Genomic DNA, 72,089 nt, shown 5'->3' with positions numbered 1-72,089 from the left:
TATATTTTTTATCATGTATATATATATATATATATATATATATATAAACGATACTGAATTTAAACCTCTGAACAATCCTACCAATACCTTCTAAACCTTTATACGCTCCTGCCCTTACCTTCTAAGATGACGCTATTTGCGTACGCAGTCATACAGTAAAATAAAAACCTTCAGACATTGAAATGTGTTTCCAACGCACAAAGTGTAATATTCAACATAAAAACAGTAGGTTACATGCTGTGATCTAAAGAGAATTTAGCGCAAAGAAATTATACAGACCCAAGGTACAGTTATACATACGCACACGCACTGGGACCAGTTACCGGCATCCATAAGAAACCTCCATCAACAGCATCAGCATGAAGACTACAGATTGGAGTAACACAATAGAAGAGTGTGGCATGGTTCCATTGGTTCCCAGTACGCGTGCACCTGTTACAGGATATTTAACAGGTTGATTCAAATGGACACAGATCAGCCTCCGACAGCCTTTTGTCTCCTTTTTCCCGCCGCATGCAAATCTAAGCTGTTAATAATACAAAGTACATTTTAGTGTTTTAACTCTCTACAGTCCATAAGTTGAGAATGCATGTTGCGATCTTGTCACCGATGACACTGGAAAGCTGTTGAGACAGAGTAGATCAGTACAACACCAAATATGGTTTGCTTCTCATGTACTAAACCTTAGTTGCAGAAAACGGTCATTTCTTTACACGCTGGCATTGTGAATGAATCATGTACTAATAACCGTTTTGCGCTACGGAACTATTGCTTTAAGTGTATGTATGCAAGGGAGAATGACACTAAATAGCGTTGTGCGTCTGGGGTCTGTGGGGTACTTAGCAAGCAACACTAAGCTGGAAAGGTATCTCTGAGTGTATGAGACTAAGGGCCTGATTCAGACCCACTCGCGAGCGGCTGTCCGCTCGCAAGTGGGTCGATGTTATGCACTGAGCATGCGCATGACGGAGGGAGCTCCGTCGTGCGCATGCGCCAGATGCGACGAGTGAAGGAAAGTCCTTCGCTCGTTGTGTCCGATCAAAGGGGGCATGCTGTCAATGTTGATTGACAGCACGCCCCCTTTGGTGGGCGTGCCGGGGGCGTGCCTCCCTGACGGGGGCGTTCCCACGGGAACGCCTCCCGTCAGAAGCCGGCCCACTGACATCACTAGTGATGTCAGTGGGAGTGATTTTGGCTCTGATAGAGCCAAAATCACTCCGGAGCTTGCGGTTGAAAACCTCAACCGCAGGCTCCGGCTCGCAATTTCGATGGTCGCGATGGTCTCGACCATCGCGGCCATCAAAAAGCACGCTCGTATAGCCTGTGGGTGGTGACCCACAGCTATACGAGCGTCCAGGAGGACGCTCCATGAAAATGGAGCCCGGCCCTCATTCAGAGCGTGCGCTCTGCTCAGAGCGTACGGCTCTGAATGAGGGCCTAAGTCAGTATTGGTTGTGTAGGGATCGTTTAAAAGCTGAACGTGCTAATAATTAGCTATTTTGCGTTGTGCACTAACATCACGTGTATGTGTTAATGTGAATGCAGGGAAACCACCACTAATTTGCTACTTTTTAGTGCTGTTCATATTTAAGTCTGTGGTGATTTTAATGTGTTGGTAAGTCATTTTTATGTATGTCAGACACCGTCGGTATGTGTTTGGGGAAAATTGTTAAAAAGCTATCCGTGCTACTTATTAGCAATTTTGCGTTGTGTTTTGTGTACTATGTGGTTTTGACAAAATGGCGCTGTGTGACCTATTTCTAAGATGGAGTCTTGTTGCCATTCACAAGATGGCATCGCTCCGATCTAATTTTAAAACTGATTCTGTCTCAGCCAATTATCCAGCTTCAACAATATATATATATATATATATATATATATATATATACATATATATATATATACATATATATATATAAATATATATCTATATATATGCACATACATACAATGGTGGCCAAAATTGCGGACACTTTTTGAAATTTGAATGTTTTCAACTTCGAATGATTATAAAAACTGTTACACTTCAAGCAGTGCATTGATTCATATATCAAATGAAAGGAAATTTAATGCTGAATTCAACACAATACACAGAGGTCAAATATTTGCATTACAAGGGAAGTTATGCAGTGAAACAACACTTAGGGTGAAAATCCCTGTGTACTTAAGAATGTTACTATGCTATCAGTATTTCATTGGGTATCCTTTATTTTTCAAGACAGCAGCACAGCGACGTGGCATTGACCCAACCAATGTTTGGAGCTCTTCCTTCTTTATTATGTGGTGCCATGAGACAATTGTAGCGTCAGTTAATTGTCTTTTATTCGGTAATACTGGGTTTGGGATGTGCTTCAGGGTGGTGGTGGTGTTGTGGGATATAGGGCATTGGATGATGAAGGGGGGGAAGGTGTGAGGACAGAAAAAGGAGGGAGGGGGGGAGAGAGAGAGAGAGAGAGAGAGAGAGAGAGAGAGAGGGGGGTCCAGGTGTGGATGGTGCTGCACTGTACAGTAGGGGTACCTGATCCTACTATTGGATAGATATGGTAAGATTGGAGGGTACGTGTGTGTGTGTATTGGTGGGGAGAGGGAGGAGGGAAAAAAACGGGGGGAGGTTGGGGGGAGCAGATGGCTGTGTGTTGTGGTGGATGTGTTGTGGTAGAACAGAAATACTGGAGGCTGGATGGATGGTGGAAGAAACAAATACATTTATTTGTATCTGTGTGTGCACATAGGGGGTGGTAGTTGCTCAGTAGGAGGCACAGTGCTCCTGGAAGATAAATGTCTCTTAGATTGTTCGTGGCAGCACACACTGCCCAGTTGTTGGTGATTTGGGGTGACAGGGTGTATCCACCGTGTGGGGAGTAGGGTCAACCCTTTCAGGGGGCTCCTTGACATGCGGTCCTGACTACTGCATGCTTCCCTGCTGGACCTATGGTCGACAGACTTCTGAACTGGGATGCCCTGTTGGAGGTGATCAGGGGTGCTCCCACTTTGCAGCGTCCCGCACTGGTGAGGAGAAAGGGTGCTGACCTACCGGTAGGTGCCCAGGTCCATTGGTGTGGGATCAGTTTTTCTCAAAGTCCAGTATGATGCCGTGGTGGGGGACATGCACTGTTTCAGTGGCTCACATCCCTGGATGCAGTGCAGGTGAAACCTGTGCTGCGTGTGGTGGTGTGATGAGCGCGTGCAGCTCTGTTGTTTGGCAGAGGCTGGTATGAGTGAGGACCAGCGTCCGGTTAAGCGCTGCTGCTGCCGATCAGGTGCCCGGATTGGGGCGGATGTAGATGCAGGTGGGTTCAAGATACTCTACGCAGGCAGCAGCTGCATTTCACAGCCTCCCTGAGTAAGAGTGTCACACCTTGCCTGCGGTCTGAGTGTTCTCATTCATTCAGACTGTGGAGGCTCTCTCAGGTGAGACCCGAAATCCTTTCGGCAGCAGCTGCATCCATTTCCACGGACAAGAGCACATTACTCTTCCCACCGGCTGAGCCCATACAGTGGCACATTTTCTACGGACGTTCCATCGGTCTTGGACCGCTTCTAGCTGTGCATTGCTGCGGCCAGCATACGTATATCAGCCACGCGCTAGCGGATTTCTCCCACCGGACATTGCTTGAGGATCAGGTGAGCCGCAAGATATAGTTATCATACATCACGGCTCCCATAAGAACTATTTTTTTGATCTGGAGAACAATATACCAGCTTGTCATTTGGTGAACATTTACCCATTGGGCTTACATCTAAGTTGAAGTTCTCCCCGATATCACAATATTTGTATATACATTATTCTGGAAAATATCAACTACTCCAGAAAGATTTTTTATATTGACTTCCTATGAGATACAGTGTATTGATTTTTGTGCACATGTCACATTGGTTTACTGACTGCTACATTTGTTATTAAAGTGTATATATTGTCTCTACTAGCGCTACAGTATTCCCTTTTTGGGTTGAAGATAAGTAGGTGTCTGGGGGTCACCAACGCGTTTCGGCACAGGTGACTTCTTCAAGGAGGTGTTTTATTGGATGGACGCCTCAGATGTACAAGTTGTTTCAAACGGAACCACAAATGTTCTATGGGGTTCAGGTCTGGGCTGGTTCCTGGCCATCCCAGCACTTGTATGTCATTCTCCGTGAACCACTGTTTGCATATCCGTGCAGTGTGGTATGGAGCTGAATCCTGCCGGAAAAAAAATGGGGCATTATCTGGAAAAAGATCCCTGATAGAAGGTAGAAGTTTTGGTTGTAGGATGGTGTCAATGTACTTTCTGCTGTTCAGTGTGCCATCTATGACATAAAGGCGGCCTACAGCATCTGCTGTCAAACATGCCCAGATCATAACACTTGTAGGATTCTTTGTTGTCGCTTGAATGCAATCTGGATGTACCTCTTCCCCGATGCGACGTCTTACATATTTTCTCCCATCACTACCAAATATCGATATCTTAGTTTCGTCACACCATATCACTTGTTTACACTGACCTTCTGTCCATGCAATGTGTTCTTTTGCCCACTGTATTAGTTTCTGCCGCTGCTTTTCATTCAGCAATGGCTTTTTTCCGGGAATCCTACCTTTTAGGCCAACCGTTAGTCTTCTCCGTACCGTTCTTGCACTGACAAAAACACCAGTTGCACTCAGTTCACTGCTAAGGGCCGCAGATGACATCCATCTGTCCCTGACGCAAATTTGTTTTATTCTTTTATCATCAACAGCTGTTGTGCACTTTTTCCGGCCTTTTCCTTCTTTGTTTTGTATAGTTTGTGTTTCCTGATAGCGCAAACAAAACTTTCGTACTCCTGATTTTGTCACATTACCTCCAATTTCTCTCACAATTGCTGCATACGAAAGACCATTTTCACGTAACACCACAATCCTGGATCTCTTCCTGGCTGACCAGTCACCACTTTGCCTGGACGACATTGTTGTATTTATTTTTTACACCATAACTAGCACTAAACAATACACACAAACATCCAACCGTAATTGCACTTCAGTAACCAACTTTATTCTGCAAAATGAAACAGCCAAACTGACCTTTCCCACCTTTGAACACCTTGCACCTGCTCATAAACGACAGCTGATTGGTCCTCAGAACAACGATTCAGATTGGCTGGTAGTAGCTGTTACTACAATCCGCTTCTTGAATCTCACGCATCTGTGCTTCTTTATCTGACTGAAAGTAGCATAACTTCCCTTGTAATGCAAATATTTGACCTCTGTTTATTGTGTTGAAGTCAGCATTACATTTCCTTTCATTTGATATATGAATCATTGCACTGCGTGAAGTGAAACAGTTTTTATAAGCATTCAAAGTTGAAAAACATAAAAATTTCAAAACGTGTCCGCAATCTCGGCCACCACTGTGTGTGTGTGTGTGTGTGTGTGTATATATATATATATAATATGTATATAATACTGTAGGTATATATATCTAAACATGTGTGCACTACATATATTTATATATGTGTGTGTAAATAAATATATATATTAGGGGTGAGCGGGTTCGGATTTCTGAAATCCGAACCCCCCCGAGCCCCCCCGATCCGAGGCAGATCCGAGTCAGGCTCGACTTTTCCCGCCTGACTCGGATCTGAAATCGAGGCAAAACGTCATCATCCCGCCTTCCGAGTCTCGCGGGTTTTGGATCCTATATAAGGTACCCGCGTCGGCGCCATTTTCTCACTCGGCTGTGGACAGTGAAGAGGGAAGGTGGGAGTTAGGGCTGTGTAGTGTAGTGCTGCTGTTGTCCACTACTTCAAAGTCCATAGGGGCTGGCTGTGTTGTGCTGTGCTGCTGTTTTTAATAGGGGCTGTGTCCACTACTTCAAAGTCCATAGGGGCTGGCTGGACTGTGTTGTGCAGTCAGTTCTCCATAGGGGCTGTGTCCACTCCAAAGTCCTGTGCAGTGTCCCAGTCCTAAAGGGGTGCTGTAGTGTTGTCCAGGGGGTGCTCTGTCCATCAGGGGTGCTCCCCCCAAGTGCTAAAAAAATAATATATTTTCTGTGTTTGTGAATTGTGTGCGCAGTAGCCGCACGTGCATCAACAAAGTAGTGAAAAGCGTGCGCCTGTGTCATAAGTAAAGGGCCGGCTGGCTTGACCGTTAAAGGGTGCTGTAACCCCCGAAAGTACACTCCAATCCAAACCAAAAAAAAATTATTTTCTGTGTTTGTGAATTGTGTGCGCAGTAGCCGCACGTGCATCAACAAAGTAGTGCCAAGCGTGCGCCTGTGTCATAAGTAAAGGGCCGGCTGGCTTGACCGTTAAGGGTGCTGTAACCCCCGAAAGTACACTCCAGTCCAAACCAAAAAAAAAATTATTTTCTGTGTTTGTGAATTGTGTGCGCAGTAGCCGCACGTGCATCAACAAAGTAGTGCCAAGCGTGCGCCTGTGTCATAAGTAAAGGGCCGGCTGGCTTGACTGTTAAAGGGTGCTGTAACCCCCGAAAGTACACTCCAGTCCAAACCCCCCAAAAAAATATTTTCTGTGTTTGTGAATTGTGTGCGCAGTAGCCGCACGTGCATCAACAAAGTAGTGCCAAGCGTGCGCCTGTGTCATAAGTAAAGGGCCGGCTGGCTTGACCGTTAAGGGTGCTGTAACCCCCGAAAGTACACTCCAGTCCAAACCAAAAAAAAATTATTTTCTGTGTTTGTGAATTGTGTGCGCAGTAGCCGCACGTGCATCAACAAAGTAGTGCCAAGCGTGCGCCTGTGTCATAAGTAAAGGGCCGGCTGGCTTGACCGTTAAAGGGTGCTGTAACCCCCGAAAGTACACTCCAGTCCAAACCAAAAAAAAATTATTTTCTGTGTTTGTGAATTGTGTGCGCAGTAGCCGCACGTGCATCAACAAAGTAGTGCCAAGCGTGCGCCTGTATCATAAGTAAAGGGCCGGCTGGCTTGACCGTTAAGGGTGCTGTAACCCCCAAAGTACACTCCAGTCCAAACCAAAAAAAAATTATTTTCTGTGTTTGTGAATTGTGTGCGCAGTAGCCGCACGTGCATCAACAAAGTAGTGCCAAGCGTGCGCCTGTGTCATAAGTAAAGGGCCGGCTGGCTTGACTGTTAAAGGGTGCTGTAACCCCCGAAAGTACACTCCAGTCCAAACCAAAAAAAAATTATTTTCTGTGTTTGTGAATTGTGTGCGCAGTAGCCGCACGTGCATCAACAAAGTAGTGCCAAGCGTGCGCCTGTGTCATAAGTAAAGGGCCGGCTGGCTTGACCGTTAAAGGGTGCTGTAACCCCCGAAAGTACACTCCAGTCTAAACCAAAAAAAAAATTATTTTCTGTGTTTGTGAATTGTGTGCGCAGTAGCCGCACGTGCATCAACAAAGTAGTGCCAAGCGTGCGCCTATTTCATAAGTAAAGGGCCGGCTGGCTTGACCGTTAAAGGGTGCTGTAACCCCCGAAAGTACACTCCAGTCCAAACCAAAAATAAAATTATTTTCTGTGTTTAGCCGCACGTATATATCAAATCGATATAACGTAAATGGAGGACCAAACTTTCTCCGATAAAAATAAAATAGAGAAAGATCAAGAACCACTTCCTCCTAGTGCTGAAGCTGCTGCCACTAGTCATGACATAGACGATAACATGCCATCAACGTCGTCTGCCAAGGCCGATGCCCAATGTCATAGTAGAGGGCACATACAATCCCAAATGGCAAAGTTCAGGAAAATGACCTTGAAAAAGACATTTAAATCAGCTGAAGAGAAACGTAAACTTGCCAATATGCCATTTACGACACGGAGTGGCAAGGAATGGCTAAGGTCGATCCCTAGTATGTTCATGACTAGTGGTTCAGCTTCACATGACGATGGAAGCCCTCCTCCCACTAAAAAAATCAAAAGAGTTAAGCTGGCAAAAGCACAGCGAAGAACTGTGCTTTCTAAGAAGATATCACAAATCCCCAAGGAGAGTGCAAGTGTGGGGGTGGTTGCGATGCCTGACCTTCCCAGCACTGGACGGGAAGAGGTGGCTCTTTCCACCATTTGCACGCCCCCTGCAAGTGCTGAAAGGAGCACCCACAGTCCACTTGCTGATATGCAAATTGAAGATGTCACTGTTGAAGTACAACAGGATGAGGATACTGGTGTAGCTGGCGCTGAGGAGGAAGTTGGCGAGGAGGATTCTGATGGTGATGTGGTTTGTTTAAATCAGGCTCCGGGGGAGACAGTTGTTGTCCGTGGGATGAAAAAGCCCATCACGGTCATGCCTGGGCAGAAGACCAAACATTCCACCTCTTTGGTCTGGCAATATTTCTATCCAAATCCGGACAACAACTGTCTTGCCATATGTACCATATGTAAAGGTGAAATAAGTAGGGGTAGGGACGTCAACCACCTAGGAACATCCTCCCTTATACGGCACCTGCAGCGCGTTCATAAAAAGTTACTGTCAAGTTCAGAAACTTTGGCTAAGACCGTAAGCAGTCCAGGGACACCTAAATCCCGTTGTCCTGTTGTATCCAAGCACCTGCAAACCACACCGTCAACTCCCTCCTCGTCAATTTCCTCCTTAGTCAGGATCAGAAGTAGTCCTGCAGGCAGGCCATGTCACTGGCATGACTGACTCTCCTATCCGGGATTCCTCTGGAGGATCCTGCATTGCTACGCCTACTGCTGCCGCTGCTGCTGTTGCTGCTGCTGGGAGTCGTTCATCATCCCAGAGAGGAAGTAGGAACACCACTACTTTTACTAAACAATTGACCCTCCAACAGTCCTTAGCGAGGAGGATGAAGTACGACAGCAGTCATCCTGAAGCAAAACGTATAACTGAGGCCTTGACTGCTATGTTGGTGTTAGACGTGCATCCGGTATCCGCCATTAGTGCAGTGGGATTTAGACAATTGATGGAGGTAGTGTGTCCCCGGTTCCAAATCCCGTCTAGATTCCACTTCACTAGGCAGGCGATACCGAGACTGTACAGAAACGTCAGAAAAAGTGTCCTCAGTGTCCTGAAAAATGCCGTTGTACACAATGTCCACTTAACCACGGACATGTGGACAAGTGGAACAGGGCAGACCAAGGACTATATGACTGTGACAGCCCACTGGGTAGATGTATCACCTTACGCAGCAACAGCAGCAGTGTCACCAGTAGCAGCATCTCAGAAACGCCAGCTCGTTACAAGGCAGGCTACGCTGTGTATCACCGGTTTCAGTAAGAGGCACACCGCCGACAACCTCTTAGAGAAACTGAGGGAAATCATCGCCCAGTGGCTTACCCCACTTAGACTCTCCTGGGGATTTGTGATATCTGACAACGCCACCAATATTGTGCGGGCATTACATCTGGGCAAATTCCAGCACGTCCCATGTTTTGCTCACACAATAAACTTGGTGGTGCAGAATTTTCTGAAAAGCGACAGGGGCGTGCAGGAGACGCTTTGGGTGGCCCGAAAAATTTCTGGCCACTTTCGCCATTCAGCGACTGCGTGCCGAAGACTGGAGCACCAGCAAACACTCTTGAACCTGCCCCGCCATCACCTGAAGCAAGAGGTTGTGACGCGGTGGAACTCAACCCTCTATATGCTTCAGAGGATGGAGGAGCAGCAAAAGGCCATACAAGCCTATACATCCACCTATGACATAGGCAAAGGAGGGGGTATGCAAGCGCAGTGGAGAATGATTTCCGTGTTGTGCAAGGTTCTCCAGCCCTTCGAACTTGCCACACGTGAAGTCAGTTCAGACACAGCCAGCTTGAGTCAGGTCATTCCCCTCATCAGGCTTTTGCAGAAGCAGCTGGAGAAAGTGAAGGAGGAGCTAAGACGGAGCAATTCCGCTCGGCATGTGGGACTTGTGGATGAAGCCCTTCATTCGCTTTGCCAGGATTCCAGGGTGGTCAATCTGTTGAAATCAGACCACTACATTTTGGCCACCGTGCTTGATCCTAGGTTTAAAGTCTATGTGGTGTCTCTCTTTCCGGCCGACACAAGCCTGCAGAGGTGCAAAGATCTGCTGGTGAACACACTGTCAGCTGAAGCGGAACGTGACACGTCAACGGCTCCTTCTTCATTTTCTCCTGCAACTGGGGCTGCCAGGAAAAAACTTAGGTATCCTAAGCAACCCGCTGGCGGTGATGCAGGGCAGGCAGGACAAAGTTTGGACATCTGGTCCGGACTGAAGGACCTGGCAACAATTTCTGACATGTCTACTGTCACTGCATATGATACTGTCACCATTGACAGAATGGTGGAGGATTACATCGGTGACAGCATCCAAGTAGGCATGTCAGGCAGTCCATACCTGTACTGGCAGGAAAAAGAGGCAATTTAGAGGCCCCTGTACAAGCTGGCTCTATTTTACCTGAGTTGCCCCCCCTCCAGTGTGTACTCCGAAAGAGTGTTTAGTGCAGCCGGGAACCTTGTCAGCGAAAGGTGTAGGAGGTTGCTTCCACAGAATGTGGAGAAGATGATGTTCATCAAAATGAATTATCAGCTCTTCCAGGGAGACCAGCCTCCAGAAGGTACAGAGGGACCTGTGGTGGTGGATTCAAGTGGGGACGAGTTAATACTTTGTGAGGATGAGGATGTACACACTGAAGAGGGTGAGGAATCGGTGGATGAGGAGGATGAGGATGACATCTTGCCTCTGTAGAGCCAGTTTGTGCAGGGACACATTAATTGCCAGCTTGTTTTGTGGGGGCCCAAACGAACCAATCATTTCAGCCACAGTTGTGTGGCAGACCCTGGCGTTGAAATGATTGATTTGTTAAAGTGTGCATGTCCTGTTTATACAACATAAGGGTGGGTGGGAGGGCCCAAGGACAATTCCATCTTGCACTTCTTTTTTTTCTTTGCATTATGTACAGTTTGGGGCCTAGTTTTTCTAACTGCCATCCTGTCTGCCACTGCAGTGTCACTCCTAGATGGGTCACGTGTTTGTGCCGCCCACTCGTGTCGCTTAGCATAGTCATCCAGCTACCTCGGTGCAACCTTTTGGACATAAAAACACTATTGTGAGGTGTGAGGTGTTCAGAATAGACTGGAAATGAGTGGAAATTAAGGTTATTGAGGTTAATAATAGCATAGGAGCAGAGAAACCAACAAATTCTGTGATTTTAGCTGTTTTTATGCTTTTTTAAAAAAAAATACAGATCCAAAACACAAAACCCAGAACCCAAAACACGGAAGGGTGGTTTTGGCAAAACCAATCCAGATCCAAAACACGAAGAAAGATCCAGATCCAAAACCAAAACACAAAACACGAAAAGTGGCCGGTGCACACCCCTAATATATATATATATATATATGTACAGCTATACCCGGCACTCCTGTGATGAAAACGAATGCTCCGGTGCCATCCTGGGGTGAAGAACCCATACACATGATACCAAACTAGGCTGCACTCAGGAGTCTGTGATGAAGTATGAAGTAAAAATCCTTTATTCAGCCGACGTTTCGGGAGTTACCCCATCATCAGGGACAAGATACAAACAATGAAGACAGACATGTACATATACCATCACCAATCAACATGCAAACCAACTCACCTGCAGAGCGCCAGCAGAAGCCGTCCTCCGGAACACGCTGGAAACATGCGTCGCGTCCGTATGACATCACCGCACAGTGACTGCAGTGTAAGTGGTCACGTGTCAGTAATGAGAGGTTGCTTAGCAACCTTCCGTGCAGTGTAAGTAATGATGAATCACTTGTTTAAAAAAACACACATATAACAAAATAATTTAAAAGCAAACACTTCTCCCTGTAGTGGACACGGCAAATATAAACCAATCCATGTACATTTTATTAAACTTGAATCGCATCCCATACAGATCTATATCATAATATGATCATTATAGCAATATAATCATAAATACCATCCACATCTCTACAACAAAATTCTCCAAAAGTAGGACGAGAGCCATAATGCATAAGACAAACATAAATATAAGTATACAGCCTAGATCTTCAGTGTGTAGAGGGGTACAGTATACTGCCATAACAGCTGCCAGTGATCAATCAGACACGCTAAGTTGCTGAATGTCAAACAATATAACATGGCACATAGAGATGAGTGATGATTTAAATACAATCCAATCTTTATAAGATACACTGCAATCCCCGTGTTTCATTTAAACCTTTGGGGGATATCGTGTTCAAAATGTATATCCATTTACTCTCTATTTGTAATAAAATTTTTCCCCTGTTCCCCCCACGTCTCAGGGGCGGAACATGATCAATCAATATGGCTTTGATTGTAGCTACCCCATGCTTGGCTGCTACCCAATGTCTGGCAACAGGTTGATCAGAACGACCAGTTTCAATGGCCTGTCTGATGGCACTTCGATGGAGGGCCATCCGCTCTTTAAATTTTCTCTCCATCTTACCCATGTAGTAAAGGCCACATGGGCAAGACAACATATATACAACATGTGTAGATGTGCACTGTAGTGCATATTTAATTTTATATCGTTTCCCAGTGTGTGGATGGGAGAATGAATCCCCCACTAACAAAGATCTACAAGTTACACACCCTAGACATTTGTAGCAGCCTACTCGTTGACTCAAAAAATGAGTGGGTTTGCTAGCGGATATACCCGTAATGTCAAGTTTAACTATTCTGTCTCCAATGCTACGACTTCTAGTATAGCACGGCATAAGTTGTGTGCCCATCAATGCGAGTAATTCCTGATCAGTATTAATAATAGGCCACCATCGTTTGGCTTTTTTAGCTATGGCACTACTATTGGTAGTGTATCTATTTACCCAAGGTAATTTATTATACTTTTTATTAACCTCGATAGTTTTATTAGAGGTCATTACTTGTGCCCTAGTCATGTTAGATACTTTAGTTTTAATCTTTTCTAATTCATAACGGTCATATCCATGTTGGACAAATTTTTCCAACATGTCATTCAGAGCAGGTTCCAATTTAGTGTCATCAGAGGTGATACGTTTAACCCTTAAGAATTGTGAAAAGGGTAAACCCTTACGTAAGCTTCCACCCTTTACCATTACGGGAATAGTTAAACTTGACATTACGGGTATGTCCGCTAGCAAACCCACTAATTTTTTGAGTCATCGAGTAGGCTGCTACAAATATCTAGGGTGTGTAACTTGTAGATCTTTGTTAGTGGGGGATTCATTCTCCCATCCACACACTGGGAAACGATATAAAATTAAATATGCACTAACGTGCACATCTACACATGTTGTATATATGTTGTCTTGCCCATGCGGCCTTTGCTACGTGGGTAAGACGGAGAGAAAATTTAAAGAGTGGATGGCCCTCCATTGAAGTGCCATCAGACAGGCCATTGAAACTGGTCGTTCTGATCAACCTGTTACCAGACATTGGGTAGCAGCCAAGCATGGGGTAGCTACAATGAAAGCCATATGATTGATCATGTTCCGCCCCTGAGATGTGGGGGGAACAGGGGAAAAATTTTATTACATATAGAGAGTAAATGGATATACATTTTGAACACGATATCCCCCAAAGGTTTAAATGAAATATTGGGATTGCAGTGTTTCTTATAAAGATTGGATTGTATTTAAATCATTGCTCATCTCTATGTGCCATGTTATATTGTTTGACATTCAGCAACTTAGCATGTCTGATTGATCACTGGCAGCTGTTATGGCAGTATACTGTACCCCTCTACACACTGAAGATCTAGGCTGTATACTTATATTTATGTTTGTCTTATGCATTATGGCTCTCGTCCTACTTTTGGAGAATTTTGTTGTAGAGATGTGGATGGTATTTACGATTATATTGCTATAATGATCATATTATGATATAGATCTGTATTGGATGTGATTCAAGTTTAATAATATGTACATGAATTGGTTTATATTTGCCGTGTCCACTACAGGGAGAAGTGTTTGCTTTTAAATTATTTTGTTATATGTGTGTTTTTTTAAACAAGTGATTCATCATTACTTACACTGCACAGAAGGTTGCTAAGCAACCTCACAATACTGACACGTGACCACTCACACTGCAGTCGCTGGGCGGTGACGTCATACGGACGCGACGCATATTTCCTGTGCGCTCCGGAGGACGGCTTCTGCTGGCGTTCTGCAGGTGAGTTGGTTTGCATGTTGATTGGTGATGGTATATGTACATGTCTGTCTTCATTGTTTGCATCTTGTCCCTGATGACGGGGTAACTCCCGAAACGTCGGCTGAATAAAGGATTTTTACTTCATACTTCATCACAGACTCCTATATATATATATATATATATATATATATATATAAACACAGTCAATGTTCTGCACTTATGCCTCCTACCATCACAACGCTGGGGTGCACCTCAGTGGAATCAGTACAAATATTTATACATAATCAATCACTATCTAGTGATATCAAGGGCACTCACATATCTTGAAATACGGTAGAATATTTCAGTTTATTATAAAGTAGATGTCTTCAATCCATAATTGGTCGCAATTAGGGATGTGCGCCGGACCATTTTTGCCGGATTTGGATTTGGTTCTAATTCGTCATCCGGCTTTGGATTTGGATTTGGATTTGCCAAACTGCGGTGACTGGCTTTGGATTTGGATTTGGATTTTTTTACAAAAATTGACAAAAAAAGCTAAAATCACATAAATTGGTCTTTTTTTTTCTTCCTAGAGTATTATTAATCTCAATAACATTAATTTCCAGTCAATTTAGACCATATCACAGCTTATAATATTGTTTTCAACATTATTGGCCAAAGGTTGCAGTGAGCTGACTGGTTACTAAGCGAAAAAGCAGCAGCACAACGACACAGACACCACAGTATAAAGCACATCTATGACACATTGCCACACAGCAGTGGCAGAAATGAAAAGTAGTGCACCCACTCAGTGGGGTACGGCCAGCAGAATCACAGTACTTGTTTACATAGTGGGCTACAGCCCAAGGAGTCACAGTGCACAATCTTATTCACATTACACCACACATAGGGCCTGATTCACATTACACCATAAAGTAGTGTCCCTTATTTATGTTACGACTAGGGGTGTGCACCGGACACTTTTCGTGTTTTGTGTTTTGGTTTTGGATCTGGATCTTTCTTCGTGTTTTGGATCTGGATTGGTTTTGCCAAAACCACCCTTCCGTGTTTTGGGTTCTGGGTTTTGTGTTTTGGATCTGTATTTTTTTTTAAAAAAGCATAAAAACAGCTAAAATCACAGAATTTGTGTGTTTTTCTGCTCCTATGCTATTATTAACCTCAATAACCTTAATTTCCACTCATTTCCAGTCTATTCTGAACACCTTACACCTCACAATAGTGTTTTTATATCCAAAAGGTTGCACCGAGGTAGCTGGATGACTATGCTAAGAGATACGAGTGGGCGGCACAAACACGTGGTCCATCTAGGAGTGACACTGCAGTGGCAGACAGGATGGCAGTTTGAAAAACTAGGCCCCAAACAGTAAAAAATTCAAAGAAAAAAAAGAGGTGCTAGATGGAATTGTCCTTGGGCCCTCCCACCCACCCTTATGTTGTATAAACAGGACATGCACACTTTAACAAACCAAACATTTCAGTGCCAGGGTCTGACACACGACTGTGGCTGAAATGATTGGTTCGTTTGCGCCCCCAAAAAACAAGCTGGCAATTAATCTGTCCCTGCACAAACTGGCTCTACGGAGTGGCTCTAGTGAGAATCCGACATCAGGCGGCCGCCGTTCGACCCTGAACGGGGATCCGAGTCAGGCGGTGAACACCCGAACAGGGTTCGGGTGGACTCGGATCCTCAATGTTCGGAGCGGTTCGGATTCCACAGAATCCGAACCGCTCATCTCTAGTCGCAATAAATAGTCGACATTTTGGTCCAAACAGACCATTTTCAAGACATGCAATCTATAGACAGCATAGTGTTAGAACTCACAGAGGCACATGTGTTCGTCATACAGCGGTACAGCATATATATATATATATATATATATATGTGTGAGAAAATTAAGCGGCACTCTGCAGACTTGAAAGATGCACTTAAAAGTTGTAGTTTATTCCAAAGTCTTCAGGGATACATACATATCAGCAGTGAATAAAGAACTGCTATAAATACCTACAGACGAACATACAATCAACACAAACAGTACTCACCTGTCTGCCCCCGCCATCCTCCATATCGCGATGCACGCTGTCCGTCCCGTGTAGTATACAATATTAATTATATTAAATGATGTTCCTAAACTATAAAACAAACAATGATTTGCTGACTGCCTATTAAACTAACTCGGACAGTATTACCTTGGGGACTGTCATTGTGGGTGGCTCTAAACCTGTCCTACTCCTCACTCTCACTGTCCCTAACTGACTGTAACTGTCACTAAAGGCACACCTCCACTTGCAGACATCAAAATGACTACACGATTACGTTATTGTAATCGTGCAGTCGTTTGTCAGTCTGTGCTGTGCCTACAGTCAACGTTCAGTCATTCAGTGTAGGCACATCAATCATCCACTACCATGCTGAACTTGACAGTATCATCAGGTTGTACAGCATTTTCGTGCGATGATTGATGTAGGAAACGACCAGCGGGAGCGCGTATCGCTGGTCGTTTCCGACATGAAAGTGCACGATTTGTGCACGATTACTGAGCGATTGCACAATTACGATATCGTAATCGTGTAATCGCTCAGTATTATCGCTAAGTGGATGTGTGCCTTAACTGTCACTAGCTAAGCTAACTAGCCTACCCTCCCTCCCCTCCCACAGTTCTGTGACAAATGACGCAGATTCATCACGGGAGGTACTTATATTAGATCCAAAACATGCAAGATCTGACGCCAGGAAGATGACATCACGCCTCGTTTTATAATCCAAAAATGGTGCGGATATCTGAGCAGCGGCTCGGATCTCCTTGGTTTAGATAAGTTTGGGCGGGTTCGGGTGTGAATAAAATATATGCTTATCTGTGTACAGTATATATATTTGGATACCAAATGTCTTTTTTCTACTACAGTATCAATTATTTCACATTAGTGATATCTAGATGGAAATGAAAAGCCGCAAATTGCCAACTGCGCCTATAGCTCAGTGCAGAGGCCTCACTCCTGCAACCCAGTGTTCAGCAGTTCAAAACCTGCAGAAGTAGAGGTAGCCAACCTTTTTGTATATATAAAACTTGTGTCTTAGGCAGCAGATTTAGATTATAGCCACTGTCTTGCACTGCAGACAGAGTATTAGTATAGAGAGGCTTTAGTGGCAAAAATAAATTTCAGATGGGCAGGTAAGCTCTTAAAAGATTCCTGAGAATGGAGGCCTTGGTTCAATTATTACACTAAACACCTTTGCCCTCTTTGCTGTCCTCTTAATCTTTGATATGTTGTCTTGTTTCACTCCTGTAATTTTCCTCCTGCTCTAATTTGGAAGCTTCTGTATACTCAGGGTCTCCTTTTGTAAAGTGGATTTTATATTTTGTGGTTACTGTATACCCTCCCCTTTTATTATTATTATTATTATTATTATTATCGTTTATTTATATGGCGCCACAAGTGTTCCGCAGCACCTTACAAAGTACATAAACAAATAGGTTAATTTACAGTGACTTACAGAACAATACAATACAATACTATACAGATAGGGTAGGCAGGGATGATTGAGTATGTAGCAGCAAGTTAAGAAGGGAGCTGGAAGGCTTTGATGAAAAAGTGGGTCTTGAGAGCCCGTTTGAAGGATTGAAGAGAGGTGGAGAGTCTGATGGGAAGCGGGAGAGAGTTCCAAAGATGGGGAGCAGCGCGGCCAAAATCTTGGAGGCGGGAGTATCATACTGTATCATCCTCAGTATGGAGTTGTAGCCAGCAAGTATCCCCTATTGCCTTTTGCCCCACCCACATTAAGTACTTGGGCAGGTTAATAATGAAAGAGCCTACCCAACTTAGCCAATACTTCCCAGACATGGCAATGAACACCTGACTATCTAGGATCACCATTATTAAAATTAAAGGCTTTGCAACAAATGTATACCAATCAAAATCATTTCCAGTTAAAATCCCCAAATAATTCTTAAAGAATTTACAGAATATATTCCATGACTCCGTCTTTGGAAGAAGAAGTCAAAATTCAAAAAGGGAAATCCTACTGTGTATAGACTTAAGCGCATGGGAATGCTGCAACTTCCCCTCATTGTATTGCCATTCATAGTGTTATCAAGTGGTTATGCTTAATATATTGTTGTAGTGGACTTGTACAATTGCCCCTATTAATAATAGTAATAGTTCACTATTGAGGAATATTGATTGTGAATTCCTGCACATTATATAACATTATCTTCTGAACATGCCTTCCCATCCTCTGATAGGTCCCACCCTTCACTAGAGGAATAAAACTAGGACCATAAAATATATTTTGTCAACACTATCACCCTTAACTCCACTGATAGAGACTTTTGATTTCCGGTTACTACCAAGGATCTTCAGGTTCATCTAAAGATGAAGTACTTGGTGCAGTCAGCTGGTAGATTCTATTTGAATTTACCCCATTGCAGTTTCACAGGAGAGATTGTTCCATGCTGAATACAAATGTTGGTCCTACTTGCAAGACAGGCATTGTCTAAATAAGTGGACCTTCTCATGAATGTGAGGAATAAGGTGGTTCACATAAATTCAAAATACTTTCTCTACAATCTATATCTACCTAAATGAAAATATATATGAAACTTTCCTGGCATACTGTATGTAAGCACCTAAAGGGAAAAGTGGAAAAGACATAATAGGCAAAATTTTTTCACTTTGCATTAATCAGCTACAATAGTGATGGAGAAATAATTAAAGTACTCTGAAGATGGTACAGATGCTCTATCCAGCTTTGCAGAATGATTCCAGTTCCTGCTGGAGCCATGGTTCTGAGATTGTCTCTCTTCATATATTTTGGTGCCCTTATTGCTGTAACAGTCTTCCATTTTCAGAATATCAATGTGCATCTAAAACTTTGGGATTGTCTATTCCATACTGTCCAGAATTCTAACCCATAAAATATTTGAACCCTTAAACCAACAATTAAGCAATACGGTGAAATCATCAGCTCTCCCAAGAATGCTTGGCCAGAAGTAAACCAAGACTTTCAAAAATAATATGAATAATATATCAATAGCGGTGGCAGATTGCTATTCTGTATGTACAACAACCTGGCAACAATCTCTTGAATTTAGAGTCACATATAAATCCTTTGCCTTTGCAGATAGCATTTCCACTTAAACATATATCTTACCATGTGGTTTATTCACCTAGGGAGCCAGATCCTCATGACCCTCATAGGATTAGAAGACAAGTTAAATGATAGGAGAATACAATGCTACAATTCATGGATCATCACCTACCTTATTAACTCTTGCCAGGCTTTTATTCTAATGCTCTGATGTATGCTTAAAAACACCAAGACATCTGCACCCTCCTCTCCCCTCACTCCTCTGGTTCCTAATCCCTTCATTTATCTATATTGCTCCATACTTATCTTACTGTGTTTATTGATGACTTGGTCATATTATTACGGGTATTGTTGCTGTTTTTTAATTGACAATACACTGTGTTATTACATGTTTTCTACTTCAATAAAGATTGAAAATATGGTCATTGTATAGTCATCTGCCGGTCAACTGGTCAAACGTGATTAAAATCAGTATTTAATTCATGTTCTCTTTTTTGATGACAGAAATTTAAGTTCATTACAATGCACTAAAATTATTGTTTTCCCCCACAAAGTTGATGCCTGCTGTGTTTAGGTTCCAATGGCAAGAAATATACATAGAGGTATTTTGCCTCCTCTACATTGGGAATTATACTATAGGAGGACAGTCTATGTGGCTATGGTATCTAATGACGTGAAACAAAAGTTCATTTGACTGCTAACACCCATTATAGCAGTACTTTATGCAGTCTATAATCAGTTGGTCACACAGTAGAATTCCCTAATGAATTCCACAGCCAGAGCAGGGGACTTCAAAAGCACAGGAGACCAGCGCACCAGCTGTGAGCGCAAGTCTAAATAGGAATTTTCACACTTGTAATGAGGTTTACAACAGTGTGCTCCTATTTCCTGAACCCTTTACATGGAATGGCTTATTTTTCTTTTCCTCAGGTAATATTACATACAATATGTAAATGTGCACTTCTTATTTCTGCTTTCCTAACAGATATTTCTCCATATCCATGGGCAAAGTTTGAAAGTGATAATGTCATGTAATGTAATTTATGATTTCACAATTTGGATGTTCGCACCTATTGATGTAAAGGAAAAAAACATTAATAAATGAAACTGTAGGCTGGTGATTTACTGAGATGGTTACTGTCACTGTTATGGTCTAGCATTTTATGTTGTAGTTCTGTATTTTTGTGGTACAGAAGACAGACATGAGCTATCTAAAGTCAAATAAATTAAGGATGAGTTCATTGTATGAGGATATTTTGCAGGATACTGTGGGCTGGCTGATGCTCTCAATTCAATCAACGGGGAGAGCACTGCTGCTCAGTTAGTCTGCTAGGTAATCGCTCAATGACCAAAATAATAGCAAAGGATAAAAAGGGGAAGCATTTGTAACAGAGCAAAGTTAAAAAGAAGTCATTCTATGGTAGTACATTGAAAAATGTACCTTTTTTTCTACAAATAATAACTCTATGCTGTGGTTAAATCAAGTATTTTATTATTATTATTATTATTATTATTATTATTATTATCATTACTATTATTATTAGCCCACCCAGTCAATATAAAGGACCAACATTTGACAAATTTGTGTATAATTAGCAAATGATGAAAGTACCACTCCAAACAAATGCTACATAATGCTCTATGGCCCCTATTTACAACAATCCGCATTTAAAATGTGGTTGTAGTGTGATATTTTCGACTAAAGTTGCATTGTGAATTTAGGAAATATCACATGGATGTATTAACATCCACATGCAGGGACAGAGCTAGTGATAAAGCTCTGTCCCTGCAAATCCCGAATCCCGTCCACACACTTCTATCTGTATTTTGTGGAAAAAAAATATAGGGAGAATGTGTCTGCGCATGCGTCACTGGTGGCTACCGAAACCCCCCCGCGATAGCTCCCCGCACCCCCCTCCCCCGTGCATACGAGTCTCCACTTTGCTTACACTTACCTTGGTGATTGGTGCTCCCGTGAGGTCCTCTATCTGGGGTTCCAGTCAGCTAGTCTCTGGGCTCCTGTAAAGTAAACCCGGTCAGCTGCTCAATGCAGTAACTGATCAGGGTCACTGTGCAGGAGCCCGGAGACCAGCTGACCAGAACCCCAGGAGACCTCACCGGAGCACCGAACGCAGGTCCCTGGATGAAGGTAACTGTTGTATTTTTTGTAACTATTTTTTTTTTTTACAGTCATCAGCTTGTGGTTTATTTAGACCACAAAGTTGGTCAGAGCAGAGCAGGAGTAGGGGAACCAGGGAAAAGCTCTAATAACGCCATCTCCAGGTGGTGTTATTATCACAGGGCTTCACCCAGCATTTTTCCCCAGTATATTTTTAGTAAATCTGAGCAGATCCTATTACAATTATGGGAAATGCAATACGCTTACTAAAAATATGTGATAATTAGGGTTTGGAGTAGAATTTTGTGAATTCTACTTCAATTGCCCTTTAGTAAATTCAGGTGATACTATAATAATGTGAAAAGGGTGTGAAACCATGTTATATGCCCCATGTCTGGGAAAACTTCCTATCAAAATGACATTATGAGACAAGCACACACAATTATGTTTTTCTGGTAATACAATATCTAAGGGCAGTAAATGGAGTAATGGGTCTTTTTTAGGTGTATGAGGCATATTTATCACAATCCGCATCTCAGGTGCAGATTGGCAGTGATAAATTCGCCCAATATCTCAATGCCATATTTGGATACATCACAAGGATGTATCAAAAATCGCATGCAGGGACAAGAGCTTGCAATAAATCTCTGTCCCTGCAAATCCACTTCACATACTTTTCACTGTATTTTCCGCCAAAAATACAGTGAGTATGTGTACGTGAATGCGCCACCGGCCGCCACTATTCCCCGCACGACTGACTGCGCCCCCTCTCCTGTGATCCTCCTGTGAGTAGTTCATATTTGGTCATTGTGATGAGAGAATTAGAACTGAATTTAATGCTTTATTTTTGCTAATAAGCAATATTCTGTCTATTTAAAATAAACACTCTCGCTATAAACATAGATGTCAATAAGTATTGGATTAAGAAGTCACCGCTACTGATTACTTCTAGGAGCTGTTGTTATCTCTGTTATCTCTTTTGTCCAACATAATAGTTATAAAAACTATGTTGACAGCATTGGTTACTAATGGTAACTACTATTTACGTCAGAATCACGATGTGCATCACATGATCGGGATGTTCTTTACACCCCCCCGTTTTCATTGGTGCTGATCGTATCAAGTGGTCTGTGTAGTCACGTGAATCGGACAGAAGACTATTGATGAGATCCAAACACATGACAGGGCCGGTTCACAACAATGTGAGATCGTGAATTACATCAAAACGCGGTAGTAGTTTATGTAAGTTTTTGTCTTCTTTCAATATCTTGATATACTGAGTAGCATCTGCCTGATTTAAAGAGTAAGTAAGATTGCCTATGGCTAAATCTATGACTATGATGGACGGTTTTTCTTTTAATTATGTATGTAACTTTTGCATATGTTTACAATTTTCAATCAATGAATGGGTATTTAAACCCCGCCAGTAACTCACATATGCATTCGCCTATACTCCTGAGGAAGCTGGGGGATAATACACCAGCGAAAGGCATTTAGAGGGCTATTCCTGCAAATTCCCTACTTACTGGATGCACTTTGGACTTTTCATACAACCTCCCTGGAAAGGATTGCGGTGCTATTAGGAACCTGGCTGTTTCCATATCAATACACCTTATGAATGGCACCAAGGATGCCACAAGGAACTTTTGGAGCACATTCCATAGACTGGTAGTAAGGATACTGCCTCTGAACCTCTATATACCCCTGCCTATACCTTCTAATATCCTTCCTATAAACCTCTAAGGATGACGCTAATTTGCGTACGCAGTCATCCAGTAAATAAAGACTCCAGACCTAGAACATGTGGTTCCAAAGCACAAAGTATTATTCAAGTAAAAGTACAGCAGTTACACGCTATGATCCTCATATAATCTTAGCGCAAAGAGATTATACAGACCCAAGTACAATTATACATACGCAGCGCTCTCTGGTCCAGATGTTAGGCTTCAGCAAGAAACCCCTCGTCAATCAGCATTTAGCACAAAGACTAGGAACCCAGGGTCAGAGCACACATATTTATACCCCCCAGAAATAAACAACACAATAGAGAAGTTTGTTGCTAATACCATTGGTCCTAAAGGAGAGGACATATGTTACAAGGCATTTAACAGGTTGATTCAAATAGACACAACCCAGCCTCTAACAACTGGGGTCTCTGGTTTCCTGCCTCATGCAACATCCTAACAGTTGTTCATACAATGAACATTTTGTTACTTGAAGTCTCTGCGGTCCATAAGTTGAGAATGCATGATGCGATCTCCACACCGATGGTACCGGAATACTGGTGAAAGAGTACACATCAGTACAATACCAATCATGGCTTACTTATCATGTATAAAACTTAGTTACCAAATAATCTTTATTTCACAGAATGAACAAACTTAAATCTTATACTTTAAAGCTTATTAAACCTTTTATGTGAATATTTAATGTGTAAGTATGCGGGGTGTGATGTAAAGACGCTAGATAACTTGGGGCAGATGCGTGCGCATGAAGCTAATAAACAGCGTTTTCATACAGGATCTTATGCATTCGCTAATATGCGATTAGTTAACAGCGCAATTGTGCGTATTAATGTGTGTATGAGAAATGGTGCACTTAAATCTCACTTAAACTAAGTGAACACCTAGCAGTGTGGAATGCTGAGCCCATGACTTGCTCATGCTCCAGCAGCCCCCATCCTTTTCAGGCTCCAAAATACTGGTCTTTGTTCTCCCAGGGCCTGTGTGAATGCAAATTAGCACAGCTACAAGACCCAAACCTCAGATAACACTCTTGGCTTTGAAGGTATTTTATTGTAGGAAGCCTGCTAATGTAAGGTGCTACAAACGACCCTCTTGCTGTATTCGAGCAGGGCCACCTGGAGTGAGAGCAGATGTTATGTCCATGAAACTTGTCTTCACAGGCTAGTTGTCATGTGGCCATTTGCTCTGTTTAGCTAATGCAATCCAATTTTGACATACTGTACAGCCATTTCTGAAATATATCCTTTAGGGGAATTATAATAATACACACACTTTATCCAGAGCACCCAAACTACGTAAAGTCATGAAATGGGCTTTTGATGAATCGCCGTAACTTATGGCGATGGTCACAGATGCAATTGCATGATGCTAATAGTAATATCCCCACATGTACTAAAGTGTGAGTTTATCTAAAATGGCGCTTAGGCGGCCATTCACAAAATGGCGTCTTGCGATTTAATTTCCAAGATGGCGTCTTGCAGCCAGTCGCAAGATGGTGTCACAATTCAATTTTAAACTGATCTTGTCTCAGCCAATAATCCAGCTTCGACAGTAGTCTCTAACGCTGCTTATTACTATCCTTTGGACACTAAGGAGGGAGTCCTATCCCAGTACATATTATTTGGGAATTGCTAGTATTTGCAAGATTTGCAATTCAACTGGTTTAATTTTCTTGATATCTAAATGTGAACTTATTGATGCACTATGTGTAATGTTTTTTGTGTATTACTTGCTTATATTTTTTTTTTATTGAATTAAATGTATCTGGATTCTTAATTGTCAAACCGTCTATCCTAGTCCATTATATCAATTTATTTTATTATTGTGATTTTTGGGAATTCTGGGCCTGATTCAGACCCGCTCGCAAGTGGTCGATGGTGGCCCAGTGCGCATGCGCGAGCCCCGGAGCGAGCGCAAAAAGCACTTGCTCCGTGGCTCACTACAAAAGGGGCGGCTGTCGATGTTGATCGACAGCTCGCCCCATTTTGTAGGCGTGGCCGGGGGTGGCTTCACAAATGGAGGCGTTCCCAAGCGAACGTCTCTGGGGTTTACGGCCACGAGACCCTACCACAAGGGTCTCGTCGCAAGCCCGATGGTCGCAATGGTCTTGACCATCGCGACCATAATCCTGGCCGCTCACAATAGCTGTGGGTGGTCAGCCACAGCTATGCAAGCGGCCAGGAGGCTGCAACTTAAAAAACCAGCGCCCGCCCTGATTCAGAGCGAGCGCTCGCTTTTTGCGAGCGCCACTGAATCAGGCCCTTTGAGCGCTGGTTCTTTTACTTCATATATTTTCTCACTTTTTCTGTGGGGACTGACGATCCCTTTACCAGCTGTATGATTGATAGCACGTCAGTACTACTCTATCATTCACCTTAGCATACACTGCCTGGTGATCGGTGCTCCGGTGAGGTCTTCTATCTGGGGCTCCGGTCAGCTGGTCTCCGGGTTCCTGCACTTCGACCTTGGTCAGCTGTTCTATGCAGCAGCTGACCAGGGTCACAGTGCAGGAGCCCAGAGACCAGTTGACCGGAGCTCCAGAGGACCTCACCGATCACCGCTCACCGGTCCCTGGAATCATGTGGGGTTTTTTTAGCTATTTTTTTTTTCCAGTGATCAGCTTGTGGTCTATTTAGACCACACAGCTGATCACAGGGGCCGGCTCCCGACTCTGTTCTGCTTGTCAGAGCAGAGCAGGAGTCGGGGGACCGGGGGGAAAGCCCTGAAGGCGTTATTATCACTGGGCTTTCCCACGTATACTTTTACAATTTATTTTTAGTAAATCTCAGGTAGATCACATTTCCTATTACAAGTATGGGAAATGCGATTTGCATGCTAAAAATATGCGAATTAAAGGGCATAGAGTAGTTTTTTATGAAAACTATTCTAAATGCCCTTTAATAAATTTGTCATACTAAAATAATGTGAAATGGGTGTGAAAACACCCTTTTTCACTTTTTTTAGTAAAATAATATTGATAAATAGGCCTTATTATGAGTCGAAGACACACAATTATGTTTTTCTGGTAATACATTATCTAAGGGCAGTAAATGTAGTAATGGGTCTTTTTCAGGTGGGTAAAAGTTTTTGCATATTGCATTAGCCATGAATTGATAGATATATAAATATATATTGATAATATTTATCAAGCTTTAGTGTATTTTTTATTACTGCATTTGCATAATTATTTTGAAATATAATTTATTACTTCCCAGTTAGAGATTCTGAACATAACAAAACAGATGTATTTGATTTTTATTATCTTAATTTTGTGTTTTAAAAATACTCCACTGTAATATTATTTATTTATTTATTATTTATTTATTACCAGTTATTTCTATAGTGCACATATATTCCGCAGCGCTTTACAGAGAATATTTGGCCACTCACATCAGTCCCTGCCCCAGTGGAGCTTACAATCTATACTCCCTACCACATGCGCACACACACAAATGACATATCACATAATGCATTTGTACGTGTATACAGAATATGTCTGTGAATCACGTAGTTCACACACATATAACAATGGCTTTTTTTTTACTGTTTCCGTTATGTGAATTTCCAGCAATCCCACAAACATATAGACATAATGATTTTTTGGGGACAGCTTTAGAAACCAGAATGTAGCTATTTCAACCACAGTATGAACACGCTAGGCACATTTGTAAATACATTTTGCTATCTCTATATAATGGACATTATTCAATGTCTTAACTTATATGCTGGTTTAATCGAAATTAATATTTACATATATATATATATATATATATATATATATATACATATATATGTAAAACATTGCAAGCATGTGAGCATTATTCTGTTACAACTCCTTCTGCCTTTTAGTAGCCAGCTTTACTACTTACCACTGTTTTCTTCCCAACTGTAAAGCACTTTGGAATAAAACATATGCTGGCACTATATAAATTATATATATATATATATATATATATATTATATATGTACGGGATGTAGTTAGCAGACCGGCGGACAGCATGCCACCAGTCAATCCCGACGGTGGTATCCCGATGCCTATCTTAATCATGACGCCGGAATACAGACAGATGCCAGCCCAAACGAGGTTAGTCTGGGTTGTCTTAGCTATTAGCCACGGGGAATGGGGGGGAGTGTTAGGTTTAGGTAGCATAGGTTTTGGGGGAAGGTTAGGGTTAGGCATTATTATTTATTTATTTAAGACCGATACACACTATAAGAACAATGTATCTGCTAAAAATCACAGTATTCTCGAAAGTTTTACTATTTTGGTTGCAGCACTTCATGTATCTAAAGATGTTGCCACAAACATGTTTAATATATGGGACCATTGTAGATCTGGCCGCTGGATTGATGTGTAGTGTGGATCTCACATAAGTGCGCCGGCAGCTGTGTGTTTGTTTTAGCAGTCGAAGAGAGTCAGACAGACTCTCATCGGCTGCTGCGCCCACTGCCAGAGCCGGGCTGGAGTTCACTCATGAGCTCCATTTTCTGGCTCCCGCAGTGGGTGATGGGAGAGACGTCATGACGTCTCTCCCATCATGCAGTGCGGGCCAGCCCGGGGGGACAGAGAAGGGGTCGCCGAAGCGGGGATTAAGGTAAGTGGAGTTTTTTTTTTTTTTACGCGTGTGTCTGTCTGGCCCTGGGATCACTGCTGGGGGTACTGCTGGTGGGGGAGACCGACTACTACTGGGGGCACTGCCGGGGAGAATACTACTACTGGGGTATTGCTGGGGGGTGGACTACTACTGGGGGCGGACTACTACTGGGGGCATTATATAATGGGCACTGCATAGGGGAACCACTACCTGGGGCACTATATAAGGGGCACTGCATAGGGAGACCACTACCTGGAGCACTATATAAGGGGCACTGCATAGGAGGACCACTACCTGGGGCACTATATAAGGGGCACTGCATAGGGGGACCACTATTGGGGACACTGCATAAGGGGCACTACTCGCGGCACTGTATAAGGGGCACTACTGGGGGCACTGCATAAGGGCTTGTGTAGCTATCTGACGGGGGGAGGAGGGCGCAAAGTTGTGGCTTTTCCTTGCTTTTCAATCTCTACAGCTAGCTGTCATGTTCAGGTAGGTGAGATGCAAACTACTTTCACATACTCCTACTACTGCTTCCTGGATCAAGCATTCTAGAGGATCACAGAAGCCGGCAGGAGGTGTCTATCTACACGAGACGTCTCCTGGGGCATTAGCATCATTTTGCATTAGCGGCTACTACTGCCTAGTATACAACTCTGAATCAGGCCCTATGTACTTAAAAGTCTTAATGAAGTGAATATATAAAAATCCTTAATGTTATTGGTAAATATTCCTTTATGTTTCTCATTATTACCCTATAACATTTTATTTGTTTACAGCTATCCTGCTCCAATCTGTGCGAACTCACTGAAATGTAAGTTCCTGTTATATTATATTTCCACTGCCAAGTGACTTTTTCCTGTGCCTCATCCATGTATAATTCTCTTCTAACTTACAGATGTGTCAGTTACATTGAACAGCCCTTCAATGTATGGTATGTTTGGTAAGTATAAATCTAAGCACATTTAGAAAGAGAAGGTCATTTGTGACACGGAGCTACTGTATGTCTTACTGGCCCCATTGTGAGGCAACAAAAGTCTGTGTTGTGGACCATGCTTGTATATCAGCAGATACGTGATTGTGACAAAATATTAAGCATCTCATTTTGTACAGGACAATGGACAGAGCATGGGGACATTACTGTTACAAGAAAGATGCAATTTACAAAAGTTACATAAAAATAAGATTCTGTTTATTCAATAATGTGGCCAGGATGGGGACTGCACATACTGTACATGAGCTATTATTTTTACACGACCTCACATGTCTTTTAATCCAAGCAAAATACATAAAACCAAATATGCCAAATCAGAAGTTGTAGAAAAATTTTCTTTTATAGACTGTTAGCTAAGGGGCTTATTCAGCAGTGCACTGCTGTACGCAGATTCCCGATTATCGGGAATCTGCGCATGCGCAGGACCCATTCTGCAAGTGTACAGAATGGGTGCTGCTAACACGCACGCTAACCCATGAATGCCTCTGCCTGATTGACAGGCAGAGGCATTTAAAGGGTGGTGCGGGAGCGGGTGTATCCACCCCGTTTTCCGGGAGTGACAAGCCCAGGGTCTGCGATGATCAACGCAGTATCCTGGGCTCACAAGCCGGCCAGGCTGAGTAAGCTAAGGCTTACTCAGCTGGCCAGCCGTCCGGCACCATCCACCATCGTGAATATCGACCACCGATGGTTGCGATGGTGATCCCAGCACTGCGACCTCCGTCACTGTGCTGGGATCGCAAATGCAGCAGGGGGTGTCATACACCTCCTGCTGCATTTGCATTATTGCAAGGACGCAATTGCAAAGCTGTCTGCATGCAGCTTTGCAATTGCATTTCTTGCTGAATCAGAGCCTAAGTCCCGGGGTTTGAATATGTGAACTCTCACAGCAAAGTTCTTGGCGCGGTCTGGTGCCCACTCCACTGGGGGAGTATATGTCTAAACCAACATGTCCATTGGGGCATTTTAATACAGCTATTGTCTAGTGAAGGTGAAGATAAATGACAACTCACCTATCCCACCTGTGGATCTGGAACCATCCAGGGGGTTGAGGGTTAGCTGACAAGTTATGGACATCCTGTCCTGTATCCTTACAGCACATTAACATAACTACAATATGTATAACAACTCCAGGTCCAGTACATTTGTCCACTCAGACCATTCCAAAATATTAATCCAAGACACCTAGCAATATTTAAGAATTTAAGAATTCTTGTTAAATCAGGGTAAGTTGTATCCAGGGCTATGGTTCATCCAGCCTTATTAGAATACCCTGGATCATCACACAATTTCACTGAGGCTGGTCTGGGTGGGCACCACACAGTGATGAAGTTTTTACTCTCATGGAGGAAACACCGGAAAGAAGAATAAGAAGGATGTGTGTTACAAGAAACTGGAGGCAGCTCATCAGCATATTAATGGCAACATAAATGGCTGTGTGCCTAAGGATGTGTGATGAATTATACATGATTTGTGCCTCAGCAAGTGTTCTAATTTGTGTGGAATACAGGGGCCTGAGCCCAAGGATGTGTGTTGCATTACAGGGGATATGTGATGAACTGCACGAACAAGGTGACAGGGAGGGAATTAGAGGGGGTTATGCCAATAGTAATGCATCCTGAGACCATTCATGTGTGGGGTTGCTTCTCTGCCAAGGGAGTGAGCTCATTCACAATTTTGCCTAAGAACACAGCCATGAATAAAGAGTAGTACCAAAACATTCTCCAAAAGAAACTTCTACCAACCATCCAAGAACAGTTTGGTGATGAACAATGTCTTTTTCAGCATGATGGAGCACCTTGCCATAAGGCAAAAGTGATAACTAAGTGGCTCGGGGAACAAAACATTGAAATTTTGGGTCCATGGCCAGGAAGGGATCGGTATAAAATACAGTTGGCCATTCGGCCGCCGGTTCGATTCCCAGCAGCTCCTGGCCAACAAAAGCAGAGTTCCTGGCAGCGGAAGCCCGACAGCACTGGAAATCCCGATCGTCGCTAAGGTAAGTATAAACTAACCTAACCCTAACCCTCCTTAGGGGTGTCTAACCCTAACCTCCCCCCCAAGTGCCTAACCCTAGGTGGGTGCCTAACCCTAGGTCCCCCCCGGGGATGCCTAACCCTAACCCTCCCTCCCCCTAGCCTAATCCTAACCCTCCCGGGGGGTGCCTAACCCTAAGTCCCCCCCAGGTGTCCTAAACCTAACCCTCCCCCCCGCTGCTGTCCGCTCACGGCGCCCGGCATCCCTTTGATCGGGATGCTGGGCGCTGGTCTCCCGGCGTCGGGGAAATGTCAGGCGTCTACATCTAGACGCTCGGCATTTCACCCTCGCCGAGATATGACAGTCGTGAAGCCGGCTGTCGGTATTAAGGCAGCCGGTTTCCTGATTGTATACCACCAGGAAACTCCCCAGACCTTAATCCCATGAGAACTTGTGGTCAATCCTCAAGAGGCGGGTGGAAAAACAAAAACCCACAAATTCTGACAAACTCCAAGCATTGATTAGGCAAGAATGGGCGGCCATCAGTCAGTATGTGGCCCAGAAGTTGATTGACAGCATGCCAGAGCGAATTGCAGAGGTCTTGGAAAAGAAGGATCAACACTGCAAATATTGACTATTTGCAGAAACTTAATGTAATTGTCAATAAAAGCCTTTGACACTTATGAAATTCTTGTAATTTTACTTCAGTATACCATAGTAACATCTGACTAAAAAAATCTAAAAACACTGAAGCATCAAACTTTGTGAAAACCAATACTTATGTCATTCTCAAAACTTTTGGCCATGACTGTAGAGTAAACAAGTATACGGAGAATAGATTTAAAAAAAATTATTATGGTGTTTCAAATGTGAAATTAAGTTACCTAAGAGGTAATATCATTTTGGAGTACAATCATATTAGACCCCAAAGGTCATACTCATCAGGTGTGCAAATAGATCATCCTCGATTTAAAATAGATCATTAAAAGGCAACACTTTTATAAAAACCACCGTGGTACATTTATTAATGTGACATAAAGTTAATGGTGGTTTTGTGGTAAAGCAATAATAGGGTGAAGTATATCATGTTGACATTCACAATGCCGACATTCATTAGGTCAACATGAGAATGTCGACATGGTTGTAGTGTTGACATTGCACATATAACTTTGAAATATCAGCAGTGCCTCCATATGTTACACCCTCTCACTATGGACCTGATTCAGCAAGGATCGCAACTGCTAATACGTATGAAATCGGCCGATTGTTGCTGACTGTGCATGCGTATGCATCGCAGTACCCGTGTGCGAACCAGCCACTGCGATAGCCGTGACTACGCAGACCCATTGTAGAGTGATTGACAGGAAGTGCCATTTGTGGGTGGTGATGGGGAAAGGGTGGTCGTGAAACGCAGGCGTGCCAGTGCGTTTGAACTAGGGATGAGCGGGTTCGGATTTCTGAAATCCGACCCCCCCGAGCCCCGCCTGAACCGAATCATATCTGAGTCAGGCTCGACTTTTCCCGCCTGACTTGGAACTGAAATCGAGGCAAAACTTCATCATCCCGCCTTCCGAATCTCGCGGGTTTTGGATTATATAAAAGGTCCCCGCGTCGGCACCATTTCTCACTCCGGCTGTGGACAGTGAAGAGGGAGGGTGGGAGCTAGGGCTGGCTGGGCTGTATTGTGCTGCTGTTGTCCATAGGGGCTGTGACCACTCAGTCCATAGGGGCTGACTGGGCTGTGTTGTGCTGCTGTTGCCCATAGGGGCTGACTGGGCTGTGTTGTGCTGCTGTCATAGGAGCTGGCTGGGCTGTGTTGAGCAGTCAGTTGTCCATAGGGGCTGTGTCCACTCCAAAGTCTATAGGGGCTGGCTGGACTGTGTTGTGCAGTGTCCCATAAAGGCTGTAGTCCTAGAGGGGTGCTGTAGTGTAGTCCAGGGTGTGATCTGTGCATCAGGGGTGCTCCCCCAAAGTGCACTCCAAAAAAAATATTTTTTTTCTGTCTTTGTGAATTGTGTGCGCAGTAGCTGTACGTGCATCAACAAAGTAACGCCAAACATGCGCCTGTGTCATAAGTAAAGGGCCAGCTGCCTTGACCATTAAAGGGTGCTGTAACCCCCAAAGTGCACTCCAAACAAAATAAAAAAATTATTTTCTGTGTTTGTGAATTGTGTGCACTGTGGCCGCACGTGCATCAACAAAGTAGCGCCAAGCGTGCACCTGTGTCATAAGTAAAGGGCCGGCTTGTCTGTTAAAGGGCGGTGTAACCCCAAAGTGCACTCCAAACAAAATAAAAAAATATTTTCTGTGTTTGTGAATTGTGTGCACTGTGGCTGCACGTGCATCAACAAAGGAGCAGCAACAAGCATGCGCCTGTGTCCCATAAGTCTATTAAAGGGTGGTGTAACCCCCAAAGTGCACTCCACAAAAAATAAACAATTCTTTTTTTTCTGTGTTTGTGTGCGAAATGTATGCGCAGTAGCCGCACGTGCATCAACACAGCAGCAGCGCCAAGCGTGCGCCTGTGTCATAAGTCAAGGGCCGGTTTGGACATCTGGTCCGGACAGAAGGACGTGCCAACACTGTCAATTTCTCACATGTCTACTGTCACTCCATATGATACTGTCACCACTGACAGAATGGTGGAGGAATTATTTTCTGTGTTTGTGAATTGTGTGCACTGTGGCTGCACATGCATCAACAAAGGAGCAGCGCCAAGCGTGCGCCTGTGTCATAAGTAAAGAGCCGGATGGCTTGTCCGTTAAAGGGTGCTGTAACCCCCAAAGTGCACTCCACAAAAAATAGAAAATTCTTCTTTTTTTTCTGTCTTTGTGAATTGTGTGGGCTATAGTCGTACCTGCATTCTCAAAGCAGCAGCGACAAGCGTGCGTCTGTCTGTTAAAGGGTGGTGTAACCCTCAAAGTGCGCTCCACAAAAAATAAAAAATTCTTCTTTTTTTTCTGTCTTTGTGAATTGTGTAGGTTGTAGCTGCACCTGCATCCTCAAAGCAGCAGCGACAAGCGTGCGTCTGTCTGTTAAAGGGTGGTGTAACCCCCAAAGTGCACTCCAACAAAAATAAAACATTTTATTCTGTGTTTGTGAATTGTGTGCACTGTACGTGCATCAACAAAGGAGCAGCGCCAAGCGTGCGCCTGTGTCCCATAAGTCTGTTAAAGGGTGGTGTAACCCTCAAAGTGCGCTCCACAAAAAATAAAAAATTCTTCTTTTTTTTCTGTCTTTGTGAATTGTGTAGGTTGTAGCTGCACCTGCATCCTCAAAGCAGCAGCGACAAGCGTGCGTCTGTCTGTTAAAGGGTGGTGTAACCCCCAAAGTGCACTCCAACAAAAATAAAACATTTTATTCTGTGTTTGTGAATTGTGTGCACTGTACGTGCATCAACAAAGGAGCAGCGCCAAGCGTGCGCCTGTGTCCCATAAGTCTGTTAAAGGGTGGTGTAACCCCCAAAGTGCACTCCACAAAAAATAAACAATTCTTTTTTTTCTGTGTTTGTGTGCGAAATGTATGCACAGTAGCCACACGTGCATCAACACAGCAGCAGCGCCAAGCGTGCGCCTGTGTCGTAAGTCAAGGGCCAGTTTGGACATCTGGTCCGGACTGAAGGACGTGCCAACAATTTCTGACATGTCTACTGTCACTGCATATGATACTGTCACCATTGACAGAATGGTGGAGGATTACATTGATGACAGCATCCAAGTAGGCATGTCAGACAGTCCGTACCTGTACTGGCAGGAAAAAGAGGCATTTTGGAGGCCCCTGTACAAACTGGCTCTATTTTACCTGAGTTGACCCCCCTCCAGTGTATACTCCGAAAGAGTGTTTAGTGCAGCCGGGAACCTTGTCAGCGAAAGGCGTAGGAGGTTGCTTCCACAAAATGTGGAGAAGATGATGTTCATAAAAATGAATTATCAACTCTTCCAGGGAGACCAGCCTCCAGAACGTACAGAGGGACTTGTGGTGGTGGATTCCAGCGGTTGACGAATTAATACTCTGTGAGGATGAGGATGTACACAACACTGAAGAGGGTGAGGAATCGGTGGATGAGGAGGATGAGGACGACATCTTGCCTCCGTAGAGCCAGTTTGTGCAGGGACAGATTAATTGCCAGCTTGTTTTGTGGGGGCCAAAACGATCCAATCATTTCAGCCACAGTCGTGTGGCAGACCCTGGCGCTGAAATGATTGGTTTGTTAAACTGTGCATGTCCTGTTTATACAACATAAGGGTGGGTGGGAGGGCCCAAGGACAATTCCATCTTGCACCTCTGTTTTTTCTTTGCATTATGTACTGTTTGGGGCCTAGTTTTTCAAACGGCCATCCTGTCTGCCACTGCAGTGTCACTCCTAGATGGGCCATGTGTTTGTGCTGCCCACTCGTGTCGCTTAGCATAGTCATCCAGCCACCTCGGTGCAACCTTTTGGACATAAAAACACTATTGTGAGGTGTGAGGTGTTCAGAATAGACTGGAAATGAGTGGAAATTAAGGTTATTGAGGTTAATAATAACATAGGAGCAGAAAACCCACACATTTTGTGATTTTAGCTGTTTTTATGCTTTTTTTAAAAAAAAATACAGATCCAAAACACAAAACCCAGAACCCAAAACATGGAAGGGTGGTTTTGGCAAAACCAATCCAGATCCAAAACACGAAGAAAGATCCAGATCCATAACCAAATCACAGAAAACACGAAAAGTGGCCGCTGCACACCACTAGTTTGAACGCCGTTGTATGTGCGTGCATATATTATCCACTGCGATGCCTTATGCTGCTTGAGTACTCATAGTGTGCAATGAGGTTAGCAATTTCTGATTAAGATCAGAGCTTGTGCAAGTGTGTGTGAGACTGCGATGGTACTCGATGTTACCGATGGTTTTGCAGTCTTGCTAAGGATTACGGATGTTGTAAGGTAAAGTGAGGGTCCTTATGTTGTGCTGTGGTGGTATAGCGATTGCAATGGATTAGCATACTATCGCAGTGAGACTGCGTGCGTAATTGCTATTGCAATCGCAGTTGCGATCCATAATGAATCAAGCCCTATGTCCCTAAGCGGGTGGTGACATTTGCATCTCTCCTCTCAATGATGCAATGCTTCCACCAAAATATTCACTTTTGCTTGAAGTATGCAGAAAGGATTCTATTGCCAGGGGTCAACTTAAGAGACCCCTTGTATCTGCCACCATGGGACTTATGGGACAAGGGACCTCATTCAGAGTCGGTCGTTGCGGCCGCATGGTCGTACCCCACCGATGTTCGCTATACTGCACAAGCGTAAAGTTCGCAATGCGCGTGCGCAAACTAGCTGCTACGATCAGAAATTTCTCTCTCCTTTAACACAGCCAGGTTGGTAGTTTGAGTGACAGAATGAGGCGTTTCTGGGTGGTAACAGGGGAAGGTGCTTGAAAACGGGGGAGTGGAGATCCGAACGCAGGCGTGCCTAATTATGCGAACGGCGTTTTATGGGAGTGCATACGGTTTATGGGAGTGCATAATTAACAATGTAGCGTCATGGCACATGTGACATGGGTGGTTTTTCCCCTGACATGATCGTAGAGCTTAAGAGAGGGTATGGTCAACCTTAAGCTCTATGACCAGTTCCGATGGTTCCCGATGGTCTCGATTAATCCTTATATGCCCGGAGATGACGTGCAATGCGTACGAGAAGGGGGCGTATTTTTTTTAATTCCGACCGCTTCCTCCCCTTGGTCGGCCAGCTACCGATCCGAACTTAGGGACGCAACTTGCGAGGGAATAATTTGAATATCTGGCCCCTTTTCCCGTAAGAACGTGCGGCCGCTTCGACCGACTCTGAATGAGGTCCAATATACTGTACATACAGGCAACACCTTGTAAAAAACACCAAGTGCATTTATTCAAAGGAGGTAAGGTTAATGATGGCTTGGTGGGAAAATGCAATTAACAAAATATAATTTTAAATGCAATCCTAATTAAGCTATGATAATAATTGGTAACATTTATGCATTTACCATTGGTAACCTAGGTTACTACCTATTCTCTAAGTAAGAAATTATTTTGAATAATTCTCCTTTTATATTTGTGGGTTTTAATATTTCTCTGTGGGAGATAATCTAATGTCTGTATAAAGGAGTATGTAGAGCTCAGTCTCTATAAATATCTCTTAACACCATGGGGTGTTTTATTAAACCTTCTGGAGAGGACAAGTGGAAGTGTTGCTTATGGCAACCAATCAGATTTTACCTATCATTTATCTAGTACAATCTATAAAATGATAGCTATAATTAATTGGTTGTAATAGAAAACACCTTCAATTTGTTGGAATTGATGTGTGCGCAGGTGTTGATACAGCAGAGTAATGTAGGCACAAACCAGCAGATGACTCAAACTATGAAAGCTCAGTTACTTGACCAGTGGTGTCGGTTTATTGATAAATAGCATGTACAGCCGTACTCACTGTTACATGTATGCTGGTGAATGGAGCTTGAGCAGAGTGGGGTTTCATACAGCTCACCAGCCAGTGAGTGTATGCTTCTACTGGATAGCAGGGGATGTAGTTACCATCCCGGTGGTCACAATGCAGGTGCTCAGAATACCAGCGCCAGAATCCCAACAGTAGTTGGAATCCCGGCGCCAGAATCCTGACCACTGGTATCACGACGATAAGTATTAGGGATAGGGGGAAGGTTAGGCACTAGAGGGAGGATTAGGGTGTCGGGATTCTGACTGTCGAAATGCAGCTGTCAGTATTCTGACCACAGGCAATACAACTGCCGTGATCCCGTACCCAACCCGATAGCAGTGCAGGGTGCTGGAACAGAGTTGTGGGAAGTAAAAATACCGGGTCTCTATCTGGAGTTAACTAGGAGACATCCGTGACACTCAACACAGTAAACAAAGTGGCGCTACATATGTGCAGTACAAAGTCCGGTGGCTCCATCTGATGGAGTCTGTGCAGTCGTGTACTCCTCTTTCAACACAATTGTTCTCTTTAGAAAGTTTGATAATTCTCCCCAATTATCTCTCAGTGCTGGTTTCTGCTCAGATGAAGAGAAATGGATGATGACATCAGGCAACTTAGTCTTGATAGTAGTCCTCCCAGCTCTTTTTGGTGTTTTGGCTGGTGTGCTCTGTGCTCTTTGTCTCTGGCTATTCATTAGCAGTGCTGTTCCAGGGAGCCAGTCCCGAATCTCTCACTGCCTGCCAGGCATGTTATCATCCCTTTATTCCTGGTCACCTTTTAGTGCTTGGACACCTCTTCCTGCGATCCCCACAACGGCTGGCTCTCCTTCCTACATCCTTTCTCCCAACTGTCTCTTTCAACATTCTCTGTCCACAATGCCAATCTGAGTCTCCTATGTGTGTGTGTGTGTATGTGTGTGTGTATCCTAGTTACACAAATATATACACGCACACCATCTTGTAAGTATTTCTCCTAATGAATAATCCCCATAGGCTACAACAAAGCAGTGCTCCTACGGGCCAAATCATTATGAAATACAAATGCTTGATATTTAATATATTAGAAAGAATAGCTCAGCAGAACATATATTGACTTAACATTTTGTTATGAGGCCTTTTAAACCTCAAAGATGGGAACTGAGTTCTAAATATTTTCTTAGCGTTATCATCCTATATATGAATACACATAAGGTCGTAGTGTCTGTAACTTACTGACATCATATTACCCTGAAACTCAAACATATGTGGACACAGCTGGTCTTTGTTTACTTAAAGCTTTTGTTTTGCTTTGAGTTGCAGGACAATTTTTAATTACTTTTAATAAATGTCTAGCAACCAGTTTTATTCTAGCAACCAGTTTTCTTTTATTATTATTATTATTATATAGTAGTAGATGTCTGAAAATGTCAGGCCAAGTACATTCATAGTAATATTTACTGCCTGTTTTTGTTGAATAGCTTTCCACTAGTTGAAAAGTCAGCTGCTTAGTTACTACCTCCAGGGAAACCGAAAGAGGGTTGCCCAGGCCTACCAGGGAAGCATAAAAATGTCCACAAAATTGTTTTGACATATCCCCAATGGCACACACAGCTTCTGCAGAGGAAATCCGCCCCCATTCTTGGACATGCTTCACTATTACAAGGGCTCAACATTTTGCTTGCTAACCCTAAGTACCTCTGATTGCAAGGAAACTTGAGAATTAAATACATAAGCCTCACTTGCTCTAATCTTGTTGGCCAGTTGGGGATGGTAGAAACCAGATGGGCATTTTTGGTTCTGCACTTTGGCATCATGTCAAAAAGGAATATTTTGTTTCACTGAAAGCAAGGCTGCAACTAAGGTTGTGTAATGGTGCTGTCCTACAGAGCCCTGGGGAAGGCACTGTCACTGGCCAACATCACCTACATTTGGCTTAAGGGTGCCTGGAACAGTTTGCACTTGAATGGGAAAGTAAAGTCATACTTACAAAATGTCCCAATTTTGGAAGGACAGTCCCATTTTCAGGCACTGTCATGCTGTTCCACGACCAGTGCAAAGATTTTTTTTGGGGGGAAGTGGGTTTTTTTCTTACAACTGTTCTGTATAGCAAAGCAGTTGTAAGTGGATGTCATGTGCATGTATGCAGTATATAGTCACCTCAGATAGAGTCTGGGGGCAGAACATCAGCTTGGGAAGTGCTAGACACACTCCTAGCATGATAAGAAATAGGGGCGTGCTCCATGGCCATGCACCAAATATGGTGTGCTGTGATTCACAGCCATGCCCATTTGGCAAGCACACGCCATTGTCCAAATAAACCACCTGTGCTTTGAAACATTTCTTCAGACTAGTGAAGCTTCCTAACAGCAACTTGCCACTCCCACTCATCATGATGGACAAACCCAGCAGCAACATTTCCAGATAAGCACTAACTGCTGAGAAATGGTGACCGAATCTTGTCCATTATCTCCATTTACTCCACACTGCAGGATCACAATTGTTTTGCAGTGCACATTGATCCAGTCAAGGATGAAGTACACAAAGAATGAGGTGCAAGGGGGAGCGTGGATTAGCTTTGCTTTGCACATCCTGGCTTTTCACACAACCCCCCCTCCGCCAACTATCGCTATATGTGCTGCCTTTAAAAGCAGATTTGGGGAAGATATCCCTTTATCTCTAGCAAGAACAGGAGCCTGGGAATTGTTACCTGGTACAGGTATGTAACAATTTAAAAATAGTATTGATCACTTACACCGCTTTTACACCAAAGTCCCGGGTCTGACCTTGGATTTGGAACATGTTTCCCATCCGGGTCAAACCCGGGACAGACCACCTTTATACACCGCTGTGCAGCGTTCACACTGGACCCGGGTCAGCACTGACCCGGGTATCCAGAGCAGGTGAGCAGCGCTTCTTCCCCTCCCACCCTCTCTGCGACCCTCTTACCTTACTCCGTAGCGGTCCGGAGGCAGGGAGGGCGGGTGGGGTGCGCTGCTCTGTTCTGGTCAGCCCGGCAGTGGACGCTTGGAGATGATGTCATCTACAAGTGCCACTGAAGCCACCCAATCAGCATGCGGCACGACTTTGACCCGGGTTGCGCCATTTACATTGCAGGGTGACACGGGAACGACCCATTCTCAACCCTGCAAGCTAGCGGGGTCGGATCCTTAGGTCACTGGACCCGGGTTGATCGGTTTACACTGACTAAAATCCCGGGTTGATGCGCGTTCACCTGCATCAACATGGGATTTTTCAGTCAGTGTAAAAGGGGTATTACATGTACACAGTATCTTATATAAAATGCACAGATATCAGCACTGTGTACAGTATGCATAGAATATATTATATGTGTATATTTCCTTCTGTAGCAGTGCTATTTTCTGGTATTACTAAACATTACGCAATACTGGCACCTTTTTTTGGTCAAATTATTCATTCACACAACTAATTCCAGAAACAGGAAGAAATCAATTAAATAATTTTAGAAATATATAAAATAAGCATGTGAAGTCTTGTCCAGAATATGCAAGCTACTGTAAATCTTGTAACTAGGTGACTACAGTAAAAAAATTTGAGTATCGGATTGGTGCCTTTTTTTATTGAAAAATGCACTATTCTGTAGTATTTATTACACAACACTGTATGAAATCAGTGTACAGTATATAAAACTATAGATAGCAAACATAAAAATTGATCTCCTAATACAGTATTAAAATAAACCTGGATCTATAGTGATCTATAGAGGCATATTCAATTGGGTCCATTTTTTTTTTCCTGGTGGCAAGGTTTTCCTATTCAGTTAGCCATGAGATTTTTAGCCGTAATAATTTTTATAGGATTAAATGCAGCGTTTTTCTTGCAGCCCCAGAGCAGGAGCAACATCAGGCAAAATTGTTATTTTAATGTAAAAATATTGGGACTTTGTTCAGAACCCCGAGACACCCCCTGATCAATTAGTCAATTAGAAGTTGTCAATTAGCTTATTGGGCCAATAATTACTTGTAATTTTTTTGGGTGATATTCTGAAAAAGGCAATTCTGATATCTCAGAAGATATCAGAATTGTGCCTTTGCCGTCCTCAATCTGGACTGATCTGAGGTGCTATATGGTTGAGACAGGACTTTTTTAAAATTGCAGGTGGGAGATACAGGTGTTTTAAGTAGCTTTAAAATTAATAAAGATTCAGCTTACAGGCATTTTTATTTTTATTTTAAATTTTTTAATTTTTAACTGTTCTTAAAAAATGGTAAATCAGCTATTTAAAAGCTTTTAAAAGCAGCAGATATTTTTTTATTTTGGGCAGTAATAGTAATCTGTAATGCTATCCAAAATTTATTTGCCTGATTTTTAGGGTACAGGCTTATTCCCCCATTTTTAAAAAAAAAATCTGCTTGTTTTGCAGAAAAAAATTAATGCGCCTAATTTTTTTCCGATTGGATAGAGTGAAAATCGGGAGTGTGCATAACTACTGTAATTGGAAATTGAGAGAAATAGGCATGTTAATTTCCTCCACAAAAATCTTGTGGCCAATTGCATATGCTCCGTAGTCACGTATAAATAGAAACACAATTTACAGTGAGATCATATACTACTTGCCTACTTTTGAAAAAGCATTTCAGGGAGATTGTGAAAGCAGCACCTATGAGCGCAGCGGTAAAGTGGACGTGTGCTGCTACATTTGAGAGGCGTGTCATAACACTGACTTACATCCAAATGTAAATGAGCCCCAAAGCAGTTAGTAAGATCTACTTGTTGATGAAAACACACTGATACTCCTCAGAAAATGCATGTAGCCATAGGGATCATTGTGCCTTATAACCAATGCAGGGAAATTATGCTAATGGTCCCTTTTGAATGTACATATCTCTGTTTTTTCTTTTATATAACAGCTTCATAATAGGGGTAAGGTGCAATCAGGGAGATTGCTAGACTTTTCAGGGAGACAGGGAGATTATTGCTATTTCAGGGAGTCTCCCTGACAATGAGGAAGAGTTGGCAAGTCTGAGTAAAATCCAATACAGTACCATATTAGAGGACAATAACAGCATAATTTGTGAATGAATATGAGAAATAAAGGAGACAGCAGCTATTGATTTTAATATTTATTAATTATCACATTTGCATATTTTGACACTATATTTTGCCTGCTTCATTAAGATTTTTTCAAATTAATTAAAGTACATTTTTAGCTATTGTGTCCATTTAATAGAGTCTCAAAAAAACTATTATTGTAGCATTTATGTTACACCGTATAAAGGATATTAAATGCCAGTCTGTGAGTGACCAATAAGAGAATACATTCCTTTTATTTTATGTCTACAATATTTATTGTATGTAAACATTTTAAGTAATAGACATAAGGAATACACTGCATTTTACACCTTTTTTGCCTGCTACCTGTTTATTTAAACAAAGAACATGCCATAAAGACAAAAAACAAATGCCTTTTATGCTCATAATCTCAATTATTTAGTTTCTGTCAAACTGTCAAACATCACTCCAAGCTTAACCCCTTATATATTTACTGATTTTGTCACTCTGCCGGTTTCACAACACACACACACACACACCACCACCACACCACACACACCATTTTATTTACAATAATCTGTTCTTCCTATGCTCTTTATTTTTGTTTCCCTGCTCTGGCTGGGACAGGCTTGGTGGCATTCTTCAGTTTTGTTTTCAGCTGCTCCTTGTCAGACTCATCATCTCATGGGATAAGACGTCAGTATACAGTAGAACACTGGGAGGTGAGAAGCCAGTGGGACAGCCGGACACGCCTCTTGCATATAATCTATCATGACGGTCACCCCGCATTTGCAGTTTGGATGGGCAATAGCATCATGGGTTGGACTGGGGAAGGCAGAGGTCATGAAGACCCCAGTTCATCACGCCCTGGGAGATGGCAAAGCTTACACCACATTCACTATGTCCCTGACTGAAATATTGGGAGGTATGTCTCTTGCAAGGTAGCATGAAGGGTAAACCACATGCACTAAGACAATGGAGTGACATCTGTATCACCCCTGTTTGTCCTCCCCTCCCTTTTAGAATCTAAGCGCTTACGAGCAGGGCCCTCTACCCTCTTGTGCTTCTTCCTACTTTAGTTTCATCTACTTCTTACTTACCACTAGGGCACCTAACACTTGGCTGCTTATGCTCTGTTGCTTATCTGGGTGTTGGTCGCTAATGTAGCAATATATATTATCCATGTCCTGGTCCTGTATTGTATTGTTCTGTAAGTCGCTTGTCTACAACTTGTTTATGTACTTTGTAAGGCACTGTGAAACATTTGTGGTGCCATATACATAAATGATAATAATAATAATAATAATAATAATAATAATAATAATAATAAGTGCGCTGCAGTAGAAGAAAGAATTATGGGTCTGGAAGCAGAACAATGCTTGTTAAGTGCTAGGCCCTCTCCATGGGATGTTTAGGCTCCCTCCACAATCAAATATTTGGAAATCCCCTTCTAGAAATCTTGCATTTGCCACTGATGGGAATGGCTTGTTCTCTGAGTTGGAAAGAACTTCTAAACTGTACCATAAATTGGTATTTCAGTAATGTTGTTCTTTGCAAAAGGACAGGGCCGTACCTAGGGTAGTGCGGCCGGTGCCATCGCACAGGGCACCACAGGTCAGGGGGCACTGTTTGGGCCTGTCAAATTTCTGTTTATTATCATTCTTGCTTGTAGCTTTCTCTTATTTCATCCCCAGCATCTCCTGGCCTCTCCTATCTCTTCCCTGGCCCTACTCCATGAGGCCATGGCCCTTTTTTGAGTGCATTATGTCCCTTTGAAAAATGAGGGGGACGCCAATGCTCTTTCTGGCACAGGGCACCAAAAAGTCTAGTTACGGCTCTGCAAAAGGATATGCCTCAGTCACATTCCAGAAAGTAACCAATAATACCTGGTAAAAATACTCAATTTTAATACTCTCAATGAAGTACTCACTAACATTGTGTAGTTAAAAAAAAAAATTCTTAGAATGTCATGTATTATAAATTTTGCGTGTTTGAGCACTCAACTGTTAACAATGCAAGAAGTCAAATTGTCATATTTTCTGCAATTCAATACCAATATGATTAGATACATAGTTCAACTTCTGGGTTGGCTTTAGTCATTGGGAATGTTATTGACACTAAAGTTGAACCAATATGACCTTTTTGGTGATGAAATGTTGAGCTGTGCCTTCTTTTGTCAGCAATAAATTTATTTCCATGATGGACGAATCACAACTGCAAACATAGCGCTTCATTTACGAGTTTTATCAACAAAATGAGTGATAAATTTCACTTGGTATGATAAATGGTGCTCCAGCCAATCAGCTCCCAACTGTCAACTGTTAGAAAAATGACAGTTGGGAGCTGATTGGCTGGAGCACCATTTATCATACACAGTGAAATTTATCACTCATTTTGGTGAGAAAACTCGTTAGTAAATGGGGGCCATAATGTTTTAAACGTGTACTGAAAAACAGCAGCAGAAACCAAAGCACACAAAAGCAACTAATCACATTCAATGGCAAAATAGAATTATCTCTAGAAATTAATATTCAAAAGCAAAATAGAATTATCACCATCTCTGTAAATGAGACAGAATTCATGCAATATTAAATTATAATAAAAACAGAACTCTGCTCAGGCAAACTGGTATCAGTACGTTTTCTGTGAGTTTATGTTGTTTATTGACAGAGCTTTTTGTTTGCTTTGTTGCACTGCTTGAAAGACATGAACTATTATGTGGCAGCGAGCTAGTGACTACTGAATGTTCATTAGGCACATTTCGTACTGGAAAACTAATTTTGTGAGTCATAATAATTTTCTTATTATGTGCATAGTGTGATTTCTATTCATTTTAAACTGCTATTTTTAAATATATTTATGTTGTATGGTTCCATTAGCACTGAAAGGGGAGGGTTTTTTTGAACATACAATACTTGCACTACATTACGTGCCTGTATTATTCTTTCTATCTTAACACCGTACTTCTTGTTATAAACATCAGCTATAGGCAAAGACTCTGGGACATGCCAGTCTTTGCTTTCAATGCGTGGCGCCATCTTCCCAAAGATGTCACTGGGAAGATGGTGCTGCTGCTGCAGAGAGACCTGCTTGCCGACTAGGGATGTGCGCAGGACCATTTTTGCTGGATTTGGATTTGGCTCTGATTCATCATCCAGCTTTGGATTTGCCAAACCACCGTGACTAATTTTTGGATTTGGATTTTTTACAAAAGTTGACAAAAAAAGCTAAAATCACATAATTTGGGCTTTTTTTTGTTCCTAGAGTATTATTAACCTCAATAACATTAACTTCCAGTAATTTACAGTAAATCTAGACCACCTCACAGCTCACAATATTGTTTTTACCATTACTGGCAAAAAGCTGCAGTGAGCTGGCTGGTTACTAAGTGACAGAGCAGCGGCACAGACACCGCGGTTCAAAGCACATCTATGAAACATTGCCACACAGCAGTGAAAGAAATGAAAGGTAGTGCAAGATGGAATTGTCCTTGAGCCATCCGACCCACTAAATGGGGTATGGCCAGCGGATTCACAGTACTTGTATACACAATGGGTTACGACCCAATGAGTTACAGTGCTTGTATACACAGAGGACTAAGGCCCAATGAATCACAGGGCTTGTATACACAGAGGGCTAAGGCCCAAGGACTCACAGTGCTTGTATACACAGAGGGCTAAGGCCCAAGGAGTCAAAGTGCTTGAATACACAAAGGGCTAAGGCCCAAGGAGTCACGGTGCTTGTATACACAGAGGGCTAAGGCCCAAGGAGTCACGGTGCTTGTATACACAGAGGGCTAAGGCCCAAGGAGTTACGGTTCTTGTACACACAGCCACTTGTGAGTCTGGACACAACCACTTTAATCAGCAGAGTAGCGCAGCATACATCAACGTGCAGTGTGTCCCCAATACAGTCACTTAGCACAGGCACTTGTTGTGAGTCTGGAGACAGCCACTTTAATCAGCAGAATAGCGCAGCATACATCAGTGTGCAGTGTTCCCCCTATACACAGTCACTTAACAGCACAGCCAATTGTTGTGAGTCTGGAGTCTGGACACAGGCTACTACAGCCACTTTAACTAGCAGAGTAGCACAGCATACATCAGCGTGCAGTGTGCCCCCCCTACAGTCACTTAACAGCACACCCACTAGTCTGGAGTCTGGACACAGCCACCTCATTGCAGAGCAGTGAACAGCGTGCGTGCTGAGCAGAGGTGTAGCATGTAGCCAGGGCGCCCGGAGCACGTGCGTGATATGGAGCCCCCCCCCTCCCCTGAAGTGTTTCAGGGAGAAGGTGGATCCATATGGGATTAAAGTAAAGAGAAGTAAAAGTAAAAATAAAGATATGGGGCTGCATCAAAGTGGGGCATGGAGGCCTAAATTTATTCCGCCTTCTTCCCCGTCTCTCCATCCTCCTGCCCCAGCTTTCCAGCCTCCTTCTGTATTACTCTTGTAGTAGTACCCCTTATGCAGGGCCCTCTGTAGTAGTGCCCATATGCATTGTCCCCTGTAGTTGTGCCCATGTGCTGTGCCCCCTGTAGTGGTGCCCATATACAGTGCCCCCTGTATAGGTGCCCATATGCAGTGCCCCAGTACATGTACCCCTTAAAGTAGTGCTCCTGTAGTTCTGCCCCTTAAAGTAGTGCTCCTGTAGTTGTACCCCTTAAAGTAGTGCCCCTGTAGTTCTGCCCCTTAAAGTAGTGCTCCTGTAGTTCTGCCCCTTAAAGTAGTGCTCCTGTAGTTCTGCCCCTTAAAATAGTGCCCCCCCAGTACTTACCTGATACATCGTGGCCGTCGTCCGGCCTGTCGTTGCTGCTGCCGCGCTAACTGGATCTAACTAGATACAGCAGACACGGACGTTCAGGCTCCTAATGCACACGTGACGTCATGACGTCACCCACACACTGCATCACTGGGAACGCTGGGCTCTGAAGCAATTGGAGGCTTCCTTAGCCTCCGATCATTTCAGAGGCCAGTGTTCACAGTTGCAGTGGGGGAGCAACGACCGCTGCATGGGTCCTAGGGAGGGAGGTTAGGTTCAGGCACTGGGGAGGGAGGGTTATGGTTAGGGTAGGGAGAGGGGGAGGGTTAGAATACCTACCGACAAGTGTCTGTGTGATTCTGACCACTGGGATCCCGAACACAGACATCCCGTATATATTCCCATTATAAATATACCTATGACATCAGCTATAAGATTTTCCTTCTCAATAAACTATGATTATGAGATACTGCAAATTTCATCTATAGAAATAAAGTAGTGAAGGCACAGGTAAATCTCCTGTCATGTGAAATGATTTATAGTTTGCTAAGTGCCATGCAATGCCAATTACCATTGCAACAACAACCACAAGACATATGATGTATTAAATAGAGAGTTATTGGAATGTTCCTCTTCTCAGCATACACATTCATAGCATTATTCCTTCCACCACCTCACCTCAAGTGTCCCCTGAGAGCTTCCTAGATCTTAGGAGAGACTGAATATTAGGATGACATCCTAAATGAATCGGCTTTGTTTTGAGCAGTACTCCTAGGTAAGAGGAAAAATTCAACCTACACCAAATACAAATACAGTACTAATCATTTAAGAGAAAAGGGAAATCGAGATTGTATTTATTACGCTGATTTCTTTTGTGTGTTGGAAACTTTTTATTAACAGCATTCCAAGAAGTACAACAGGATAGTGCAAGATGCGTTCCGTGAGAAGTATAGTGATTAGATTTGATATCTGGTACCCAGGGCCATCTTAGTGTGGGCCTAATTGGCAGTTGCCCAGGGGCCCCCCAATTCTAGGGGTCTGAGTCCCCCCAACCGAAAGCCACAGCTCGAAAGTGGAGCAGCAGCTATACACACAGTCAGGGGGGTTCTAGTAGTAGCCATGCACACAGTCAAAGGGGGAGCAACAGCCATGCACAAAGTCAGAGGCAGGGCCGGACTGCCCATCTGGCAGTCCTGGCAAATGCCAGAAGGGTGATGGCTAGATGGGACGGTCCGGCCTGTGCCGCCGTGGGGGGCCTGGTGGCAGCAGTGTTAATTTGGTGCCCGGCCGCCAGCTGATTACAGCTGGTGCTTCGGCATGCAGCAACGGCAGCCCTTGACAGACAGCGCCGCTATCATTTTTAATCTGTCGCCAGTCGTGAGCCAATCAGAGCTCGTGGACAAGCAACCAATCATGTGTTATATGGGGCATTACTGTGTGGCATAATGTGTTATAAGGGGCATTACTGTGTGTGCAATAATGTGTAAAGGGCATTACTATGTGGCATTATGTGTTATAAGGAGCATTAATGCATACTTGCCTACCTTTGAACTAGTTTCAGGGAGATTATACTCTTTGCTGTCAATGGGGTGTGCCATGCTCCTCCCAAAGGGCATGTCTAGCTTCACCAATGGGTGTGCCCTGTAGTGGCAGTCCACCGCAACTAGTACCAGCCATATGCTAGGTGAAGAATCTCTGTTAGAGTATCGCCTCCAATGTGCACGATTATGCGTTTGAGTCTGAAACTACTCCTGCAATACTCCCACTACACTCCAATAAAATGTTAACCAAGCGATCACCTATGGTAACTAAATGTTGGTGGTGGCTGGTGGGAGAATGTATGTTGAGGCATAGAAATAATGTGGATAAAAGTACTTATGGCTAATAACACAATATATACAATAGCAAAATATACAAAGAAAAATTATAATGACTAGTAGGATGAACCGACACAGTGAATAGTAAGCGGGATAAAAACATATTGGCTTTTAATCAAATAGATAAATACTGTATACTAGCTTTATAATGACACTATAGTCAGTGTGGCTATAAATGCTATTTAGCGATCAGCTTGAATCTGGAGGTATGATGTCCCTGATGTTCAGTTTATGACAGTAAATTTATGACTGAGGACATACAGTATATGACTATAAGACAGCATATACATGACTTTGAGACAGCACATATGACTATAGCACCGCATATACATAACTATAGAAAAGTACTAACATGACTACAGCACAGTACATACATGACTATAGGAAAGCAGATACATGAGTGCAGGAGAGTACATACATGACTATATGACACTACATACATGACTGAGGACATGACTATAGCACAGCACATACATTACTATATGACAGTATATTTTTCTCCCTCTATGGTATGAAACACACCCACTTCCCAGTCCCACTGGCCATGCCCTCACCACTTGTGCTATCTAATTCAGGCTAGCAGCTGGCTCCCAGACTACCTGCCTATACACTGAGTGACAGCCGAGGTAGCCAATGAGAGCAGGGTCAGCTGTCACATCACGTACCCTGCTTTCATGGACCCCAGGGACTGCGGAGTGCGCATAACCCACCTGCTCAAAGTGCGGGCACCACATGATGAATGGAGAGTCATCCACCATGTCTGCCTCCGCCACTAGTGGGGGAAGAGAGGGTGTGACAGGATCTGCCATTGTTACGGAGAGTCCCCGGCTGTCTGCCCCCATTATCTGGCTGCCACTGCTGTGTGATTGTGGAGGAGCCGCCCGGGCAGAGTGTAACATTGTCAGACGCAGCCCCAGGAGTTGATGGTACATGTAGTCCCAAAGCAATGCTACTGGTTGAGGCGGCCACCTCCTCTCATCCAGACCCCGCACATCCAGACTCGCGCATGCGCAGTCCGGGTTCCCAATGGAGCAATTGAAAATCCGGGGGTTTTATTTAATTTTCTGGGGTAAGAGTAGACTCTACTATGAACCGGGAGTCTCCGAGTCCCGCAGGATGTGTGAGGGTAGGCATCTATGCATTACTGTGTGGCATAATGTGTTATAAGGGGCATTACTGATTGTGGCATAATGTGTAAGGGGCATTACTGTGTGGCATAATGTATAAGGGGCACTACTGCTGTGTGGCATAATGTGTAATAAGGAGTACTACTGTGTGGCATAGCATGAATGGGCTGTGTGTAGCATAACATGAATGGACTTTGTGTGGTGTAATGTGTATAAGGGGCACTACTGTGTGACTTAGCATGAAAAAGGGACACTACATTTCGGTATAATGTGACAAAGGGACACGACTGTGCGGTGTAATGTGATTAAGGATCCACTACTATGCAATGTAATGTGACTACTGTGTGACATAATTTAAATTGGGGTTACTATTGTGTGGTCACACCCTGCAAGACCACACTTGTTTTTTTCGGCGCACGCTCTCTCTGCTACAGTTGTGGATGGTGGCACTAATGCTCTTTATGTACATAGGGTAGCAAAATGTATAGTTAAGGCTCTGCTTTGGTGTGCCAGATGTGTCCTCTGTGTTCAGCCTCCCTGCCCTAAAAAAAATCCTACAACGAGCACTGGGCCTGATTCAGAGCTGAACGCTCTGACCAGAGTGCTCGCTCTGAATCAGGGCCCTCCTCCATGAAAATGGAGCGGCCTCCTGGCCGCTCGTATAGCTGTGGGTGACCACCCACAGCATATGCGAGCGGCCAAAAAGATGGTCGCGATGGTCTTGACCATCGCAATTATCGGACTTGCTACGGAGACCCTGCGGTAGGGTCTCCCTGCCACAAGCCCTGGAGTGATTTTGGCTCTATCAGAGCCAAAACCACTCCCACTGACATCACTAGTGATGTCAGTGGGGCCGGCTTCAGATGGTAGGCGTTCCCATGGGAACGCCTCCGTCTGGCAGGCACGTCCCCGGCACGCCCACCAAATCAACATCGACAGCACCCCCCCTTTGGTGCGAGACCCGGAGCGATGGAAAGCCCGTCGCTCCCCGGGTCTCGCGCATGCGCACGATGGAGCTCCCTCCGTCGTACGCAAGCGCAGTGGGGAACATCGACCCGCTTGCGAGCGTACTGCCGCTCGCGAGCGGGTCTGAATGACCCCCTCTATCTAATCCTCTACAACTGCTAAGCTAGGGCTTGGTCAATTGGGAAACTGCCTTCCCTTTTCTATGTGTGTGACCTACACCAATGAAGTGCCAGCTATACCTAACAGAACCAACCAAATACCAAATTTCTGACTATGGCACAATTTTGAATACCCTGCAGGATATGCTATGTTCTGTGTATTTGAATACAGAGAATGATGTACACTTGTATGTTGGACACAATACAATATCAGCGCTCAGTCCTAACTAGAAGCAGATATGTTTGAATCAACAGACAGCTGCCTGCATGAAATAAAGGTATCCCAAAAACCTTATAATTGATCAATACACATATAAACACATACATGCGGCGCTCATCTGGACTCTGAATTATATACAGTATATAGATAAATAATATAAAAATGTCTATAAATATATGGTCGAAAAAATTAATAATTAAATGGTCAGTCCTGTAGAATTCTGTAATGTAATTCCGGCACATGCACCAATGGGATCAATTGACTCTAATCCTGTAGTGAGTCCCGCAGTATTCCAATTAACAAAAAGTTGTATGTTGTTCTAATAGTAATTATATTTGTAAGAGCATAGACTAAGAAGGAGTCAGGAATAGTAAGGGGAGGCGTCTATGCCAGGAGACAGATGCTGGCGTGAGGTGGGCCTGTGTGCTTTGAATGCCAGGGCCTATTTTTAGTCCCAGTCCAGCCCTGGTCAGTGCATTGCCTTGCCCAGGGCCTATACTGCTACACGGGTCTCCTCCTCTCTTAAAACATCCCTGGACATTACATAAGAACAGTTGTTCTGCAATGTTTTACTTTTGCAGTTTGTAAATGACCATTGGCATCACGAAACAGAGCTGAGATATGATGCGCACTGTTTTTTCCAAATAGTCCATTTCATAACACACATGTATTTAGAATGATACACTTTCTGATGAGGAAAGTGTGACTCTCTAAAACACCCATAGTAACAAAAAAACACTTTACTATGGTATTGCCACTATACAGAAAGTGATTAAAAGTGCTTCAGCTGTGAGAACACTGCACACAGTGGGGCTGATGCATAGTTTTTTTGCAAAATGGTTGTTAATTACCTAAAAAGAAATTACATTCAAAAATAGAGAATTTCTGTCCATTTGCAGAGTTGTACATGGGACCCTTAGGCTAGCTGTATGGACTGGAGTGTGAATTAAACTGGGTGGCTTAATAATGCTATTCCTCATGCAGATTAGAAGACTGATGCTAAAGAGAAGGAACATATACTGAGACTAGAAGGTAAATTTACTAAAGTGAGAGTTTTTAGAAGTGGAGATGTTGCCCATAGCAACCAATCAAATTCTAGCTAGTATCTTCTAGAAGGTACTAGTTACATTTTAAGTAGTATCAGATTGGTTGCTATGGGCAATATCTCCACTTCAAAAAACTCTCACTTTATTAAATTTACCCCTAGGGGTAAATTAACTAAAAGTCGATTTTGGTTACATTTAAAATTGACCAAAATAAAACCAACATCCCCACAAAATCGACCACAGTGTTTCTATTCTAAAGAGATAATTTACTAACAGTCAATTTTGGGATCCATTCTGATTTCGGTGGTGCATTGGTTTCTATTTGAAGTTCTAAATGTGTTCTATTCACCAAAATCAACCCAAAATCGACACTAAATTATACAAAAGCATTTATATTGGCCAAAACATGTCACATGTACTGTATTACTCACAAACACCTTCATCCAAGTGCTAATTTGCATATCCACGATTTTTTTAATCATTGCTATGCCTTTAAATGCCTGATTTATACAGCCAGCGTGTCCCACATGCTTCTCACCCATGTTTTTTTCCATCATTTGAGCTTTCAGATAATTCTACATGATTTACAATCAAATAGAACTGTTTCTGATGGTTCTATTGAAAAAGTCGATTTTCAAATTCACTTTTAGTAAATAAGCTTTTTCTACTAATGGCTATGGGGAAGTACTGATGATCTATTTAAAGACAAATTTCTGGGGATTTTGAGTTGGGTTTTGCCTTTGGTAAATACCTTATTGTCAAAATCACCACCAATTCACCTCAAAATCATCACAAAATAGAATGGAACTGAAAATCGACCCTTAGTAAATGTACCTCTAGGTGCAGTCTATCAAGATATCCCTTGGTAGTAGTTGTAGGAAATTTGGTAACTCTGGAACAGACTGCAATAATACACTAGAGTCAGGTGCCAGAAGCACAACTGAAGCAGGCTGTAGGAGAAGCTGGAACTGGGTGTATTAGCACAATAGAAAGCAGGCTGTAGGAGAAGCTGGAACTGGGTGTGTTAGCACAATAGAAAGCAGGCTGTAGGAGAAGCTGGAACTGGGTGTGTTAGCACAATAGAAAGCAGGCTGTAGAAACTTTACAACTAGATGTTGGGAGCACAATTGAGGCAGGCTGTATCAGGACTGAGGCCCTCATTCAGAGGCGGTCGGAGGATGCAAGCGGTCGCTCAGAAACTGGGCGGCCGCTTGCATCCTCACCGGCCGCCTCTGTTTCGGTCGTTAGGCTGTGGGTTAACACCCACAGCTCTAACGACCGCTAGGGTGATGGTCGCGATGGTCATTGACCATCGCGACCATCAGGGCTTACGACGAGACCCTAGGGTAAGGTCTCACTTGTCATAAGCCCAGGAGAGCTTCTGGCTCTGTCAGAGCCGGAAGCTCTCCACTGACATCACTAGTGATGTCAGTGGGGCCTCCCCCAAATGGCAGGCGTTCCCAAGGGAACGCCTCCGTTTTGGCTGCCACCCCCCCGGCCCGCCTTCCAAACGTGGCGAGCTGTCAATCAACATCGACAGCTCGCCCCCTTTGGAAAGAGACACGCTACGACTGGCGCTGTCGGTCATAGCGGGTTTCACGCATGCGCACGAAGGAGCCGGCTCCCTCGTGCGCATGCGCACTAGACAAACATCGAGGCGGCCGTGCGGTCGTAGAGCGTACGGCCGCCTCTGAATAAAGCCCTGAATGCTGGGAAGCAATACTGAAGCAGATAACTGGTACAAGTTGGAACAGATTGTTATGAAGAAAATACTGAAGCATGTAACTGGAACAGGTGCAGAGTACTGTCAAGCAAATACTGGAGCAGGTAACTTTAACAGGTGTAGAGTGCTATGATGCAAATACTAAAGCAGGTAACTGGAACAGAATGCAGCATGCTGTGAAGCGAATACTAAAACAGGTAACTGGAATGCAGGAATGCAAAACAGAATGAGGTACTGATCTTCAGGGAGAGAAGTTGTACTGACCATTAACAGGCAGCAGTTACTGGTTTAAATAGTGTTCCCTTAGAACTGATAGGCTGGCTGAATAATGTGACTGGAGTTGCTGGAGACTGGTTTGTCCAGGCGGTTCATGTGATATAGTCCAAGATGGTGGCCCCCATGATGCAGAAGAGCATGAACTGCATGTTACAGATGAGTGACCACAGTTCTCAGGGATGACACAGATGACAAGCAGGGAAGCAGATGGCAGTATGGTGACACAGCTGGACCCAGTAATGGGTACCCAGAACCCGATGTGTAGCATTCACATCTCAAAATGCATCCAGCTGAACATTTGCATCGGGTTTACACCAGGTCACCATCATCAGGGTGTATTTACACCTGCTCTATAGCAGTTTCAAAAGATACGCCCCCAAATATTGTAGCCTGTTTTAATAGTATTTCAGTAGGTCTCCATGACCCGTATTTATGTCAACATGCCCGTATTGTTCTCTGCACTATACTTGCCAACATTTTAATTCTCTCTCTGGAAGCAGCTCAGAGAAGTTATGCAGCTCAGACCATTTAGGGTCAGAGCCGAGCTCTTTACGTTACTAGCCCACATTATTCTAGCTCCTCCCACTCCCTATGGACTTGTGATTCACAGTAATTATCTCCCCATCCTACCCACTTTACTAGTAAGTAGTCAGGATGTGGGAGATCCAACCACTCTGCCGGGGGTGCGGAACACTACCCTAAAAATCAGGAGTCTCCCACAATTTCTGGGAGAGTAGGTAAGTATGCTCTGCATGCACATCCCTTCCCACCCGCAATCCCCCTTTCTCTCATAAGGAGGTACAAGTGGCTGAGTATGCCTTGGTTCTTATATGTACATTGTCTTTGTGGATCTGTAAATAAAGTGGCATACATTCTTTCAGGGGTGTTTTAATTAGAGATGTGCACAGAGGGCTTGATTCAGAGCCGCTCATAAGCAGCCGCTCGTTCGTTCTGAGTGATGTTCGCACAACTGCGCATGCGTATGGGTCGTAATGCACATGCGCAAAACAGTCAATGCGGTCGGAAATCGTGCACTCGTAAAACAGCGAGGGGCTGCTAATTTGATTGACAGAATGTACCATTTGTGGGTGGTAACAGGGCAAGGTGCTTGAAAACGGGGGAGTGGAGATCCGAACACAGGCGTGCCTAACGGCCAAAAGGGCGTTTAATGGGAGTGCATAATTATTAAAGCAGCGTCATCGATCACGTCACTTGGTTGTCTTTTAGCCTGAACTGCTTGCAGTGATAGCGGTAAGAAAAACATACCACAAGCACTGCGAGCAGTTCAGATGCCTTTCGATGTTCCCGATTAATCTAATAAATACCGGAGATGACGTGAGATGCGAACGGCAAAGGGGCGTCTTTACAAAATAGCGAGCGCATTTTTCGGACACTCGCTCAGACATAGAGGCGTCAACACACCGCAAAGAGTGAGCGCTCAATTTAAATATCCAGACCCTTTTTTAGAACGATCGTCCGCAAATAGCATCTGGCTCTGAATCAGGCCCAGAGTCCCTTGATTTGGTTTTGGTTCTAAATCATCATCGTGTTTTGGTTTTGTCAAAACCACCCTCGTGTGTTTTGATTCGGTTTTGCTTTTGGTTTTGGATCTAGATTTCTTTAAGAATTTATAAAAACAGCAAAATCATATAGCTTGGACCTGTTTTTGTTCCTATAGTATTATTAACATCAATAACATTAATTTCCAGTCATTTCTAGTCAATTTTGACCACCTCACAGCTCACAATAATGTTTCACCAATATTAGGCTAGGGGTTACAGCGTGCTGGCTGGTTAAGCCAAGCAACAGAGCAGCAGCACATATACATGGCAGTTTAAAAGAATATAGCAAATCTATGAAAACAATTGTAAGAGGTACATTTACTAAGATTCGACATGGTACAGATTTTCAATCAGATTAATCTTGCTGGAACTCGCCAAAACTCGGGTGATTTAATCACTTTTTTTTTTCAAAATATTTTATTGGTGAACTACATATTACATACAAATATATGTATCAAAAATAGAAAAAATGCACATACAGGACAAAAACCTTAATAATTAGATACAAAAATATGTTCAAAATGTGTAATAGGAACATTCAAATGGAGTGAGAGAACCACATGTGATCCAACACACCATGCAAAAGCATATATATCAAAAAGTATTGTACCTAGGGGAATAAAAAGTGGTAACTCAAATCGGAGGACTACCAAAAGAGAGCGTTTCTAAATTGTACCATGAGGTTAACATCACCGCCTTACGGATAGTCTCCTTCACAGACAAAGAGAGAATACATATATATAGTAACCAGATTGTTGAAAACTTTTCAGCTTTCTTTCCTTTATTTATCGACATTTCCAGCCAGTCCATATGAAATAAATAGGAAATGCGTGGCATTAGCAGGGTTAAGGTCAGGGTATCTGAAGAAGTCCATTGAGAAAGAACTGTTTTTTTCCCTGCTGCAGCAATCTTAGCCAATAAAATAGTCTAATAAATATTCCATAGGGCCCATTCGGGAGATATAATAAAGGATATGCCCAGAGCATCTTTAATATACGCTTGAACAAGGGCCCAAAATTTTGTGACCTCAGGGCAACTCCACATACAATGGTAAAGGTCTACTTCAGGTGCGTGACACTTGAAACAAGGAGAATCAGTCGTGATACCCATCAAGCAACTAAATTTGGGGTAATGTAAGCTCAATGTAATAGCTTTTAATGCAGAAATAAGAGTTTTATTGAGGCGCATGATTTAATCACCTTTAATCTCAAATTTACCAACAGGCGATTTGAGGCAAATCGAGTTGGCCGATGGTGAAGCAGAATGAGATATCTTTCCCAAGTATCTTGTTTTGCGAAATTACTCACCCGTGATTGAAGAGTTATCTCTCTGCCTAACTCTCCTGAGCAAGCAGCCTGCACATATCAGTGATATTTGTAAGCTGCTTGTGTATTTTACCTGTTAAAAACGGGTTCAATTAAGTAAAAAAAATTACATAGGGTCCCCCACCAAAAGCATAGCCAGCCCCGGACTTGTCAGCCTGTCCTGGTACCGAAAAACTATGAGGAACAAAATGAGTAGGGTTCCACCATTAGGAACCAGCACCAGGCTGTAGGGCCAGTCCTGGTTTTAAATATAGGGGAAAAAAATTGCGTAGGGGTCCCCCTATATTTAAAACCAGCACCGGACCAAACCGACCGGGGTGTAATGCCACAGCAAGGAGACCCTCTTACCAAGTCTCCAGGGCCAAAGCATTCTCACCCCAAGCTGCAGGCCAAGCCGGGGATCTCAGGGGAGGTGGGGACCCCCTAAAAAAGGGGTCTCCCTTCTCCCAAAACCCCAGGCTTGGTCTGAAGCCCGGGGCTCTTCTCCGCACCCCTGGGCTGTGGGGGTAATAATGTGTAAAATTAAAGAAAACTATTGTATTTTACAGTGGAACTACAGGTGCCAGCATGCCTGCCTTTGACACTTTTGGAACTACAAGTGCCAAGCAGGCGGCCGGCACCCATACCTCCATTGTAAAATAAATAGTTAAATAAAGACATAACACACACACACCTTAGATAGTACAAGTTTAATACACACATACCTCAATCACACATACTTACCTGTAACAGCCGATCTGTCCATTTGTCCCAAGTTGAAAGCCATGTGCATGGCCCTTCAAAAAATATCATATACTCACCTACATCCTTTCTCACGGGCCGCTAGGCAATCAGCGGCTGCTTTACATATAGCGGCCGCTCATTGGCTGGTTCCACGTGGGTCCCAGCCAATGAGTGGCCCGTGAGAAATGACAGCTTTCAGTCATCGGTCATTTCGCGAGGTGTAAGTATATGTAACAGCATATACTTACATCTGTTCAGCTTGGTTAGGGTAAGTTGTTTTATTGTTTTAACAAGATCATGGATGCTACGGAGTGCAGCACCAGGATGTAGATGAGTATACAATATTTTTTGAAGGGCCATGCACACGGCTTTCTACTTGGGACAAGTGGACAGACCGGCTGGTACAGGTAAGTATGTGTGATTGAGGTATGTGTGTTTTAAACTTGAATTATCTAAGGTGTGTGTGTTATGTCATTTTTTTTTAAATAATTGAACCCGTTTATAACTAATTAAAGGCAGAAACATACACAATCACAATGATTTATGTATGTTTCAGGCTAACTCACAGCTCAGGAGGTGGAGAGTTTGAAAGTGATTTGGGCAGAGAGTTTGCTGTCATCTCACCTGAGCTTGTCATCCCGATTCTTGGTAAATTTGAGAGATGTATATTTTAGGTGAAAAGTACTTCCGTGTTGTCCCGATGGTGAGTTGATTCGAGTTAGCTATCTCCCCAGAGTTTTACGAGTGAGAAGAGAGAAATCTCTCTATCTCACCCGACTACCTTTACTAGATGAAAATCAACCCTAAAATCAGCCGAGATTGACATCTCGACCAATCTCGATTCTTAGTAAATTTACTCCTAGGTGTAACTCACTTCAAGTTCACTTCTAACAAACATGATCCTGATTGCACTGGATTGTAGGTGCCAGCTAGTGTTTGACAAACAAAATACACACTGACAAAGATGCCTGCAGTCCCTTACATGCTTCCCACCCATTCCATCTGCCTACAACTCTCTCTAATGGCGACTAGTATAGTATGTAGTATTGCAGCATGAACTACAGTCCACTCCCTCTCTGTAGACTCTCTTGTGTGAAATGGCACCTGAAATCATGAGGGAGGGACTTACATGCAATCCAAAAACAAGCAAAATCAAATTAATGAGATCCGAGATCCGAACTCAGCAAGAAGACCTGAGTCGGCCTCGGTTCATCTCTGAACCCCATAGTTGGGTTGTGTTTAGTTTTCAGCAAAACTGAACCACTCATCTGCAGTTTTAAAACAGATGTGGGCCTGTGTATAAAACTTCATGTGTCCCCCACACCCTGAAAAAAAATGGTGTTGGCACTTGCACAGTCAATCGCACAAGCTTTGTGCCAGAGCTTTCTGCGCATACGCCATACTGTATTTACTGTGCTGTCTTCCAATATATGACACCGGCACCATACTTCTGTTTATTACCTCAGAAATAAGTAACCAAATGTTCCCCTAATTAGGGGATTTTCAGAACATACAGTATATAATTTGCATTCATACAACCTATGTCTAATTCTAAGGAGTTTATTTAATGAATGCAATTTGTCACGATTTTTGCTATGGGAAGAAAGAGGCAATTGTTTTAATGGAAAAACCTTCTGGAGAATATATATTTACTAAACCAAAATGACATATTTCACCAAAAAAAAAATTACTGCTTCAAATGCAATGAGAAATATTGTCCAAAAAATCAGTGATTTTGACAAATCATACTCCACGTAAAATAAAATAAACTTGTTCAAATGAACCCCACTCCATGAAAACCCCTAAATCTTATGTGGCGTGATATACAGATATACACAATGGAAGCTGCTGTTTGAGACATTGCAGGCATTATATTGTCTTTAAGAATGTGCTAGTAAAGTAAATATACACCTGTATTTAATTTACAATGTACTGTATTCCAGTGTTGTCTGACTTTCCAAAAGGAAGGATACGATTTCCTGTTATAATTACATGCTCACAGGTTGGATATTATTGCCAATGTTGCACAACAGAGGCAAGAAGCTCAGGGAAATAGAAGCACTGCTGTGGTCCTATCTTATCTGCTCCGGAAATTGCTATTTAATTATAGAGGCTACGGCTGTTCACATGGGAGATTCAGTCCCAAACAACTATGATTTTCAGATTTATCATTACCTTGTGTTGGGTATTGAACACATTTTGAAAGTGTTGAGACGGTTGAGTGACTGGTAAGAATGAAGCTAGTCTAGCAGCCCAAAGACTGGCAGGTTTACAGGCACCATTCAATCTTACAGCATTGACGTCTTCTTAGTAATCACTTTGTATGCCAGAACTGAATTGCCAGGTCTAAATGTTGCAGAGCTGATGTGCACTGTTAGTCCTGCTGTCATGATGTTTTCTGATATACATTTTAACAGCTGATTTCAGTGGCTTATACTGTATATAATGGGGACATGGTATGCGGTGCACAGGGGCCAATGGGGCAAGGGAAAGATGGCACTGTGCCAGAGTATTTCTTAGGCACATGTAGCATCTGGTTGATATTGAGCTGAATTAACATGTCACTGATGTGGCATGCATGCTTACTCAAGAATTTCCAAGAGACTCTCATGTTACAGTATATGTACAAAAATGGCTGTAATTCAAAACTTAAATCTGACAGAATACGCTATGGCTTATTTATTAGTATTTGCAAATTTGCCCTGATAAAACATTTTTTTACCAGTGTTAGTAGCATGAAGAGATACTACTTCATGGTAATTTATCAAGAATGTCTAGCCATGACAGTATATTTAATAAGACACTATCCTGAAAAAGAGTTTCAGTCATATTTACCTGCTCTCCCGGAAGTTGCGGGAAGCTCCTGAATTTTCAGGTAGCCCTCTGCACCCCCGGAAAAGTGCCCGGATCTCCTACATCCCACCCACTGTCTAGTGAAGTGGGCAGGATGGGGAAATAAATGCCGGGAATCGCGGCTCTGTATGGAGTGGTGGGGCTAAATGTCTTGAAAATGTGTCATTTAGCCATGTCCCCTCCTTGTGGTCCCACAATTTGCACCAGTATACCGTGATGGGGGCAGGGCTTAATGACATAGAGGCCTGCCCCCCCCCTAACCCCCCAGGAGGCCAGCTGCATTTCATATCCGGGCTTTTCCCGGAGAGGAGATATTAAAAGTCGGCAAGTATGGTTTCAGTATAGTGATAGCTGTATTCCAAGGTGTCAGGGTTCAGCCTAGGATCGGCTATCTCTTGCCTCTGTGCCGGCTTCCCCTGACTTCCTTGTGGTCAGGCGACTGGTGCAATGAGGGGTGTGATGCTGAGTATTCTACCTTAGGCGCTTTTGCGGACTTCCATGGTTGGCTGTGTGTTTTGGGGATCGGAGTTCCCATCATGGGTGCTGCCATGACAGTTCCTCTCATGTGACAGTCCTCCTAACCAATGGTAGCATGATCTCAGTCAGCTGACGCTGTGCTCCAGTAATCTGCTACCCCTGGGTATAAATCCGCCTCCAGAACTCCAGGAAGTTGCCTGATCAACAGTTGTCAATCCTAGTTTACTAGTTGAGTTTTGTTTCAGGTTCCCTCGGATTCCAAGCCTTTGTTCCGGTGCTTTCCAGCGAGCAACAGAGCTATAACATTCCTGCCTGTGTTCCAAGCCTCCAGTGTCATTCCTGTGAGCCACAGAGCTATAACATTCCTGCCTGTGTTCCAAGTCTCCAGAGTCATTCCTGTGAGCCACAGAGCTATAACATTCCTGCCTGTGTTCCAAGTCTCCTGTGTATTATCCTGTGAGCCACAGAGCTATAACATTCCTGCCTGTGTTCCAAGTCTCCTGTGTATTCCTGTGAGCCACAGAGCTATAACACTCCTGGCCTGTGTTTCTAACCTCCAGCGAGCTACAGTGCTTTTATAGCTCTGTGTGTGTTGGAGTTCCAGTGTCTCCTTTCAGCACCAGGGTGATTAATATCTCTACCTGTGCATGCTGTTTTGTGATTCCCAGCTACAAGGTTATCCTGAGTGTTTCACAGCTGCACCAATTACAAGCTACAAGTGTTCCTGTGAGCAACAGTGCTGATTACATCCCAGCCTGAGAGCTTTGTTTTCAGTGACACTGCAATTCCATCTCTGCCTGAATATTTGCTACCAGTGTATCCTGTGAACTACAGTGCTATTCCATCACTGCCTGAATATTTGCTACCAGTGTCTCCTGTGAGCTACAGTACCATTCCATCTCAACCTGTGTATATTACAAGTGCCATTCTGTGTGGCTAAGTGTGTCCACACACCGTTCCCTGTGTATCCTTTGTGTGCCACCCCACAGTTTAAGTGCTATTTACAAGTACCTCACAAACACCATCTCCTGGTGAATCTCCCGGTGCAATAGTGACTTGGTTAGGCACTTCCCTTGGGCCACTGACATTCGAGTCTCTATTCCCATGGGGCTTGGATACCTGGTCAAAGGACTGCGACCTGCCTGCAGGGTGCAGCTAAGCCCATATCCCACTTGGAGGGGTTACTGGCGAACACCTCCCTGCAGGTTAGACTCCGCACCTTTGACCAGGTCTCGTCAACGTCCAAGACCTGTGGATGAGGAGTCCTGATGTCCAGGCCAGTTCCCCGAATTCTTCCAAACTATCATCACAACCCCTCACTAGGGGATTCCAGTACGTCAAACCTGACAGTTTGATCAGGCCACTATGGAAGTCGGCAATTCCCTGGATATCGGGGCTATTCAAGATATTGCCTTTCGTCTGAGAAACCAGGAACTAGCACACTCACAACTTTTACAGAGTTTTCAAATACTGACTAGACAGTTTAACACCATCGAGTCCCTCCAGTGTTCTAAAAAAATTTCTTCGGGTCAGCTGAATACTTTCCAGTATTTACTAGGGCAAGTACAGGAGTCCCTCTTAAATTTTTTCAAATTTATCCCTGAGTTTTTGGGAATTACTTCTGAACCCTCTGGTGTTACCACTAATGTGTCCAAAAATTCCATCAAAGAAACTGGAACTAAACATCGAAGCTTCCTACGCCCCAAGCTTTCGGAAAATGAACGTCAGCGCCGTCAGGAGCTGCAATTATGTTTGTACTGCGGCTCAGGGGATCATTTCATTAGAGACTGTGTTCTTCATCCTTCCAGAGGTGGGGATAAAGGGGTGCTCCTTACAGATGGAACTTCCAGTCCTTCCCTGTCTCCATTGGTGACTCATACTCCTCCAATTTCAGACAAGAAGAGGACACTTGCCAAGGAAAGTTATAATTGTGGCCCAGCTACTAGATGTTTCTTTCCTTGTGTAGGGAAGATAGGAGGAGTAGGTCATCCTCCCAAAGTCAGTGACATATCTCCAGGTGGGGTTTTTAGTTTTGCCCCCCAGAAGGGAATTACAAGTGTTACACCCCAAAAGGGGATCTCAAGTGTTTCCGTCCAGGAGAGTGTTTCTACGCAAATTAAAGTTTCAGGTCATTCACCCCAGGAGGGGGTTTCCAGTGCCGTACCCCAGGAGGGGGGTTCAAGTCTTTCCCCCCAGGAAGGGATTACAAGTATTGTACCCCAGGAGGGGACTTTCCTTACAAGTTTCACGCCCCAGGAGGGGGCCTTCGCTTCGTGTTTCACGCCCCAGGAGGGGGTCTCAAATCTCTCACCCCAGAAGGGTGTTACAAGTATGGCACCCCAGGAGGCGGTTACAAGTGTTGTACCCCAGGAGGGGACTTTCGTTTCAAGTTTCACGCCCCAGGGAGGGGTCTTCGTTTCTAGTTTCATGCCCCAGAAGGGGGCATTCATTTCAAGTTTCATGCCTCAAGAGGAGGCCTTCATTTCGAGTCTTATGCCCCAGGAGAGGGCCGTCATTTCAAGTGTTACTCCCCAAGAAAGGGTCTCACGTTTCATACCTCAAGAGGGGGTTTTGAGCCACTCACCCCAGGAGGAAGTCTCTGTTCTTGCATCCCAAAAGGGGGTTTCATATTGCGTACCCCGAAAGGAAAAGCCAAGTCAGCTTCCCCAGAAGGGGGTTTTAGGTCCCATACTCCAACAGGGAGTGCCAAGTTCTGTGCTCCAGGGAGGGGCCTTGAATCTCTCACCTCAAAAGAAGGTTTCAAATCTTGTTTCCCAGGAAGGGGCCTCAAGTCAAGTACCTCAATAGGGGTTTCCTGATGCTATACCCCAGGAGGGGATTTCAAGTGTCATACCCGAAGGAGGGTCCTCGAATGCTATACTCCAGGAGTTGGTTTCTAGTGTTATGCCCCAAAAGGGAGTCTTTAATATTATTCCCCAGAAAGGGATTTCAAGTATTCTACCCCAGGACGGAGGTCCAAGTATATTACCCCAGGATGGGGTTCCTAGTGTCATACCCCAGGAGGGGATTTCCAGTGTTACGTTCCAAGAGAAAGTACTTGTTTCGAGTTCTTCACCCCAGGAGGGAGTTTTAAGCCTCTTACCCCAAGAGGGGGTTCCTAGTATCTTCCCCAAGGAGGGGACTTCAAGTGTCTCACCCCAGGATGAGGTTCTCAGTGTTATACCCCAGGAGGGAAATTCAAGTGTCTCACCCTAGGATGGGGTTCCCAGTGTAATACCCCAGGAGGGGATTTCCAGTGTTACATTCCAAGAGAAAGTACTTGTTTCGAGTTCTTCACCCCAGGACGGGGGTGGGGTTTCCAGTGTTATACTCCAGGAGGGGAGTTCAAGTATTACGTCCCAAGAGAAAGTTCTTGTTTCGAGTTCTTCACCCCAGGAGGGAGTTTTAAGCCTCTTACCCCAAGAGGGGGTTCCTAGTATCTTCCCCCAGGAGGGAACTTCAAGTGTCTCACCCCAGGATGAGGTTCTCAGAGTTATACCCCAGGAGGGGATTTCTAGTGTTACACCCCAAGAGAGGGTCCTCATTTTGAGTTCCTCACCCCAGAAGGGGGTTGCAAGCATCATACCTCAGGAAAGGGTTTCTAGTTCTATACTTCAGCAAGGGTTTTCCAATGTTACACCCCAGGAGGGGGTATCATGTCTCATACTCCAGGAGAAAGTCTCAAGTCTTACATCCCAAAAAGGGATTTCAAAATCCGTATCCCAGGGAAAGATCTCTGGTTCTTTACTCAAGGAAGAATCTTCTAGTGTTGTGTCAAAGTCAAATGTTTAAGTGCCCCATCAGTTAAGAGGTTCACAAGATGACGCTACCACTACATCTATAAATGTCCCTCAGGATCCATCTGATGTTTCTATGCCCATTTTTTTTGATGGAGATGTAACACAGTACTATGCCTTGGTGGATCACTTCATCGCTATTATGAAATCATCTTATGTCTTGAAGCAAAGATTTTTTGATGTTTGGATTATTGACTTTCCTGTGTTTTCAAGTATTTTTTGTGTGTTTCTGAGGAGTTCCAGCTGAGCTTTTATGGGTGTTCGGTGCCCACCCTAAAAGGAGGGGGTACTGTCAGGGTTCAGCCTAGGATCGGCTATCTCTTACCTCTGTGCCGGCTTCCCCTGACTTCCTTGTGACGCCTGGTGCAATGAGGGGTGTGATGCTGAGTATTCTACCTTAGGCGCTTTTGCGGACTTCCATGGTTGGCTGTGTGTTTTGGGGATCGGAGTTCCCATCATGGGCGCCGCCATGACAGGTCCTCTCATGTGACAGTCCTCCTAACCAATGGTAGCATGATCTCAGTCAGCTGACGCTGTGCTCCAGTAATCTGCTACCCCTGGGTATAAATCCGCCTCCAGAACTCCAGGAAGTTGCCTGATCAACAGTTGTCAATCCTAGTTTACTAGTTGAGTTTTGTTTCAGGTTCCCTTGGATTCCAAGCCTTTGTTCCAGTGCTTTCCAGCGAGTAGCAGAGCTATAACATTCCTGCCTGTGTTCCAAGCCTCCAGTGTCATTCCTGTGAGCCACAGAGCTATAACATTCCTGCCTGTGTTCCAAGTCTCCAGAGTCATTCCTGTGAGCCACAGAGCTATAACATTCCTGCCTGTGTTCCAAGTCTCCTGTGTATTATCCTGTGAGACACAGAGCTATAACACTCCTGGCCTGTGTTTCTAACCTCCAGCGAGCTCTGTGTGTGTTGGAGTTCCAGTGTCTCCTTTCAGCACCAGGGTGATTAATATCTCTACCTGTGCATGCTGTTTTGTGATTCCCAGCTACAAGGTTATCCTGAGTGTTTCACAGCTGCACCAATTACAAGCTACAAGTGTTCCTGTGAGCAACAGTGCTGATTACATCCCAGCCTGAGAGCTTTGTTTTCAGTGACACTGCAATTCCATCTCTGCCTGAATATTTGCTACCAGTGTCTCCTGTGAACTACAGTGCTATTCCATCACTGCCTGAATATTTGCTACCAGTGTCTCCTGTGAGCTACAGTGCAATTCCATCTCTGCCTGAACATTAAAGTTACCAGTGTCTCCTGTGAGTTACAGTACCATTCCATCTCAACCTGTGTATATTACAAGTGCCATTCCGTGTGGCTAAGTGTGTCCACACACCATTCCCTGTGTATCCTTTGTGTGCCACCCCGCAGTTCAAGTGCTATTTACAAGTACCTCACAAACAACATCTCCTGGTGAATCTCCTGGTGCAATAGTGACTTGGTTAGGCACTTCCCTTGGGCCACTGACATTCGAGTCTCTATTCCAACGGGGCTTGGATACCTGGTCAAAGGACTGCGACCTGCCTGCAGGGTGCAGCTAAGCCCATATCCCACTTGGAGGGGTCACTGGCGAACACCTCCCTGCAGGTTAGACTCTGCACCTTTGACCAGGTCTCGTCAAAGTCCAAGACCTGTGGATGAGGAGTCCAGATGTCCAGGCCAGTTCCCCGAATTCTTCCAAACTACCATCACAACCCCTCACTAGGGGATTCAGTACGTCAAACCTGACACAAGGCTTAGTGATTAGCTCCTAGGGATTTCAAACTGCATAGTTTTGGCAAAGGAGGAAGAGGAGGAGCGTCCAACCAACCTTGGAGGGATCTGAAGATCACTCTGTGGCTGTAACATCACCTGTACCCAGAACAAGCTAACACCATCAGAACATGGCATTAGCTAATGAGGAAATGCTCTGAAAAAGCTTATTAAATAGCTCTATATTGCTGTTCCCACAGAGAACTATATTGCTATTCCCATACAGAACTATATTGCTGATGCCATTAAGAGCTATGGGAATGATTCCTGCAATCAATCTCTGATATCTCCTGCATTAAAGCTTTGATAAATGACCGTCCCGCCTAATGGCAGCGATAGGCTCTGGTTAGAGATTCTCATCCTACTAATGGAAATCCGCACATTCACAATATCAACATTCTAGCAATGTCAACATTATGTCAGGTTTACATGTCACTCTACCATCCATGTCAATATTCTGACATTTTGTACCTCACCCCTGCTGCCTGGATAAGCACCCAATGCATCCTTAGGATGCGCCTGGCATTCATCTTCCTGCTCCTTGCTCCCATTTATGTGCTGTCATAGCATCACCTTGGGGTAGGTTTGGTCCAGGATATGAAATTGCGCCACAACAACTCTGGCTACACATGATTATAGCAGACTGCTATTTCACATTTCATTTAACATTAATGCCGCCTTGCCAGGGACAGCACAAGCCTTGAAGGTGCTCTAGGTGGTGCCTTTACCGCCAAACGGAAAAATCACTCAACCATTGGATCGTCACCTCCAGGGGTGTTTTAAGAGAGGAGGGGGCCCGTGTGCAGACTCAGTGTGGTGCCTCTCTCTGGCGGTGCTGCAGTGCAGTGGATTCTGGCTTAGTGCCAGATTCTACTGCGCATGCGCGGGTCTCCGGGAAAATGGCGCCTGTGTAATTTTCCCGGGGACAGCAGTACTGCATATGTGCGAGTCACCGGGAAAATTGGCGCCACCATTTTCCCAGTGATTTTTGCTGCTTTCTGGATACTACAGACAGGTAAGCATTAGACTATATTGGTGCAGGGTGTGCGGTGTGGGCCCCCTGGACCTAGGGGCCCGTGTGCCCCCGCACACCCTGCACCCATTATAGATACGTCCCTGGTCGCCTCCATTGCTTTTTACCATGTCAAGCTGGAGATAGCAGTGGTATTCTCAGCTCTTCAGACTGGGAATGTGGTACATAGCTGCAAAATTACAGCCAAGTGCCACCCTCTCAGTGTAACACTGACAGGGGGAAGCAGCGATTAGCAGCTATACAAGTGATAAACTGCTGGCTGCATTCTCCTTCATATCAGAAGGTAGCACTTTGTGTGAGATAGCATTAAAAATAATGGATGAATCACATTATGTCCAGCGCCGTAGCAGGACAACAATGCACTATGGGCCAGCCCCACACATGTTATATAACGAAGAGGGTCCAGGACGAGGTACCTGAGAGCTAGGCGTGTACCAAGCATGCACCAAGAATCTCTCAGTGGATTTCCCGGCTGCAGGACGCTTTTCTAGTCTTCTGCAAGCCAAATGCAGATGCCAACGGGGCATCAAAGGTTTTGCTCCTTGATCTTGCACCCTGTGATGTGGCACTACTTGCACACCAGTAGTTATGGCTTTGAAAATGCCAGTCATTGAATCTGTTGTGTGCTTCCTAGCCACTGGAACCCTCTATAAGTGCTTAGGTTCACCTACTGGTAGCACTGGGCCTATCTCACTTGCACTCTTATGTATAAAATCTTAACACATCGTTGACCACCCTACTGTTGGCAATTTTTTCTAGAAAGTTATATTTAGGTGATGTGAAATGGAAGAGTTGATGCATTTAAATGCCTTTAAAAACAGAATTACAAAATGACTGCATCATATCATGTACAACACAGCTCTGTTGGATTCTTAAAATAGCAATCTCTTCTTTCCAGGGTCTTCCTGCTCCTTCTGGTCATCCTGATTGTACGTTGTGGGGCCGTATGCTGCCTTCAGTACTGGATAAAGAAACAAACAAGATTTTCTACCAAAGAAACGCTCGCAGTTTTTACTCTGAGCAGCTCGGATTCTTTATTTGGTAAACAGACTGAAAAAATTGAATTATAAGGATTAAACACCAATCATTATAATCCTTCTACTGCAGAACAAATATTGGTTTATTTGAATGTCTCCATCCATGCACCTGTACATTTCACTTTCTACTGTAAATGTGAAGTAACTCATTTAACTTATACACTACTTACTGTAATTATATACAAAGTTAAAGCATAACCGTAAATTAAATATTAATCCAATACATTACTTACCTGTAGTCTGGTATTCATCCTGATCTGGTATGCCCACCAGTGTCTGCTCCTGCTAACAGACTCAAATGACTACCCAGTGCCTCTATAGATAATCAGCCTCTGTGGAAGTCACCAGAACATCAAACTATGGTAACTCTTTGCATTGGGTGGATTGTCAGACCCCAGATAAGTAATATTTCGGATTCATGTTTAAATGATGGAAAGCCACCCATAACTAAATGTTCATTTCTGGGTGGAATTAGCCTTTAAAGCACTGGAATGTATACACATGCTGTAGAGTATGCTGTTCATGTCTAATATAAATGTTTCTTTTTCACAGTAACAAGATCTTCACGGTATCTTCATTCCCAAACATCGACTTCACATGAAACTTCAGAGGCCTCTGTAGCTTCTATAGCACTTGGGGAATTGGAGTCAGGAGCTCCACCTTCATATGAAGAATTGTTCTCCACATGCAAAGTCTAACTAAATATTTCTCACTTCTGGTCCTCAGGGACCACTGACAGTGCATGTTTTCCTATATCCTACAAAAAAAAGGTGTATTGATTACTTACTAATTAATTTTACATTATTTCACCTGTGAGTCTGTGGGGATGCCTAAAAAACAGGTACTAACTATATAGTAATCCATGAGGACCAGAGTTGAGAAACACTATTCTATTACTAACTGTATATGAGGAGAGTCTATTGCTTTAACAAAACATGTTGCTTTTCAGTACTTTCTGATTTTATGGGATCTACTTGAAAATACTCCACACACCTGTCATTCAATGAATGCAGAGGTTCCCAAACTCCCAATATCCATGCTTGAGCACAGGTGACTTAGGGCCTGATTCAGAAAGGAACGTACAGGAGAGAAAGCACGCACTTTGGCGATGTTTCCGTACTGCGAATGCGTATGCGTCGCACTGCGCATTGCGAAAACTACCTGGTGGGATCTGGTAAGCATAAGCAGACTACACGCAGTGTGTACGCAGACCTCTTCCAATATTGATTGACAGGAAGTGCCATTTGTTAGTGGTGACGGGGGGTGGTCGTGCAAACACAGGTGTGCCTGTGCGTTGGGACGCCATTTTAGGGGTGTCCATAATTAAGCCAGTGTGCCGACGGACGCAGTGATGAGACTCCGTACACACAAGATCCTGCGCGAGGTCTGGTCAACCACTATTATGCAAATGTTGTGGAAGGCTGTGCTGGGATCACGTGTTTGATCCCAGCATCAGCCGACGTGCAGGGGCAGGCAGAAGGGATGTGTCCTCTGCGGGATACATCCGTTGCCGGCGCTGGGACAGTAGTGTCCCTAGCGTTGGTGCAGATACCGCGGGCACCTGGTGAAGGGACCACCTGGTCCCTTTCACCAGTGCCGGCGGTACTGTGGCGCCGGGAGAAGCTTGGCTCCGGGCGCAAGCTCAGCGGAGCTTGGCGCCCGGCAGCCAAGAAGCGGCGGGTAGCCGGCGCTGGGAGAGAGTACCTGGTCCCAGCGCCGGTCAGGCGTTGGGCGCGGCGGGCGTTTGGCTCTGGCCGCGAGCCAAACCTGGCTCGCGGGCCAGCAGCCAATCAGAGGCGGACGCGACGAGCCAATCGCGGCTCGCTGCGTCATAGCCCCGCCCACTCGCGCCGTCTTGTATTAGACGGCGCCGAGCGGGAAAGTTGAGTTCGGCGGCGGAGAGGGAGGAGAGAAGACCTCCCGAAGAGCGGAAGATCGGCGCGGCAACAGGGGCGGCGGCCGCGGAAGAGGCCAGAAGACGCCGCTGTCAAGAAAGAAGAAGACAGGCGGCGCCGGCTGGAAGAAAGGAAGAAGAGGCGGCGCCGCTGGCCAGGACGGGCCAGCGGCCGAAGAATGCAGCTGAGGACCGGAGAGGCCTGCGGGGGAGGAAAGTAAAAGAGTGTCACGAAGTTCCCCCCCGCAGCCTCTTCCAACGTAGCAGGTAGGCCCTCCGTGAGGCCCACCATATACCCCCCTCCCTAGACCGCCGAGGTTGTCGGGCGCTAGGCCCGTGGAGCATTGTCGGGCACTAGGCCCGTGGGCAATCAGTCGGGCACAAGGCCCGGGGCACTATAGCGGGCATTAGGCCCCAAAAAGGATCCCCTCTTAATTAGGTATAAGTGGCCTGGGTACTAGGCCCAGGTCACTACCCAATAAAGTAGGCGGGCACCAGGCCCGTGGCCATAAATCAGGCATAGGCCTGTACCCATACAGGAGGGCACTAGGCCCTATATATGAGCCCCACAGATAGGCAGGCAAATAGGCCTGAGCCCCATAATAAGTGATCTGGCCATTAGGCCTAGACCACTACCTACCACCGTTTGGCAGGCACCTAGGCCTGAGCCGCATGTAAGACCCTGGGCGTTAGGTCCAGGGCCCTGAGCCCATTAGGTGTGCCCCTCATATAGAAAGGTAGCCCCCGCATAGATGATTAGAGGTGTGAGCAGTGGTGGAGAGCTGTACGGCTTCCACCCATGGGGTAGTGGTTTCCCCAGTCACAGAGAAGAGGAGCTGGCCAGCTCTGGATAGGTAGCAGACATTTAAAGGGACAGCACTGTGTTTTGCTCTTGTGTATTTAGTCTGTGTTTGGTGTTCCGTGCAGGGCAAAAGTTTAGTTGTTGTTATATCTGTCGCACTACACACACACCGTAGGTTGAGGGTGATGCCGTTTAGTATGTGTAGTTGCTTGACATAGGTTTAGGCCCTGCACGGCTGTGTTGTGTATCTCCTTACAGGGACTTGTAGGCGAGTGAGCGGACGAAGAGCAAGAGTGGACACGGTGAGAAATATCTGTGTGTACTGTCTCTCCCTGTTTGTTTGTCACTACCTATCTCCTTCCTTCTGGGCGGACGGTGAACCTTGCAACCCGGTGCAAGGACGGATCTTCACCTGGTGCGTGAGTACCGATAGGTGAAAATTCGGGATCTGAGGCCAAAAGTGCCAATGATGATCTTCACTTAAAACCTGAATTAATCCCCCGGTTCGGTAGGGCGCGTCGGTCAACGTGAGGAAGGACGGTACTCACCTCGTCTCCTTCCCCCTAGGTCATCGTGTCCGTGTTCTATTCGGAGGTTCCAGGACCGTCTGCTCAACACACGGCCTGAAGGTGAGAGGGTGCGACGCAAGGTAAGTAACAGACGTACACCTGCACGGCAGCAGGCATT

General features: G+C 44.2%; 1 protein-coding gene across 1 annotated transcript; it reads left to right on the top strand.

Annotated features, from left to right (window-relative positions):
- The first annotated feature begins 19,952 nt into the window (after positions 1-19,952).
- TMEM207 (transmembrane protein 207) lies at positions 19,953-71,684 on the top strand. The gene is made up of 5 exons (XM_088444725.1): positions 19,953-20,024; positions 28,336-28,370; positions 28,455-28,499; positions 68,568-68,710; positions 69,259-71,684. Exons 1-5 carry the CDS (start codon positions 19,953-19,955, stop codon positions 69,402-69,404), a joined length of 441 nt encoding a protein of 146 aa, XP_088300851.1. The 3' UTR covers positions 69,405-71,684.
- Positions 71,685-72,089: the final 405 nt, after the last annotated feature.

Source organism: Taudactylus pleione, unplaced genomic scaffold (genome assembly GCF_031769625.1).
Source record: "Taudactylus pleione unplaced genomic scaffold, aTauple2 ptg000372l, whole genome shotgun sequence".
NCBI classification, from domain to species: domain Eukaryota; kingdom Metazoa; phylum Chordata; class Amphibia; order Anura; family Myobatrachidae; genus Taudactylus; species Taudactylus pleione.
The sequence above is the reverse complement of the archived record's forward strand: the minus strand, read 5'-3'. Positions and strand labels throughout refer to the sequence as shown.

Coding starts and splice junctions, on each gene's coding strand:
- TMEM207 (XM_088444725.1), top strand. CDS start 19,953: ATGAGGTTTACAACAGTGTGCTCCTATTTCCTGAACCCTTTACATGGA. Junction 28,500..68,567: donor TTCAATGTATGGTATGTTTG/GTAAGTATAAAT, acceptor TCTTCTTTCCAG/GGTCTTCCTGCTCCTTCTGG. Junction 68,711..69,258: donor CAGCTCGGATTCTTTATTTG/GTAAACAGACTG, acceptor TCTTTTTCACAG/TAACAAGATCTTCACGGTAT.